The 70,332-nt window shown below is 48.6% G+C and overlaps 5 protein-coding genes and 1 long non-coding RNA gene across 6 annotated transcripts; 2 read left to right on the top strand and 4 right to left on the bottom strand.

The window, feature by feature from the left end:
• The first annotated feature begins 23,056 nt into the window (after positions 1–23,056).
• Positions 23,057–26,163, top strand: LOC133911565 (beta-amylase 2, chloroplastic). The gene is made up of 4 exons (XM_062353859.1): positions 23,057–23,815; positions 24,615–24,825; positions 24,923–25,033; positions 25,129–26,163. The coding sequence occupies exons 1-4, from the start codon at positions 23,241–23,243 to the stop codon at positions 25,921–25,923; spliced, it is 1,692 nt and encodes a 563-aa protein (XP_062209843.1). The 5' UTR covers positions 23,057–23,240; the 3' UTR covers positions 25,924–26,163.
• Positions 26,164–34,902: 8,739 nt separating this feature from the next.
• Positions 34,903–35,732, bottom strand: LOC133910878 (uncharacterized). The gene is made up of 2 exons (XM_062353116.1): positions 35,243–35,732; positions 34,903–35,135 (listed from the first exon to the last, which is right to left on the bottom strand). Exons 1-2 carry the CDS (start codon positions 35,640–35,642, stop codon positions 35,089–35,091), a joined length of 447 nt encoding a protein of 148 aa, XP_062209100.1. The 5' UTR covers positions 35,643–35,732; the 3' UTR covers positions 34,903–35,088.
• Positions 35,690–37,525, bottom strand: LOC133913638 (uncharacterized). The gene is made up of 3 exons (XM_062356843.1): positions 37,221–37,525; positions 35,743–36,106; positions 35,690–35,696 (listed from the first exon to the last, which is right to left on the bottom strand). The coding sequence occupies exons 1-3, from the start codon at positions 37,255–37,257 to the stop codon at positions 35,690–35,692; spliced, it is 408 nt and encodes a 135-aa protein (XP_062212827.1). The 5' UTR covers positions 37,258–37,525.
• A 3,752-nt stretch (positions 37,526–41,277) lies between these two features.
• LOC133911564 (E3 ubiquitin-protein ligase WAV3-like) lies at positions 41,278–45,219 on the top strand. The gene is made up of 2 exons (XM_062353858.1): positions 41,278–41,696; positions 43,039–45,219. Exons 1-2 carry the CDS (start codon positions 41,496–41,498, stop codon positions 44,974–44,976), a joined length of 2,139 nt encoding a protein of 712 aa, XP_062209842.1. The 5' UTR covers positions 41,278–41,495; the 3' UTR covers positions 44,977–45,219.
• A 2,146-nt stretch (positions 45,220–47,365) lies between these two features.
• On the bottom strand, positions 47,366–48,757 carry LOC133910877 (transcription factor WER-like). The gene is made up of 3 exons (XM_062353115.1): positions 48,523–48,757; positions 48,252–48,381; positions 47,366–48,028 (listed from the first exon to the last, which is right to left on the bottom strand). The coding sequence occupies exons 1-3, from the start codon at positions 48,656–48,658 to the stop codon at positions 47,596–47,598; spliced, it is 699 nt and encodes a 232-aa protein (XP_062209099.1). The 5' UTR covers positions 48,659–48,757; the 3' UTR covers positions 47,366–47,595.
• A 13,201-nt stretch (positions 48,758–61,958) lies between these two features.
• On the bottom strand, positions 61,959–62,806 carry LOC133910876 (uncharacterized). Its single transcript, XR_009908555.1, has 3 exons — positions 62,584–62,806; positions 62,276–62,486; positions 61,959–62,201 (listed from the first exon to the last, which is right to left on the bottom strand). It is a non-coding gene; the product is annotated as an uncharacterized LOC133910876 (long non-coding RNA).
• Positions 62,807–70,332: the final 7,526 nt, after the last annotated feature.

Raw genomic sequence — 70,332 nt, 5'->3', positions numbered from 1 at the left:
TTAGACAATAAAAGTAAAAGACGGGACAAACAGTCTAGCGTGAGCTTTATGGACTGTTTATACGTCCCGGGTCATCATAGGCCATACAGGCCTCAGACATGGCAGCCCATCATCATCGACCGTAGCCTCAGGAGCCAAAGGGAATAGAGGGAGTGAGAATTTAGATGACTAGCAGTTTACCAGCTACAACCTGAAGGGAGCCCGATGAACTGCGCAACATCTAAAGCCTTTAGCTACAACCTCTATCCCCACCACATCCATATCTTAGCCGCAACCCCACAAAGGCCTCGCAAAATCATCTTACAAACTCATTGGCCAAATCTCATGGCAACTTAGCCATGAAGGTGACTCCCACACAGGTAGGGCAATAACAGTGGTAAGAAAGCGACCACACTGCCGGGCCTCAATTCGCATCATCGGCCACGGGAACATAAGTGACATTAATTCATCATCATTAGCCAAGCCATTTTAGATACAGGTCATTCACATTAGACATAATGCATCTAATCTTTCATCATCGAGAGTGTCGGTGTATTTAGAACCAGGGGTCCCTAAGTCCCGAGGCCAGACCGGCCGTCCACCACATATCACCACCCTGCAAGATAGGTAGAAACACGAGTCCCCCGATGCCGCATTTAATAGGCGCGCGTGGCCTGACATTCTGACATCCTGACATTCTCGGCTGCCCACGCCCCAGTGTCAGACCCTGCCATGCAATGGCAGGGGGGCGTGGGTCCATTAAATGCACGGGTCCCGTCCCGTTTTCGCCTGCGCGCCTCGGGATAACGTCGCCAGAATCGAAGCGCTCGGCCTGCCACCCTGCCTTGGCAGGAGAACAAGACAGGGTGGGCGCACCGGGCACCTCTGAGGCTGTCCGGTGGGCCCTTTTCAGAGCACCCCGAAGCTTCCGCAGCGGCTGGTGGTCGAATGCACGCCGCCTTCCTCCACCGCCCCTGTCACTTCGCCAAAATGAAATGATTACGCCTTTCTCCGTGGCACCTGGGCATTCGCGTCCCCTCTTTCCCATTCAGGATATGTCGAGGTCGGCGCATCTATAAAAGGAAAGGATGGAGGACACCGAAGAAAAGAGAAAAAAAGGAGAAGAAGAGAGTCAGTCGAAGAACAAGAAAACAACAGCCCCCGATCGCAAGACGATCAAGAGACCAGCTAGCTAGAACATAAGAGCCTCCAGCTCTTTGTAAACAGCTCTCCTTGGAGAACCAGATATATCCTTGAAGGATCCCCTTCAAGGATAGATATAACACTCATACAGGAGTAGGGTGTTACGCCCCCGCGCGGCCCGAACCTGTTCAAAAACCCGGTGTACCCGCAAGCCAGCGCATTTACTTCCGTTCCCGCTTTTTTTCCCGTACAAGCTTTTCTAGGATCATCCCCCCGGCCGAATCTCTAAAGAGGGGTCTCTCGGGATCCCTGCGACAGGAGTTCACTCTCCGACAGCTGGCGCGCCAGGTAGGGGGGAATATCCCTAGATTGTTTGTTTCCCTTTTTTCTCCACAGGAAAAGATGGCCGGTGGGCACCGTCTCCAGCGTTCCGGCTCCACTTCCAGTAACGGAACGCCGCCCCACGACCAAGAGGTTTTTCCCGCCCAAGGGGATCAGGGCGCTGGGCCCATCAGCGCCGCCGCTGCCGGCGTGCTCTCCGACCCCCAGCAGATGGTCGGGGCCCCGGCCGCTAGGTCCGCCTCTGGATCCCGTCGAGCGCCGCCCCGGCGCAGGCTAGCTTTTAGTGAGGCCAGCCCAGGGAGCGCCTTGCTTGCAGCGCAAGCCCTCCTCAGGCACCCTCCCATTCGGGCCACGCCAAACACTCCGGAAGGCCGGTGGATGCAAGATATCGCCGCTTTGGTCGGCACCGCTCGTCGCCAGGTGCAGGTCGAGAGCCCTCGCGCCACTTTTCAGCGCGGTGCCGCCAGAGTCGGCTCCTCAGCGGGCAACACCCGCACGGGCCGAGGGGCCTCCAGGCGGAGCGCCATCCCCCAGGACGTATCCGAGGCCCGGGACCTCCGTTTGTGTCTCGACGAGCGAAGGGGCCACGAGGATGCCCGGGTCACTCTCGAGCGCCAGCGGGAGACACGGCAGGGGGTTGGGGCAGAGGACCAAGCTTCCTCTCTCCCGGTCCACGACCACCGGGGATCCCCGGCTCGCCGTTCCTCTCCACCAAGAACCCCCGCTCGTGCTGCGGGGTACGGCACCGGTTGCCGTGCCTTTACCACCGAGCTCCGTCGGGTGAGGTGGCCTTCCAAGTTCCGCCCCGAGCTGCCGGAGAAGTACGACGGGTCCATCGACCCCGTCGAGTTCCTCCAGATCTACACGACGGCCGTCCAAGCGGCCGGAGGCAGCGAAAAGGTGATGGTAAATTATTTTCATGTTGCCTTGAGGGGTTCCGCCCGCTCCTGGCTTATGAACTTACCCCCGGGATCTATCAGCTCCTGGGACGACTTGTGCCACCAATTTGTGGCCAACTTTCAGGGTACGTTCGCACGTCCCGGGCTGGAGTGCGACCTCCACGCCGTCCAACAGCAGGAAGGGGAGACGCTGCGTCGATTCATACAGCGTTTCAGCCAGGTTCGCAACACTATTCCGCGAGTGGCCCCCCATGCTGTTATTGTTGCTTTTCGGCAGGGCGTACGTGATGAGCGGATGCTCGAGAAGCTAGGTACGCACGAGATCGAGACCCCTGCGGAACTTTTCGCACTGGCCGATAAGTGCGCCAAAGCTGCGGAGGCCAGGGCATGGCATGCTCCTCGCCCCGCTTCCGATCGACCAAGTTCTTCCCGCTCTGATAAGCGGGAAAAGAAAAAGAGGAGGAAGCGCGAGGCTGCTCCCGTTGAGCTAGCCCAAATCCCCGCTCACGGGGAGCCACAAGAGCCCGATCGCCGGCAAGAGCGTCGGCCGGATGCCGATCGGCGCCCCGTCAGGGCCCCTGCTCGGGCTCCTTCTCGGGCCTCTGCGCCCGCGAGGGCCCCAGCGCCGGCTAGGGCGTCAGCTCCAGCAAGAGCCCCGGCCCCTGGCCGGGCTCCTATTCCAGCGAGGGTCCCCGCTCCCGCGGGGCCCGAGCCAGGTAAATGGTGTCCCATACACCTGACCAGATGGCACGACCTCACAGAGTGTCGTACGGTCAAGGGACTCGTGGAGCAGCGCCAGAGGGAGCGCGACGAGTCTCGCGGGGGAGGCAATACCGAGGTCATTCCCAACAATGCCGAGCTCGGCTTCCAGGAGCCCGAGCATGCGGTTGCCTTCATCGACGGAGGCGCCTACACACCCTGCTCGCGCCGTGGCATCAAGGTCATGCGGCGCGAAGTATGCTCGGCAACCCCAAGCGAGGAGGCCGCAAGACCCCTGAGGTGGTCGGATGCTCCGATCACGTTCAGCATGGCCGACCACCCCGTCAGTACTGCAGCTGTGGGGCGGCTACCTCTGGTCGTATCTCCCACTGTCTGCAATGTCAAAGTCGGCAGAGTGCTGATCGACGGTGGTGCCGGCCTCAACCTCCTTTCCAAAGAGGCTTTTGAGAAGCTGCAAGTACCCTCCCGACGCCTAAAGCCGTCGCTCCCCTTCTGTGGAGTAACGCCCGGACACTCCCTGCCCCTCGGGCAGGTTGAGTTGCCTGTCACGTTCGGGAGCCGGGACAACTTTCGTACGGAGTGCGTCCTTTTCGATGTCGCGGAGCTCCCTCTCCCCTACAACGCCATCCTCGAGCGTCCGGCGCTCGCCAAGTTCATGATGGCCGTGCATTATGCATACCTTACGGTTAAGATGCCCGGCCCCGCAGGCTCTATCTCCGTGATCGCTGACTCCGGTGGCGCTGTCTCCTGCGCCGAACAAACCTACATGGCCCTAGTCTCAGCGCAAGCCGAGGCTGATGGCTCTTCAGGGGGCCCGGGACCCTCTTCATCCAGACCCCGACTCGCTGCCGACACGACTGTTCCAACGAAGGAGGTCAAGGTGGGCGAAGACGCTACCCAGGTTGTCCGTATCGGCAGCGACCTGGGCAGCAAATAGGAAAGCGCGCTCGTCGCCTTCCTCCGGGCTAACGTAGACGTGTTTGCCTGGCAACCGTCTGATATGCCCGGGATCCCTAGGGAGGTGATCGAGCATCACTTGGCCGTGCGTCCGGACGCCCGCCCAGTGAAGCAGAAGGTCCGGCGGCAGGCGCCAGAACGCCAGGAGTTTATCCGCGAGCAAGTCCGCAAGCTCCTCGACGCCGGATTTATCCGAGAAGTTCTCCACCCCGACTGGCTAGCAAATCCAGTCATCGTCCCGAAGGCCAACGGCAAGCTTCGCATGTGCGTGGACTACACCGACCTTAACAAGGCTTGTCCTAAAGATCCTTTCCCCTTACCTCGCATCGATCAAATCATAGATTCAACTGCGGGATGTGATCTTTTATGCTTCCTAGATGCAAATTCTGGGTATCACCAGATTCGCATGGCCGTAGGGGACGAGGAAAAAACTGCTTTTACTACCCCGGTGGGGACTTATTGCTACATGTCAATGCCTTTCGGCCTGCGCAACGCTGGATCATCCTTCCAGCGCGCCATTCGTATCACACTTAACTCGCAGGTTGGCCGCAACGTCGAGGCTTACATCGACGATCTCGTGGTCAAAACCCGAGACCGCGCCACCCTGCTCGAGGACCTTGCCGAGACTTTCAACAGTCTCCGCTCTACCCGCCTCAAGCTCAACCCGGAGAAATGTGTCTTCGGGGTCCCGGCGGGCAAGCTCCTTGGTTTCTTGGTCTCTGGCCGAGGAATCGAGGTCAATCCGGAGAAGATCCGGGCCATCGAGCAAATGCGACCCCCGGTTCGACTCAAGGAGGTCCAGCGCCTCGCCGGCTGCATGGCCGCCCTCGGGCGCTTCATCTCTAAGCTCGGGGAGCGGGGGCTCCCCCTCTTCAAGCTTCTGAAGAAATCCGGTCGTTTCGACTGGACGCCGGAGGCCGAGCAGGCCTTCCGCGACTTAAAGAAATACCTTACCTCGCCACCCGTTTTGGTGGCTCCTTCTCAAGGTGAGCCCCTGCTGCTTTACGTTTCGGCCACTCCTCAGGTTGTGAGCGTAGTATTGGTGGTGGAGCGAGACGAGTGTTCAGGGCCGGGTGCTGGGTCCCAGCTCCCAGAGGCCCCCGATCACTCACCTGTCCTCGTGGCTCCCCCGGAGCGAGGGGTCGAGCCCGAGCACACTGCTCTTCCTAGCCAAGGAATCGAGCTCGAATGCCCGGCCAACCCCGACCATACCGCCGACCCTGGGAGCTGTAGCAGCCCCCCGGGTGGGGCCACCGTCCGGACCCGCCGGGCACAGCGACCGGTGTACTTCGTCAGCGAGGTCCTCCGGGAAGCTAAGACAAGGTATCCTCAGGCTCAGAAGCTGCTCTATGCCGTGCTCGTCGCCTCCCGGAAGCTGCGCCACTACTTCCAGGCGCACAAAATCTTAGTGGTTACCACTTATCCACTGGGACCCATTCTCCGGAACCGGGAGGGCACCGGGCGCGTTGTCAAATGGGCAGTAGAGCTGGCGGAGTTCGATCTACACTTCGTTAGTCGCCAGGCAATTAAAAGCCAGGCGCTCTCCGACTTCTTGGCAGAGTGGACGCCCGTCCCCTGCGTCGACCCAGAAGAGTTTTCTGCCTATCCCGGGCGCGACGCGCCCGGGTACTGGGTCATGCACTTCGACGGCTCCCTCTCGCTGAAAGGCGCAGGGGCCGGAGTGGTTCTCACCTCCCCAACGGGTGAAGAGCTCCGGTACGTCGTACAGTTGCATTTCCGCGCATCCAACAACATGGCGGAGTATGAAGGTCTCATCGCCGGCCTCCGGGCTGCGGTGGGGCTCGGGATTCGTCGCCTCCTGGTCAAGGGGGACTCCCAGCTGGTCGTCAACCAGGTCTCCAAGGAGTACCAGTGCACGGATCCTCAAATGGCGGCGTACGTGGCCGCAGTCAGGAAGCTCGAGAAACGCTTCGATGGCCTCGAATTACGGCATATCCCTCGCCGCGACAACGCTCCGGCCGACGAGCTCTCTCGCCTGGCCTCATCACGTGCGCACGTCCCTGCCGGAGTCTTTGAAGAAAGACTCGCACGGCCTTCCGTCCTGCCTGCCGAACAGGATGAAGGGGAAACCTCGAACTCAATTCAGGGGACCCCGGCGGTGCCCTCAGTGGGAAACCCCGTCAGGGCGCCGCCATCCGGCGAGTGCGCTGTGCTCACCGAATGTTCTCAAGATGCCTCGTGGATGTCTGACATCCGAGGGTACTTGAAAGAAAGGTTCCTACCCGAGGATGAGGCGACTGCCGAAAGGGTTGCTCGGCAGTCCAAACGCTATGCCATGGTAGACGGGGATCTCTACCGACGTAGCGCAGGAGGTGTCCTCCTAAAATGCATCTCTCGGGCAGAAGGCGGCGATCTTCTCGCTGAGATCCACGAGGGCGAGTGCGGTGGCCATTCATCGTTCCGCACGCTGGTCGGGAAAGCCTTCCGGCAAGGTTTCTACTGGCCCACAGCTCTCCAGGATGCTTCCGAGCTGGTTCGGCGCTGCAGGGCATGCCAGTTCCATGCAAAGCAGATTCACCAGCCAGCTCAGGCTCTCCATACCATTCCCCTGTCATGGCCTTTTGCGGTCTGGGGTTTGGACATTTTGGGTCCATTCCCCCGAGCGGTCGGGGGCTATGCATACCTATATGTCGCTATCGACAAATTCACCAAGTGGCCGGAGGCAGTCCCAGTCATCAAGATAACCAAAAGCACGGCGCTCCAGTTTGTCCGCGGTATCACTAGCCGTTTTGGTGTCCCCAATCGGATCATCACCGACAACGGCACCCAGTTCACTAGTGCCTTGTTCGGGGACTATTGCGAGGATCTTGGCATCAAACTTTGCTTCGCTTCCGTCGCTCATCCTCGGAGTAACGGGCAGGTCGAGCGTGCCAACGCAGAGATACTAAAGGGCCTCAAGACCCGGACCTATGACGTGCTCGCTAAGCACGGGAAGGGATGGGTGGATGAGCTACCAGCCGTGCTATGGGCCAACCGGACTACGCCAAGCCGCGCTACCGGGGAAACTCCTTTCTTCCTCGTCTACGGCGCCGAGGCGGTCCTCCCCTCCGAGCTTACTCTAGGCTCCCCTCGAGTGCACGCATACTCTGAGGGCGAGCAGGAGCATCAAAGGCGCGACGACGTAGACTACCTGGAAGAGCGCCGGCGGCGTTCTGCTGTCCGGGCGGCTCGGTACCAGCAGAGTCTGCGTCGTTATCATCTGCGTCACGTCCGGGCCCGGTCTCTCGAGGTGGGGGACCTAGTTCTCCGGCGCATCCAGTCGCGCGAAGGAATGAATAAGTTGTCCCCTGTGTGGGAAGGTCCTTTCACCGTAATTGCAGTCCCCCGGGCAGGTTCTTTCAGGTTGGCGACGGAGGAAGGGCAGCCACTCCCGAATCCGTGGAACATCGAGCATCTTCGACGCTTCTACCCGTAGACGGTCAAGCTCGCGGTTCAGGTTGATAAGGCCGGGGGCTTCTCCCCGCCCGAGCAGTCTGGAGGCTTCGCCCCGTGTGGTAAATTGCTGTCACGCAACCTTGTAAATATCGTACATTCAGTATTTTAATAAGCAATCACTATGTCAAATTATATCTCTGGATTCCCTATGTTTAATCTGTCTGGTGAGGTGCTCGGTTGTGCGAGAAAAAGTTCGCTCTCTCATTTTTTCCCGTTGACAAAAGAATCCCAATCGGTATACATGCGAGCAGTCGCCGCTGACTTACGTCCGGCATGGTAGGCTGTGGTGTTCGGTGTCGTGACGGGCTCCCGGGCACTAACCGAGTTTCGGGGCGCTCTGAGTAATCCCATCACTCGAGCTGCTCGAGTAGGCCGGAGCTCAGGCCCTCGGAGCGGGCTGTCGGTGCTCGGTCTGGCCTGTCATACCCGGGCGCCACCGAACCATAGGACCTCTAGGTTATGCCTCTGTCCGCCTTTGTCTGCCGGTTCGGGTATTCGAGAGGTCTCGGGTCGAAAAAACGAGAGCAGTCTATGGCAAGTACCGCACTAACAGAGCGCACCAGACAAAGAAATTCTATATTCTCTCTCTTAAGTCACAGGTCGGCAATCACAAGCAGTTCGGCCGCGAGGGCTTCAATGCCCCGGTCTCTGGTCGGCCCCAAGGGTCTTCGGGTGGTCCTACCGCCTAGGCTTGGGTGGTCGAGATCACCCGACCCTAGGAGCCTCGTATGACTCTGGGCGCTCGGGCGCTCCGTTGAAAGGATCAAGTCCCCGGGCCCCCGAGCTCGGAATCAACCCCTTCTGGGTCGGCTGGCCGGAAGGCCGACGGCTGTCCGGTGAGTGGTTATGTTCAGACAAGTCTGCTTTCAGTAAATTTATGTTCCCGAGTCATTCTCGGGGGCTCTTGCGCTTTAATCTGCTCGGTGAGGTGGTCTCTTGGCACGCAAAAACCCTGCCGCGTGTCGGCTTTTTTTCAGAACGACAGAGCGGCTCGTAGAAAGGAGTACCGTGCGTGCGGTAACGTCTGACCGAAGCCCTTCGTGGTGGTCGTGGTGTTCGGTCCGCTCTTAAGGACCCCGAGCACTACCGGGTCCTCAGGTGCCCTGGGTAATCCTATCACTCGAGCTGCTCGAGTAGTCCGGAGCTCAGGCCTTGGGGGCAGGCTGTCAGTGCTCGGTCCGGCCCTTTTTGAGCCCGGGCACCACCGGACCGCGAGGACTCTTGGTCACATTCTCGCTCACACGCGTCTCCCTTCTACCGGCTGAGTGGTCGCAAAGTGAAAAGGTGTCCGCTGGGCACGACGTGTTCCGGGCAGGGCCGTTCCATCTCCCGAGCAAGGGAGTCTGTGTCTTTGTTTCTTAAACTAGGCAGTACGGACTCGCGAGAGCTTGAAGGCTGGCTGCGCCAACGCCAGCAACCAGAACAACTTCATTTCTCGGGGATGGGAAGGTCGGGAGCGGCCCGACTGAGTACTCCTCGGGACTTCCAGGCGGAGCGCCAGAGGAAACATCAAGCATACAGAGAAATTGGAGTTGCGAGCCCAAGGAAAAGCTGCCATTATATTCACAAGACATAGACAAAGCATTTTTCTAAGGGTTCACTCCTAATATTCACTCCTGCATCTACAACAAAAGAAAAAAGGGCGCCGAAGGCCTAGTCAGCGGCAGAGGCGTCGGCTGAGTCCTCTGAGTCGTCCCCGGGGGCTGGCGGTGGCGGCACCTCTCGCCTGAAGCCGGCCGCCACCGCAGAGGCGGTACTCCTAACCGCTGCTCGGGCGACCTCCTCCTCAGCCTCGACCACTCCCTCCCGCGCCGGCTCCAATGGGAAGTCCGGGTCCCTGCTTCGGTAGCAGGCCAGGACATGCTCGGCCACGGCTTGGGCCAAGCCACGTCCCTCCCGGGCGGCAAGTTCCTGAACTGCCCAGGGCAGGGTCTCGAGGCGCTCGCAGACCTGCTGCAGCTCCAACACTTGTCGTGCGGGGCCGTCGCCCTTCGTGTCGCCGACAAGCCGCCCAAGACCACCTTTCTCCATGGCCCGTCGCATCCGCCGGAGTATATCCTCCAGCATCTGCACGAGGTTGACCCGCGAAACAAAGGCTGCCTCGAGCTTCTCCCTGGCGGCCCGCAGCTGTGCCTCGAGTCCCTGGTCCTCGGCCGGACCGGAAGAACCGCCAGCTGCGGCGGGGACGGCATCCAGCTTCGCCTTAGCCACCACCTCGGACAGGGCTTGTTCACGGGCGGTCAGTTCCGCCTCGTGTTTCGCATTTTCTTCCGCCCTGGTAGCCGCGGTGGCCGCCGCGGCAGCGGCTTCGCCTTCCCGGCGACTCAGTTCGCCCTCTCGGCGATTCAGTTCGCCTTCCCGGCGACTCAGCTCATTCTCCCGTCGGGCCAGCACCTCCTCCTGCTGGACCACCGAATCCTCCCGGGCTCCGAGATCAGACGCTAATAGCTCGTTATCCACTTCCCGGATGGAGACGTCCTCTTCCCAGCGCTTGACTTCTCCTCTGATCTTCTGGAGGTCGTCTTCCCAGCGCTGGAGGTCGGCGCGCGTCGTCTCGACCGCGCCCTCTCGGCGGGCCAGCTCGGCCTGCCGCTCCTCTGCAAGCCGTTCCCGGGCCGTGACTGCCGCCTCCCTCACCTGCGCCTGCCCCATCCTGGCAAGGGCCTCGGCAGCCTGCTGCCTCGACGCCTCAGCCAGGCGGGCGGCGTCTTCTCGTTCCCGCGCGGCCTCTGCCCGCGCGGTCCTCAGGCCTTCTCGTTCCCGCGCGGCTTCCGCACGGATGTCCTCCAGGAGCTTCTGCTCCCGCGCGGCTGCCGCACGGGCCTCCTCTCGGGCGCCCGCCAGCTGCGCCTTCTCCAGTACCAGGCGGGCGTGCTCGGCCTTGAGCTCCCCCTCCTTGGCCTCCACCGCCGCGCCCAACTGCCCGACTGCGGCTCGGACGCCTTCAATGGCGGCCAAGAGGGGATCGGCAGGCCGGCCAGGCACTGCGAGCGCCGGTGGGTCCCAGGCTTCTCCGCCGGATGCCTCCAGGGGGGCCGAGCTCTCCACAGGGCCCTGTGCCGCCATCCGCCCCGGGCTCTGCCTGCCCGGGGTAGGCTCCTCCGGAGCCAAGGCCTCGGGCGGCAGCTGCGTTCCCGCATCAGCCGCCTTGCCCACCGGCCCCGGCGAGGCATCCGCCTCCACCGTTCTCCGCCCCGGGCTCTCCGCACCCGGGGTAGGCTCCGCCGGCGCCCTTCCGGTAGTCGCCGCCACCGCCTCTCTCCCTATGGCCGCCACGTCGATTGGCGCCTCCACGTCGATTGGCGCCTCCGCCGTTCCTACACTGGCCTCCGCTGGCGCAGCGGGCAGGTTCGGCTCTGGCCTTGGCGCCTGCTCCCTCTCCGTCGCCGCAGCGCCTGCGGCCGGCCTACGGGAGACAAGTAAAAGTTGTCAAAACTTAGTTCGGGCCGAAAGGACCCATGGAAAAGCAAGAAAAATGACTCACCGATACCGCCATTTGGCCGCTGGGAGCCTAATGTCCGGGTCCGGTGCCGTCGGTCCGGACCCCTCCCGCCGCCTCTTCCGCTGAGGGCTCGGCTGGGCCACTGCGCGGGCCTCGGGTGCCGCCGCACGAGTCTCGGTCTCCGCCGCGCAGGTCGCAGGCGTCGGCACGGGCCCCATCCGCACCAGGCGCGGCTCCAGCACCGGAAATGCCGCCGCTGCCGTCGGCGACGGCGGAGACTCCGGCAGCAGGATCAAGGCCCGGGGTCGTTTTCCCCGGTCTCCCGGCGTCAACTCTTCAGCAGCTTCAGGGGCGCCCTCTTCTCTGGCGCGGCGGCTACTGCTTGTGGCGGCCCCGTCGCCAGCCTGCGCCGAGCTGCCAACAACCTCCTCACCCAGGAGTTCTTCCAGCCCGGGGAGCTCAGAGGCCTCGGGACTCCGGCTTCTTGGCCGGTCCACGGGCCCTTGGGCGTCAAACTCCGGCAGCCGCCTCATGATAGCCACCCGGTCGGGATGGGCGCAGAGCGCCATCTCCGGCCACGGGAGCTCCGCCCGGCTCATGTCCTCCGACCCGGTGATCACTCGGGTCATCCCTCGCAGCTCCGCCTGCCCCAGATCCCAACTCGCGCCGATCTGGGTCCTAGTGATGTCCTCCGGCCCGGTATAGAACCAGCTTGGTCGGGCCCGCTCCCGCAAGGGCGCCAGTCGTCGACGCAGGAAGTCCACGACCACCATAACAGAGGTCAGCCCGGACTCGCGCAGCTCCAAGATGCGCTCCAGCACCGGCTTTAGCCTCGCATCTTCTGGCGGCGGCGCCTCCCACGTCGATCGCCGAGGTTCCGCCGCCTTCTCTGGCAACTCGAGCCGCTCGTGGGGGTCGATGTCGATGAAGAACCAGTCCCGTCGCCATTCCTCCCACTTGCTGCGCACCACCTGGGGAATATAATGGTCCCCCAGGCCTTCCCGGAGCCGAAGGTTGCAGCACCCCGCGACGTCCGCCGTGGAGTGCCCCCTCTTCTTCCCCACCGGCCGAAGGACGAAGAAGTGGCGAAGCAGCGTCGCCGACGGCATCACCCCCACGAACATTTCGCAGAGATGTGCGAAGACCGCCAACGCCACGACGGAATTGGGGCTTAGGTGCGCCATTTGGATGCCGTACGTCTCCAGCACTTGCAGGAAGAAGGCGGAGAACGGCGGCACTAGCCCCGCCGCCACGAAGGAGGTGAAGAGGACGGTTCGTCCAGGAACGGTCGTCGTCGGCGTCAGAGTCGCCGGCCTCACCACCACAGCACCCTCCTGACCTTCCGGCACCAGCAGCTTCTTGATTTTATCCGCCGCCTCCTCATTCCTCAGGCGTGATTCCGGCAAGATGCTGTCCGGAGTCCTATCCCGGCGTCCTCCTCCAACCCTCGTCATCTCAGCGGAGTGGAAGGCGTTTTTTGGTGGTGAAGAGAGAGAGAAGGAAGAACGCTCCGGTCGCCTGGGAATTTCCTAGGGGCTTCGAAGCGCAAAGGAAGCAGGAGCACGGGTGCGAGAGAGCGTGAAAAAGGGGAACAGACCGATCCATTCCCCCTTTTATATCTCAAAATTCAAAAACTGCCGCCCCGGACGGTTCGCTCGGCGAAGCGTCGCCTCGGTCGACGCAACTGTCAGGCGAATCTCCCGCCGATCGCGCGATGTCAGCGGTTGCCAGGCGTATTTTCCTCGATCTGCGCGGCGACCGCGCGGGCCGCCCGTATGATTATCGTGCCCCTCGGAAGTTGTATGGACACGCGACCACTCATTTTCCCGTTGGGGCATACTTGAGGTCTAAAATCCGCAGGGGCCACCTCTCGAAAGCTTGCCACATGGCATCCGGCCAGCCTTGGCCTCGGTCGCGACGAAGGGCCCATTCGCAGTCTCCGTCCCATCGACTGCCAGCGGGCCCGGGGGCTACTGTCGGTGTATTTAGAACCAGGGGTCCCTAAGTCCCGAGGCCAGACCGGCCGTCCACCACATATCACCACCCTGCAAGATAGGTAGAAACAGAGTGCTCGGTTCAAAGACTCGAAGGGCCCCGTCGTCAGGGTGTCATCCAGTCAAGGGCCCGATGCCGCATTTAATAGGCGCGCGTGGCCTGACATTCTGACATCCTGACATTCTCGGCTGCCCACGCCCCAGTGTCAGACCCTGCCATGCAATGGCAGGGGGGCGTGGGTCCATTAAATGCACGGGTCCCGTCCCGTTTTCGCCTGCGCGCCTCGGGATAACGTCGCCAGAATCGAAGCGCTCGGCCTGCCACCCTGCCTTGGCAGGAGAACAAGACAGGGTGGGCGCACCGGGCACCTCTGAGGCTGTCCGGTGGGCCCTTTTCAGAGCACCCCGAAGCTTCCGCAGCGGCTGGTGGTCGAATGCACGCCGCCTTCCTCCACCGCCCCTGTCACTTCGCCAAAATGAAATGATTACGCCTTTCTCCGTGGCACCTGGGCATTCGCGTCCCCTCTTTCCCATTCAGGATATGTCGAGGTCGGCGCATCTATAAAAGGAAAGGATGGAGGACACCGAAGAAAAGAGAAAAAAAGGAGAAGAAGAGAGTCAGTCGAAGAACAAGAAAACAACAGCCCCCGATCGCAAGACGATCAAGAGACCAGCTAGCTAGAACATAAGAGCCTCCAGCTCTTTGTAAACAGCTCTCCTTGGAGAACCAGATATATCCTTGAAGGATCCCCTTCAAGGATAGATATAACACTCATACAGGAGTAGGGTGTTACGCCCCCGCGCGGCCCGAACCTGTTCAAAAACCCGGTGTACCCGCAAGCCAGCGCATTTACTTCCGTTCCCGCTTTTTTTCCCGTACAAGCTTTTCTAGGATCATCCCCCCGGCCGAATCTCTAAAGAGGGGTCTCTCGGGATCCCTGCGACAGGAGTTCACTCTCCGACAGAGAGCCAACAGGAAAAGCTCCCAACCTTATAGCACTAAAAGATGCCACCCACCTCGCAGGAACCATGAGTAACAAGAATAGAGGGCCACTACTATTAGAGAGACAGCAGCAGATAACTGACAAAGGAGCCATCCAGGCATCAAGTTCATCACAAAACAGCAGTAGGGTTCAATGTACCGGAAAGTAAAAGGGGGAAGCATTAGATTTCCCACGACCACTACTAAGCACATTAAACCAAGCTCACAGATCAACAAAGGCCAGCAGATCATAGCCTTCAAAGATCAACACAAATATACACCTGATCACATAAGAGGATGAGGGATGCTGAGGCATCTATAGCCAAGGCTACGGCGGCAGCAGGCACACGTGCGCACTGGAGGCTCTCAAACTCCTGGCCGGCAAACGGTAGCACTCCGACTCCCACCCAGCGCGCAATCAGCCTACTGCACATGTTCATGGTCACGGTGCGAAACCTACCTGACCCAACTACAAAGCAAGAGAAACCATCGGCCAAAACAACGCAGCATGCGTTGCATATCCGTGGACGCAGCAGCGAGGATCGGCTCAAAACACCTGCGAGCACGGACACGGGCATGAAGCCACGGCCGGCATCACTGAACCAAGAACAGCCGGCTACTGCCCTAAAAGCATCAATCAAACAACACCATGACCAGAACACAGCCAGCCTTCATCATTACCAAAACATCAACCGACCAGCCAAATCACTGAAACCACCGCCGGCCGTCAACAAACATAGCACGGCACTCGCACGGACGCGGCGACAATGCACCGGCCGGCCAAACCATACGGAATACCTGCTCGCACGGCGGCTCAAGTGCCAGCCGGCTTCACCTGCTAACTGCACGGACGCGGCGCGAAGGCCGGCCGGCCAACCTGTATGCGCACGGCATGGCCCGAGGGCACACTGGCGACCACCTGTATGCACGGCACAGCCCGAGGGCATGGCCGGCTAACACCTGTAGCACCCATGGAGGGGAGGGGGAGAAGAGTTCACTGCCAAGACCCACCAGCACAGGCGATGAGAGCCATGGCGCTCCGGCGAACAGGATGGCGATGGCAAAGCGATGGCTAGACGCGGTAATCTCTTTCTCTCTTCTCTCTATCTCTCTCTTCCTCACAGATCCGGCCCTCCCTTTCTTTTTTTCCTCCGTCGCGGGGCACCCCCTCCCAACCTTTATAGCGGCGGCCCGGGGTCTCCTACCGCGAAGAATCCGGATCGGGCAGTTGGGGGCAAGAGATAGGGTTGGGAGAGGATAAGCACGAAGAGGAACGGCTCAGGCGTGGCGGCGGCACGGCTTGGGAGCGCAGCTGAGGCGCGGCCTGCTCTGGTGCGAGGGCCCGAGGGTAGAGAGAGGAGAGGGGAGAGGAGAGAGTGGGGGAAGAGCGGGCCGGCTTGGCCAGGCGCGCGCAGAGGCGGCGGGGCGGCTTGGGAGCGCAGGCGAGCGAGGCAGCGCGAGGAGAGAGGCGGCGGGGAGAAGAAAGGGGTACAGGGTCCCCCCCGGCCCTTAGGGCAGCGGCGTGAGGAGGTAAGGCAGCCGGCTGGGCCGGGCTGCACGGGAAGGGAGGAAAAGGACTGGGCCGGCCCAAAGGCAAAAGGCCAGCCTGCCTTCCTCCTCTTTTTTTTTTTTTAATTTCTTCTTATTATTTTTATATATATATGTATACATGCACGTATGCGTATACGGGGGATTGCAATTATCCGTGGCAAAATACCACCGTACAAATAGTTCTTAACAAATCATATACCGCTGTCATTAGCCTTTATCATTTACCATCTCGCTCTAGATCTGTTAAATCTTGTAGTATGTGGTAAAGTTTATTTCTGCTGTGGAGTTCTATCTCCTGTTAATTTGTATAAGCCCACCTTGAAACTTGATCTCTTGTCCTAACATTGAAATCATTGTACCATCCTTGCATTGTTTGCCCTAGGCCGAGCGCATTCCCCTTCAGCCATGGGGTGGCGTGGTATTCCACGGGAGAGGTTTTTGTGGCACACGTTACACGTGTGATGGGCATACATCAAAGTTTGTCATTCTGGCTTCTCTCCTGTAATAGCAGGAGTTAGGGGAGCCTATTCGGTTGATACACACCTTAACTCTTGTTACCATTTTGCAGCTGTTTCTTTTACTTAGTACAAGTCAGTCTGGTTATTACATGTATCATATTTTGATGAATATGCCTGTAATTTGGATGGGTCCATTTAAAAGCTTTGTTTTTCGCCTAGTGTTAATTTATACAGACTGGCCATCACACACTTAAGTATAATACTCTGTAACTTGAAATCCCAGGTGTTGTTGGATATTTAGCTTTATTCTACTTAGGTGTGCAAATTAGTGAACCTAAGCGTATCTATCTATCATCTTTAGTTCAATCAATTACACTAGTTTTCTGAAAATTTGCTCAATTTGAGAAAAAGAAGTTTTATTGGTTGAACTAAAGAGGTTCAGTGGGCACCCTTTGGTTCACCAATTTGCACTCCTAATTCTAGTAGGATTGCTTGCTGTACTAAATCAGACTTAACATAGATAAATTGATATCTCAATTGTAACAACACCCCAAGCCGGTCATCTTTGAAATTTCTTTATTGTTCATTTATAAACATATATATGAGTGTTTCTTGTTCACATGTGTATGTAAAATGATATAATTCGTTGTTGAATATATAGGTATCGATATGTTTATGTACCATAGTATTTTTGCACTAGGCACCTTGGTGTTCATATTTATCGTGAGTTTGATGCATTCAATAGAAGTTAATTGGCACAATAATGTCTCATTTGACCATGTGTTTTGTTTGATCATTTAGGTTAATGGCCGCATCATCAGGAAGAGGATCCATGTCCGTGTGGAGCATGTGCAGCCATCTAGGTGCACTGAGGAGTTCCGCCTGCGGAAAGCCAAGAACGACCAGCTCAAGGCGGAAGCCAAGGCCCGTGGCGAGGTCATCAGCACCAAGAGGCAGCCAGAGGGACCAAAGCCTGGGTTCATGGTTGAGGGTGCTACACTTGAGACAGTCACTCCTATTCCTTATGATGTTGTCAATGATCTCAAGGGTGGTTACTAGAATGCTTGTTTCTTGAGGAGAGCTTAAGCCAAATAGCAACTATGCTTATCTGATTTTTTTTTACTGGTTAGTCTTTGCTGTCTGGACTCTTGCGTATGTGCCTATGTGGTTACTGGTTCACATTAAAGATTTGATATTGTTGATTTCATCCTGTTTCTCTCTGCGGCTGTCCTAATAGTCTCAAATGAATTGAACACGGTGCACAAGTGCATTCCCAAGCTTCAGCTTGGCCTGAGGCAGGGTGTTTGGTTGCTTGTATAAAGATATTGTATGAGAGAAAAATATAAACAAATGTTATCATGATATTTATCTTATCTCAGTCTAATCTTATAGACTTTAGTTTATCTTATTAAATATTAATATTCTTTGAAATACTCAAATTCTACCTATCCGCATAGCTAGATTGACTACATGCATTTGCATCCAACATGTAGACAATCAAACACCTGCCGACTGCATCCAGGCAGAAACTTCTGCTATAATGAGTTCTGTTGTATCTGGATGTGTTTGGTTTGGTTTTTGGTTTGAGGCTTTGAGCAATTGTTTGGCTCTTTCATTACATTAAATAATCCTATGTTGTTTTGAATCCCATCTTTGTTGCTCTCCAAGATGTGAATCGACTGCTCAAAGAAGAGGGCTGTTTCTACGGGTCTAAAGATGTCTAAATAGTTCGTGTCTATTAGGTCGTCTAAAGTACGATACTGTAGATACGGCTCACGGGCCGGCACGGCACTGGGTCTCGGGCTGTGCTTGAGCCGAGCGTGTAGCACGATGGGTTGGCACAGTTCGGTCCGTATTTTTTGACCGGCACGGGCACGGTCTAGCTCGGGCAGACACGAACATGGTTCGAATCGGTCCAGGCACGTGGCGGCTTAGGAGGCATGGCCGGTTCGTCGGGCACGTCTGGACCGGCTGTAGCTGTTGTGTGTAGGCTTGGCACGCGGAGGCATGCGGGGGCATACGGGTTAAACGGGCTTGTTTAATCGTTAACCTGGTATTTTTGAATTTATATTCGTTTTGTGACTGTTTGAGCTTCGAAAAATTAAAAAATTTATAAAAATCACTATTTTCACCTATAAATAGAGAACCACCCTGCCATTCCATTGCACACCAGTAACATCATTTGCTCTATTGTTTTCTTCTCTCATTCTTGTCTCAAAGTTCTTAAGAATTAGTGATAATTTGGTAAAATTAGTTTGAATTGTTGCTAAAAATTCGAGCAATTCTAAAACCGTCATCCTGCTGTCTTACCGTTGAAGAAATCTTGGTGATTTTTTTTTATCGTTGTTCATTCGTGTTTTATTATTAGTTTTATTAATTGATTATTTCTAACTTCGAATATTTACATTTTTTTAGTGTCATTCGACATTAATCAGGGATGTCGGTGATCATGATCATAATACATCCACAGATCATGATTTTTTCTGCAAGGACTCACAGGGAATTACGGCCCCTTTGATACCAGTACTGCAAGTGATGATGGACTCGACGGTGAACCTCCAATCGTTTCACATGCAGGTGATGCAACAGCACCTCCATCGTTAGGCTCTACAAGTGCACACATATTAGCAAGCACCGACTCTAAAAGATCAAGAGCCGGTACTTCCGAAGTTTAGCAAGACTTTGAAATGTTCTACAAAGAGGAAGATGGGGTAAGTGTCAGGTATGTTAGGTGTTATATTTGCAAACATGAATTATCTGCAAAGTGCTTAGGTGAAACAGGGTATTTGAAGAGGTACGCCACAACTTGCAAGTGAAAGAGTGGAGCAGCCATGAAGCAGACAGTGCTACAGTACAATCCCGACGGCTCTGTTCATCATTGGGAGTATGACTCTGCCAATGCTCGAAAAATGTTATGCCGCTTCATTGCAAGAGCGGATCTAACACTCAACATCGGTGAGTCTCTTGCTTTTGAAGATTACATTAAGCAAGCTCATAATTCTAGGTTCACACATGTTTCTAGACAGACAACTCGTAGAGATATGGTAAAATACTACAATGCATGTCGTAGCAAGCTTAAAGAAATATTGCAATGTACATTTTTAGTTACTTTGACCTCGGACATATGGGCAGGTAGAGCTAGAGAGGATTATCTTAGTGTTGTTGCTCATTTTGTTAATAATGATTGGGAATTAGAAAAGAGAATAATAGGTTTTAGATTGATTGACAACGTGCATACCCGTGAAAATATTGCTGAAAAAATATCTCAAGTAGTTAAAGACTTTGGTCTGATAAATAAAATATTTTCTATCACTTTAGATAATATCGGTGTAAATTCTAAATCCATGGATATTCTTACTTCGTTGTTTAGTACATATGCTGAACCTTTCTTGTTACATCAACAACGTGCTTGCCATATTATCAATCTTATAGTAAAATCCTATTTGAAGATGTTGTCGCAATACCTAGACGATTTTCGTACTGCAATATCTTTTATAAACTCCTCTAATCAATGAATTACAACATATAAGCAATATTGTGTTGCAATATGTGTATGTCTACATAAATTTGATGTGGACATATCGGTAAAATGGAACTTTACTTTTATGATTGTAAAAAATATTGTACCATATAAAAACACATTTTGTGTGTTTATTCATACATACTATCATCAGCATGGGGTCAAACTTTACTCACAGAAGCGCATTGGTATGTTGCCAAAATGATACTAGAGTTTCTTGATTTTTTTTTATGATTCAACTATAAGTTTATCAAGAGTTTGTTATCCAACATATTGTTTAGTAGTGCATAATATTATTAAAATTGCTACTCATTTAAACATGTATGAAAATGACAATCTTTAAAGAGATTGTGTAGTTCCTATGAAATCTAAATTTTTAAAATATTGGAAAGAAATTCCTTTATTGTATGCATTTGCTTTGATTTTAGATCCTAAGCTAAAATCACAAGCTTTTGTAAGGTTCTCACAATTCTAGGTGATACTCTTGGTCATGATTATTCTACTTTTTATACTAATGTTTATTCTAAGTTATTCGATGTTTATAGTAATATGAAACAAAGTATGCCTGAGTTCACTTGCAACAACCTCCACTAGCACCCATAACCAGTAAGAAGATGACAATGTGTAGAAAAATATTTGGTGGAGATTCTTCATCAAAAAGTTTAGAATCTTCATCACGATCGTCTACAACTACGAGTGCTAGAATTCCAACATCCGAAAAGGAGCTAACTACCTTCATTGACAATGACGTTATCAGCCACGAACAATAAAATTTCAACGTACTGCAATGGTGGTATGAGCACAAGACGAATTATCTAGTGCTTTCACTGTTAGCACGAGATTTATTAACGTTTACAATATCTATAGCTGTTCTGAGACTGCCTTCAGTCTTACTAGAAGGATAATCGAAGAGAGAAGAACAAATCTCACAAGTGAGATGGTAGAAATACTCACTATAGTAAAAAAACTAGGAGCAAACTGAAGCGTGAATACAACACACTGCAGAGAACACTGAGTTTAAAGCTTCATTCGAAATTTTGTATCTGGATGTTGTTGACACTTGAGAATGTATAATTTCCAATTTTTTGAGCTAGGTTGTATTCTTTTTTATTTGCTAGAAAGATTTTTAATGAGACAATCTATCAATAAAACTTATTTTTAGAATTAATTATATCTTCTATTATTTCTATTTTTTTGTGATTTTTATTTTTTTATTTTTTTTATTTTCGAAGTACTGCTGGGCTGATGTAGCCCAACCGTGCCTTCGTCAGGTCGCAATCCTGCCCGAACCGACTTGACACGGTACGGTGATCAATAAACTATACCGTGGATAAAAAAGAGACACACAGACCGATATGACACAGCCCTTTACAGTACGGGCTGTGCAGTAGCCGGACCTAAACGGTCCAATTGGCTATCTCTGAGAAACTGTTTGTTTTATTTAGGAATTCTAAAAAGCAGTTTTCTTCGGTTGCTTCCTCACTTTCGTTCGCCCTGTTTCGAACTGTTATGTGCCTGGAAAATGCGGTTCCCAGCTGGACATCGACAGGTGGTCTGCATTCCAGGTAGATCCTTCCAAAGTTCCCATGTACATTTCCCCGGTCTTGTGTGAAAATGACTAGGGGTTGGTGAGGATTTCAGTCATGCGGATTTCGTTCTGTGGTAATCTCACCTGTCGTGCTTTGCGCAGAATTTGATAATCGTCATGCCTTTCATCTTTTCGACGTTGTTGAATCTGTATATTACATCGAGTGCATGCCGATCGCATTGCATCGGTCGTAATGTAGCTACAACCTATATGAGTTATGACACCAGATTTCATTAGTGGAAATAAACCGCACCATGATTTGAGATGGAAACAACGAAAGAAAAGGTTAAGTAGACATAAATATGACTCTGAAAAACTTAAAATATTATAGAGATTACACAACAAAAACAAATATCTAACGCACTCTAAAATCCAAGTTGCCGAACAATCATCAATTTTTTAACCCTTAACTTGTTACAATCTATATTAAAATCTACAATCTACAAATTACATTTTAAAATCCTTAGCTAAAATAAACAAATCTATTGTAACCACTTCCCTCGTAGCTTCCAAAGGTGAAAGACGAGCCTTGCTTCCATTTCAAACGAAAGCAACAGCTACAAAAGTACGAAAACTTTCTAAGTATCGTGCATACACCTGGAAGGCTGGAACCAGTGTGTGTGTAAATAAGGTTCATGCATTTGGAACCAGTGATTGTTTTCGCTCGACGCAGTGAGCCTGAAACTCTCAGCCACAAATAGAAGTTGCAGCCTTATCCAGCTTGGGCTGGAGCAATCGAGGATGAGATGACACCAGGTGGATGGCAACGAGGCAACAGGGACGCGTGGATATTTTCCACCCAAATTGATCTCCCAGGCTCCCACGTTTCTAGCTGAGAGGCGAGCACCCAAATTTAGCCGTGCCGACCGCAAATTTAGCACTGCCTTTCTGTCCGTTTTCTGCGGTTTTTTGGCTCCATTTGGTCTCGTTTGCTATTTTCATCATGCGTTGTGGATAGATTCCAGAGAACATGGCGCGCATCTCGCACGAACCAGAAGAAACTGGAACATTTCTGGTTAATTTTAGCTGCCCAGGGAAACAAGTTTAACTTCCGCCACAACTCGAGCGTTATCCTCCTCCCGGGAGAGATAATGTGGGGAAAATAGTAACCGAAATTCGACTGAATCGTCTAGAACTGCCATTTGGCCTACTTGGACCATGGCTACTGGTTTGGAGAAGTAGAGGTCGACGGAACGAGCTTGTCCATCGTCATGTGATCTACCTTTTGCTGCATGGACAAATTGTCATTTGCTGAAATCAACTCTGAATTGAATCCACGAAAAGCTCCGTCGCAATCTCTTTTTTTTCACGAATCATGAACCGATGTTTTTTCTTCGAACCATCGAGCCGACGTAGCACGAAGTGAAATCAGGCGCAGCAACTGGCTCCAGTGAAATCAGAGCGATCGCCTCACGGGGTCATGTGTGCAAAGTTGCAGGCATGTGACATCCTGAGGTTTCAGAAAGCAATTGCCCAGCCGACCAGCCATGTCCATCGACCTGGTGAGCCCGTGAACGAGAAAAATCACCTTTTGCAAGTACTAATTTTTGCAGTGAATATGAAAAATACCATCACCTAAATTGAAAAATACTATCAATATCTCTATAACATAGGCTCTAGATCCGCATGTTCTCCTCTTTACGATATGCACCGAATTTTTCCAAGGCGGCACGTTTTCGACGTTACATAACTGTTATCGGTCCATGCCATTTCATGCGCACGGAAGATACTGCGCTGGGGACGTACCGCCAAAACCGTCCAGATACTGTCTCATGTCTTGTTTTGGGGGGCACGCGTCGCGCATCCAGCGGCCCTATCTCCACGCTAACAGCAACGTGGCCCGGCGCGGCAAAACACGTCGCCGTCCTCGACGACGCTTCGAGGCCGGTTCACGCGTCGCGGGAACCCCGCCGCCCATCGCCCCACCTCCCGTCACCGCCAGCCTCACGTTACCCTCACCGGCGCACCGCGCGCCACGTCGCCCGTGGCCACCACCCTTATTTAACCCCGCGCCCCGGCTCCCTCCCCTCCCCGTAATAATAATAATCCCCGCCCAGATCGTCGCAGCAGCGGAATCCAGGGTCCCGGACCGAATCCATTTCCAGGTAGAAAAACCAAGATCCATTTCGTTAAAGCTTTCTTGGTGATTTAGTCGCGCGTTGCGTTAATCTTAGAAGAGCTAGCTAGCTTGTCTCAATCAGTCTTCGCGATGGCGCTCAACCTTGCCCACCAGACCGGCGCGGCGGCGGCCGTGGCAGCCGCACCGACTGGGCCGCGCACAGCCGTGGTCGCGGCAGCAGCCACGGCCGCGCCGCCGGCCGCAGCTCCGGCCCCCGCGCCGGGCCTGCACCTGCAGAGTCTGACGGTGGACCATGCGCCGGCGCAGGCGCCGGACGCGCTGTCGGTGAAGCCGGACCTCGCCATGGCGTGCCAGGCGCTGGTGGAGAACCTGCCAGAGGCGGAGCACGCGGACGTAGCCGGCCAGCAGAAAAGCAAGGCTGGGGTGCCGGTGTTCGTGATGATGCCGCTGGACACGGTGCGCAAGGACGGCAACGGGCTGAACCGGAGGAAGGCGGTGGAGGCGAGCCTGGCGGCGCTGAAGAGCGCCGGGGTGGAGGGCATCATGGTGGACGTGTGGTGGGGCATCGCCGAGGCTGAAGGGCCCGGCTGCTACAACTTCAACGGCTACATGGAGCTCATGGAGATGGCCAAGAAGACCGGGCTCAAGGTCCAGGCCGTCATGTCCTTCCACCAGTGCGGCGGCAACGTCGGCGACTCAGTCACGTACGTCATCTATCTCCTGTTCCTCTCTTCGCCCACCTTCTGTTCCCTTCTGCTTTGCTAGCGTTCCTTGTTCTTCTCGTACGTTCTTGACTTCTTGGAGTAGTATTCATGCGCTATATCATAAACATTTCTAAAATTCATAAGAGCAAACGTAAATTTCTTGACATTTGTCAGCCATGATTGGGCTTAGCTGCTTGTAGATTTTAGGGTAAAAAAGCATCAGGATAGGTATTGATTCTGAAACTCTGCCGTTGGGTGTCTGATCTGATTTTCGCATTGCTTCACGGTTCTCCTGGCTGCCGTTCCTTGTTTTGACCGTGCATGAGCACGGGCTTCTCGTGATGTGCAAGTGTCGAAGTCACCGGCTCCTTCACGTCTCAAAAAAGTCTGCATTTTTCTACTGAACTTTTACACCGGGAGTCTGGGATATATCTAAATAAGATTGGAGACTAAACACAAGTTGACAACCTAAAAATACTACTTTTTCTCATTGGACTGTACGGTGGGGCTTCTCCTCTTCCTGCCGACTCTGCACGTGACATACCACGAGATCTATGAGCAGGAGTTCAGAGTTCCAGAGCCTCAAGCAATGGTTTTTTAATTTCCGGCCTTGTTGTAATGCGTGGGTCGTAATCAAACTTACTATGTATTCTGATTATTGATGCAATTTAAAGGAAGTTGGAGAAGCTTTGAACGAAATTTTAGTGACATGATAAGGTTGAAAGCTTGAAATGCCAAGGAATCTGTAGAATCATCTCAAGGTTTATGGTACTGACGAATTTGCCATTGGCTGTTGCAGCATACCAGTTCCGAAATGGGTATCGGAGGAGATGGACAAGGACCAGGACCTGGCCTACACCGACAGGTGCGGCCGCCGCAATTACGAGTACGTCTCGCTCGGCTGCGACACCCTGCCCGTGCTCAAGGGCCGCACGCCCATCCAGTGCTACGCCGACTTCATGCGCGCCTTCCGCGACCACCTCGCCACCTTCATGGGCAACACCATCGTCGTACGTCTCCCTCCCCCCCTTTCCGATTTACGCGTGCGCGAGCATGATGTCTCATGGCGCCTTTACTCACCTGCTCCACCTCGTTTTTGCCCTGCAGGAGATCCAAGTCGGCATGGGTCCGGCCGGCGAGCTGCGCTACCCGTCCTACCCCGAGAGCAACGGCACCTGGTCGTTCCCTGGCATCGGCGAGTTCCAGTGCTATGACAGGGTAAGCTCGTATTCTGCTCTTGCCTTCGAGGACATGTGTCGCGTACAGTTTCTTCAGTGTTCGTTGTTGACGTGTGCTGTCGTTTTGATGTGCAGTACATGCTGAGCAGCTTGAAGGCCGCAGCCGAGGCTGTGGGCAAGCCGGACTGGGGCAACGCCGGGCCTGGAGACTCCGGCGGTTATAACGATTGGCCGGAAGACACGCCCTTCTTCCGCCGCGAGGGAGGCTGGAACACGCCCTACGGCGAGTTCTTCATGAGCTGGTACTCGCAGATGCTCCTGGAGCACGGCGAACGCATCCTATCCGCGGCGTCAGCGGTCTTCACGGGCACGCCGGGCGTCAAGATCTCCGTGAAGGTGGCCGGGATCCACTGGCACTACGGCACCCGGTCCCACGCCGCGGAGCTGACGGCGGGGTACTACAACACGCGGCACAATGACGGGTACCTGCCGATCGCGCGCATGCTGAGCCGCCACGGGGCCGTGCTCAACTTCACGTGTGTGGAGATGCGTGACCACGAGCAGCCGCAGGACGCGCAGTGCCGGCCTGAGGCGCTGGTGCAGCAGGTGGCCGCCGCCGCGCGGGAGGGCGGCGTGGGCCTGGCGGGCGAGAACGCGCTGCCGAGGTACGACGATACGGCGCACGACCAGGTGGTGTCCACCGCTGCGGAGAAGGCCGAGGAGGAGCGCATGGTGGCGTTCACGTACCTCCGCATGGGCCCCGACCTGTTCCAGCCCGACAACTGGCGCCGCTTCGCCGCGTTCGTGAAGCGCATGTCGGAGTCCGGCGCGCGGGACCTGTGCCGGGAGCAAGTGGAGCGGGAGGCCGCGGGCGTCGCGCGCGCCACCGAGCCGCTGGTGCAGGAGGCCGCCGTCGCGCTCAGCAACTGAGGCGCGTGCATTCCCACTGCTTTACTAGACCGTGAGTGTTGCTGTACCTCATAATCTGTGAGATAGGGGTGGGTGACTGGGTAAGTAGTTGCCACGTTTCGAGCTTTGATGCCGGTTTTGGCGTCGCTCAAAGCTCGCAGAGGATGATTTGTTTGTGATGTACTGCTACTATCCTACAAAATGTATGAGAAACTCATGATTTGTAATGTTATTATCTAATGAAGAAACAAAATTTAGCAAGTGTCCTCAGATACTTGCGCGTTCGGGCCGTGTGGCCGATGGAAACGGCAGAGCATTGCAACTGATGTCTTTGCCGTCTTAGCTTTAGAGGATTACTGCAGGCAGCAGTTGACGCAACTGATGTCTTCATCTTTGAAGTGGCCCTCGTGGCACTGCTGATTACACTGTAATCCTTGCCGCGCTTCCGAGTTCCGATCACACCACCGAGGTGGACAAGAACAGAGTGGATGCAAAGTCCGGAGTATATATGATTTCAGATGCTTCCACCGGGAAGCAAACGAAACAGGCTGACGAGAACCGCTAACTGGAACCACTCACTCCGCGGCATTGCTTGCGCTGCCTGTTGCATCTTAACCGGTCTCATTGAGTCAGTAGCAAGAATCGCATGAATCAAATTAGTCTTAGACTATTCACAACCATTTTTTCTTTATTTGATTTCTTTCTTATTCCTTTTTTCATTCTTATTTCTTTATTTTCTCTCATCTCTAACCATCTCTTTTTAAAGAGATTTGTAAAAAAAAAGAGAGAGAATTCTGTCCTGCAGAAAATGATTTTGAAAATTCTTTTGTAAACGAAATCGTAAAAATAAACCGTTAGAGTGCTGAATAGAACAAAAATTCCTTCACGAAGAGAATCCGTTAGGCATAATTTTAGTAAGACCATCAGATAAAATGCGCATCAAACAAGCTTCACTAACAATTAAGTGGTTAAGTATAAGTGGTTGTACTCCTTATATAATAAGAATCAACCCTATAATTGTTTCTTATGTGTTTTATTAAATTAAAAAATTTAAATAACAAAACGTCTATAATAATTTTATCATTCTTCATTCTTAATATATTCATTTTTATATACGCCGTATGAGTGCGGACGCGTGTGGTGGTTTGTATGTTGTGCTGCGGTTTAATAAAAAAAAAAAGCTTCGTTTCTGGCTGCGCGAACGAGGCGAGCCGCAGGAACGGAGATGATGACGGCGCGGGCGCGTCGGCAGGATGCCGGCCCATTCGTTAGAGAAGCACGAGTGTCAGAATCGCCTGCTTTGGCCCATTTAGGCTTTGAGGCCCAATATTTGTTGAATATCCCGTCAGTCTGGGCCGCATGACGTGGATCGAGCTGCCCGCGTGGCGTGTCCCTTCCGCGACCAAACCCAAACGCCACGTGATGGATCCACGAGTTTTTTCATTTTTATATTTCGAAAATAAAAAATGCAAAACTGCACATCGGTTTGAAAAAATTACCCTAATAGACTACTGTCGTTAGTTAGTTTTCACTCTTACAATAAATGATAGGTTTTAAAAAATAAAGATATCATCTTTTTATTAAACGACAAGTTAAAAAAATATGTTTTATTACTTTCAAAATTCAAAACACTATCAAAATAGTTATAATTTTTTTAAAAAAAATTATATCGTAAAGAATGCTATAATATATCTAAAAAATCAACTCAAAAAATTAGTTTTACAACAAGAAAAAAGACTACAAACTATGTATACTAAAATTTATCTTTTTATTTCTTATTGTACAAATCATATTTTTTGTTTGTATTTGTTTTGAGAGTTTGATAGTTTGATTATAGCATCTTACAAAATATATTTTTTTTAAAAAAAATTCATTACTATTTCGTAGTGTTTTGAATTTTGAGAGCAATAGAACATAATATTTTTTATTTTTTAACATGTCGTCCGTTGGAAGGATGACATCTTTATTTTTTAAAATCTATCACTCGTTGAAAGGGTGATAACTTGCTGTCACTCTTCCAACATGTGACAATAACTTGCTTTTATAATTTTTTTCAAATGAATTCCTAGTTTTGCAATTTTTTAATTTTTGAAATCTAAAAATAAAACAAAAATCATGGATCGACTTAAGTAAATTCACCAAATGGACCATATAGTTTTGGGCTTGTAACAACTCAGTAAGCCTCTCCTTATGACTACTCCGTGCATGGACAACTGAAATTGAAATATAAAAGACTTTATAAAAAAATATATATAAACACTATTTCCTTTATTTTAGAATTCTCTTCTTCCTCTTTATGAGTCTCTTAAAAAACTATCAGAATTAAGAAAAATAAAAAACATGAAAATATATAAGGAAATCAGAAACCAAACGAAATGGAAACAACATGAGTTGGCTACGTGAACGACATAGATGTGACACGACTGTTTTCTGTTCATCAATGTCATACTAATAGCATCATGACGCATTCCACTGCCATCTGCTTACTTAGCCTGTAGTTGCTGAAGGGAGACAGGGGAAAATTACTCACTTCTTTTGCTGTCAAGATAATACCACCTCTGCTTATAAATAAGTGAAATAACTAACACTTTTAACTTTACTATTTAATGTTTGACTTTGACCGTTGTCTTTTCCCTGAATGTTTGTGCAAACAGCTAGAAATATAACACATATTTAAGGTACTTTTGATAACAAATCTAACTATACCTTTTTTACTTAACCTGATTAAATATTTGAATAAATATTGTTAGTCAAAGTTTAAATAATAAAATAAAAAATTATTATTATTTGTACGGATCTGTGGGTATGAATGATCCGAAGTTCTGAACTAGGGACAGACCAGTCCAAAAATCGAGCAAAACATACCGTGATTGAATCTTTATAACTTTAAAAAAGATTAAATTCACTAAAATTCACTGAAAAAATTGAGCGGACCTGCTCGCTGTATACTGGGCCCGTCCAGGTTCCAAACTAGGGATGAAAACGGTCGGGAAAACCCTCTAACCGTTTTCGCTTTCACATTTTCTCAGCCGGAGGAAACGAAAACGGGATAGACGAGAATGGAAACGGTCAGGACATAATCGAAGGGTTGAAAACGAACCAATCCAATAGGAAAAATACTGGAATCGGTCGGAATTCGAAAAACACAACGAAAACAAAAACCCACAAAACCATCAAGACATAACATATATAAGTTTAACATGACTACAATAAATACATCATCCATGCTTGGCGAGATAACATGTGATACAACATAACGACGACATGCATCGCGAGTTTCCCGGACAAGGGGGGTCGGGACTTCGGGAGGGAGTCGGCACTTCGGGCCTCTGCTGACTGCTGCCGGCTGCCGCTCACGGCTCACTTGCTTGCTTGCTGCCGCTTTGGAGGCTGGAGCAGCCAAGCAGGAGCACCGACCAGGCGACCCCGACAGGCCGACACTGAGCACACTGCACGAGCTTCTGGCGAAAATAGCTCCACCAGCGGAGCGCCTGGCGCCTGGCGGGGCGGCGACTGGCAGAGCGACTGGCGCCTGGCTGGCAGAGTGCGGCTATAGCCTACGGACCATCTAGCCTCTGGCGGAGTGGCGGTTGGTGGGCGACTGCGTGGAGGTGGAGCTCTGGCGGCTAGGCGAGGGCGACACGGAAAGGAATAGTCGAATAGGGGTTCAGCCGTTCAGGAAGCGGCGGCGGCAAGCTAGCAGACTGTCGGCAGATGAGCCTTAGTGGGCTAGGTTGATGTATTCGGGCTTTATTCCGCGAAGAAAAAACGGGCGAAAAACGGGAAGATCCCGCATAAAAACGGGAAAATAACAAAACGGACAAAAAATATCTCAAACCGTTTTTGGTACCGTTTTCGCCAGACCTATACCGTTTTCGTCCTATTTCCGAATAAGATCTAAAGATACGAAAACGATCAGAAAAAAACAGAATACAACACCGGAACAGAACATGATTTTCCCGTTCCATTTTCATCCCTATTCCGAACCAAAGTTCACTACAAAAGTTATACAGTACTGGTCAATGTGAAGATGCCAGCAGGATCGGCAAGCCGGTCGGCTTCACTGTACCGACGAATACGGACTTGAAGCGGCCGCAAAAAAGCTACTTTAAAATTTCGGCTTCTCTCGTACTCCATTTCACAGTAAAATAAAAAGTTATAATAGGTAAAAAAATATAATAGTTATTAAAGATAGAAAAGATATAAAGTACCGTAATATATTAGGAGTTATTATAATAGTATTATAGAGAACGAAATTTTAAAGTATTTAATAAAAATGGTTTAAGATATACCAATAACTCTTATGATCTTTGAGTAAAGTACCGACAAATATGGCAGATGATATAACATTGCAGACAACTTGCACTATTTTTGTGTTTCTTTTGGTATTGTTATACAGAGCATTTTGAAGTCGGACGGAGGGCGACGCGACGGGCGAGGTGATGCGGTTCTCGGCCTCGCGCGTGGCGCTGCGCGCGTTCGGATCTAGGATAGGCCACGAGATTCGCGGCGGTGGTAGGTTGGCCTCATGCCCGTCAGGTAGAGCTCGGAGGGGAGGCAGACGAGCCTCGTGCGCACCCCTATGAGAGAGAGGATGCTGATATGGAAGTGGAGAAAGAGAGGGAGCAATGCGGCACGCAAGGTTGTCGTCAGTGCTCAGCCTGAAGCCCTGCAGCGGCCTGCTTAATGAAGTGCGTTGAAAAGTGCGCCTCTCATAGGCGAATGCACGACTTGTACGTGATCACAGCGGTGGACTCCCACGACGACGTGGAAGTGTCGAACGGCCGAGCCCATACCGCTGAAGGTCAACTGGTTGGTAGCTGCCACTCGCAATCGCAATCGCAATCGAATTAAACGGAGTCAACCATCGTCTCGCTCGCCACCCAATTACGATCGAGAGCGAGTCTCCATCTGTCCGTGCACTTGCATCATTCTCACACTACTGGTTCATGCTGCACGCCGTCGACCGAGCTTGTGAGCAGAGATGGCGGACGAGTATGAACGCCACCTCCGTATCAATCCAAAGCACCAAACGCTAAGTCATCCAACTACCCCCGGCGCCGAAAAGCATGTGGCCGGGACTGATATGCTTTGATGCGGCTACGAATCGTCCTACTTTTCCACGCAGACAAATTCAGTAATGCACCGTCGTCGACATGGGCTTTGGAGATGGCTGCATTTTGTTCGATCTTTCTTCTGCTTCTAGAGCCGCCACGCTTGAACAGGGCCACAAATGTCGTTTTTGTAATTCGCGTGGTTCAGATCGTAACAGGAAATGGCCAACTGGCAGTTGCAGTCTTTGCATTCCATTTGTTGCTCCGGCGCCCATCTGTGAAGACCAATGCAAGGATGGGTATGTTGGAACTGAAGGATCTATCTAGGGTAGACCCGAGAGAGTTCTAGCTTATCAATTGAATCAAAGACCTACTGAGAGACAGAGAGACAGAGATGAGAGGTAGAGGGACGAACCTGACACCTCCGGAGTAGATGACCCAGATGTCTCCATCACGTTCGTTGATGGAGTCTGCGCACGGACAGCGACGGTCGGGGACGGTGTCGGTGTAGCCGTCGACGTGGTGGAGCAGGGCGGCGCGGCTGGTGGCTTCCCGTCACTGGCTGCGCCCCTCTTAGATCGGATTAGGGTTAGGGTTTCGGTGGGGTGTACGGCTCAGTCGAACCTCGTGAAAAGAGCCGCCGGCCCCCACCTCTTTATATAGCGCAGGGTGACAGGGGCCCTCCAGCCATAGTGGGCTGGGCGCCCCCGATCAGGGCGCTGATCAAGGGCCCAACTGGGCCGTTGGGTCCAGTTAGAGTTAGAGATCAATCTAACAATCTCCCCCTTGATCTCATTCCATCTTTCTTTTCATATCATTTACTTTTGTTCATTCCATTACAGATTAGCGCATAGAGCATGTCTCATCGTCACGGTCAATTGCCGATAGATTTAACAGCTACAACACACCACTCTGTTCTGAAATAGATACTTAACTTTTGGGCCTTATTTTGTCCAGGAATTATAGGCTTTCCCTTAAACCCATGCCGGCTACATGTTCTCTGAACACGTTGGGTGGTAAGCCTTTTGTAAGCGGATCCGCGAGCATTTTTTCGGTACTTATATGCTCAAGACTTATGACATGATCCCGGACTTTATCTTTCACAACATAATACTTTATGTCAATGTGTTTGGCAGCACCACTTGACTTATTGTTGTGAGCATACTGTACTGCTGGATTATTATCGCAGTATAACTTAAGTGGTCTATAGATGTCGTCAACCACCTTCAAACCGGGTATGAACTTCTTTAGCCAGTTCACCTGCCCTGTTGCCTCATAACACGCTACAAACTCGGCATACATTGTGGACGATGTAGTGACGGTTTGTTTTGAGCTTTTCCATGAAATAGCTCCCCCTGCGAGAGTGAATACATATCCAGACGTGGATTTTCTATCATCTCTCGCATAATTAGAATCAGAATATCCCACTATATGGAGTGAATCTGATCTTCTATACGTCATCATGAGGCCTTTCGTTCCTTGCAAATAACGCAAGACTTTCTTTACTAATTTCCAGTGTTCTGTTCCAGGATTGCTCTGGAATCTGCCAAGTAACCCGGTAACAAATGCCAAGTCAGGGCGTGTACATACTTGAGCATATTGTAAGCTTCCGACAGCTGAAGCATATGGAACCGTTTTCATTTGATCGATCTCATACTGGTTCCTGGGGCATTGAAAATCCCCATATCTGTCGCCCTTGACTATAGGAGCAGGTGAGGGACTACATTTGTGCATACTGAATTTCTTTAAGATCTTCTCTATGTATGCCTTTTGTGATAGTCCTAATACCCCTTTACTTCTATCTCGGTGAATCTCGATCCCTAGAACGAACGAAGCTTCACCAAGATCTTTCATATCAATTTTTGAGGACAAAAACTTCTTTGTCTCCAGTAGTAGACTGACATCATTACTAGTAAGTAAGATATCATCTACATACAGGACAAGGAAGATAAACTTCCCATTCTTGAACTTTGCATAGATACAATTGTCCTCTACATTCTCTTTAAACCCAAAATTCCTTATTGTCTGATCAAACTTCAAGTACCACTGTCTTGAAGCTTGTTTCAATCCATAAATGGATTTCTTTAGGCGGCATCCCATTCGTTCTTTTCCTTCCATGACAAATCCTTTCGGTTGTGCCATGTAAACATTTTCCTCCAAGTCCCCGTTGAGAAATGCCGTCTTTACATCCATCTGATGTAATTCTAAATCGTAATGTGCCACTAACGCCACTATGATTCTGAAGGAATCCTTACATGAGACTGGAGAAAAGGTCTCATTGTAATCAATCCCTTCTCTTTGCGTAAAGCCTTTTGCCACAAGTCGCGCTTTATATCTCTCTATATTCCCTTGGGAGTCAAGTTTGGTTTTGTAGACCCATTTACAGCCTACTGTTTTGGCTCCTTTAGGAATTATTTCCAAGTCCAAAACTTTATTGGCATTCATAGATTTCATTTCATCTTCCATGGCCTCAAGCTACTTTGATGAATGATCACTTCTCATGGCTTCTTCAAATGAGGTGGGATCATCCTCCATTTGAAATTCTCCAGTGTTGTACACTTCATAATCAGCAGGAATAGCTGATCTTCTAACTCTTTGAGACCTTCTAGGGGCCTCCACATTTGGCACATTTTCTGTTTGAGGCTGTTGTTGCTCCCCCTCATGTGTGGCAATACGTTCTACAGGATCCTGAAGAACAGGTTCCTCATCGTCATTCATTATTGCCACAGGTGGAATAACAACAGGTGCTGGCACCACAGTATCTTGCACTGTCGGTGCAGTGACAGCAGGTAGTGAGAAAAAAGGCTCATGAATCATCGGAGTGGGTGCATACACCCGCTTCTCTTCAAGGTCAATTTCTCGAGCTACCATGCTCCCCCTCATCATTTCATCCTCTAGGAAGACTGCGTGTCTCGTTTCTACAAACTTTGTATGTCTGTCTGGACAGTAGAAACGAAAACCTTTTGACTTTTCTAGGTAGCCAATGAAATGGCAGCTTACTGTTTTGGGATCTAGTTTCCCAATGTTTGGGTTAAATACTTTAGCCTCAGTAGGACTCCCCCACACACGTAAGTGGTTTAGTGAGGGTACTCTTCCTGTCCACAACTCATACGGTGTTTTGGGCACCGACTTACTTGGTACTCTATTGAGAATATGAATGGCGGTTTTTAACGCCTCCATCCACAGGCTCAACGGTAAGGTGGAGTAACTTATCATACTGCGCACCATATCCATCAGGGTAAGATTGCGCCTTTCAGCTACTCCATTCTGCTGAGGTTCGCCCGGTGTAGAATACCGGGCAACTATGCCATTCTCCTGTAAGAACCTTGCAAAAGGTCCAGGAACTTGGCCATATGGGGTATGCCGACCATAGTATTCCCCCCCACGGTCGGACCTGACTATCTTAATCTTTAAATCGTGTTGGTTTTCAACTTCTGCCTTAAATATCTTAAATTTATCCAATGCTTCTGTTCTTTCTTTGATTGGATAAATGTAGCCATAACGGGAGTAATCATCTGTGAATGTTATGAACGAATCATAACCATCCACACTCTTTACAGGAAACGGACCACAGATGTCTGTATGAACAATCTGTAGAATTCCTGTGCTTCGTTTGGCATCTTTCTTAATTTTCTTTATATATTTTCCTTTTATGCATTCTCTGCATTGTTCTAAATCTGAGAACTCTAATGAAGGAAGAATATCATTCTTAACTAGTCTTTCTATTCTCCCCCTCGAAATATGGCCTAAACGACAGTGCCATAATTTCGACGACGCATCGTGAGTTCTCTTTCGTTTTTTGTTCACATCCGCAGACGAGGATACATTCTCATTGTCGCACGCAACGTTCCCATCATCGCATACAACATTCACATTATCACGTAGTGGTAATAAATAAAGCTCATTTTGTAAGATAGCAAGACCAACATATGCATTATTAAATGTTATCTTACATTTGCCATTTCCAAAATGGCAATCATATCCATCATTGTCCAAGCATGAAACACTAATCAAGTTTCTCTGTAAAGAGGGAACATAAAGTACATCTCTAAGTAAAAGTGTGAAGCCATCAGCAAGCTCTAGAGAAAGATCGCCAACAGCTTCAACATTTGCTCGGACTCCATTTGCAACTTTAATGTGTCTTTCTCTTCTTTGTGTAGTCCTCGTCGAACGGAATCCCTGTAAAGAATTAGCAACATGAACAGTTGCACCTGAGTCAATCCACCAAGTAGATTTCGAATACTGTATATACAGGGATTCATTTATGAACGTAATAATGTTCTCACCTTTCTTTGCCATGATCATCTTTAAGAAATCGGGACAATCTTTCTTATAATGTCCCGTCTTCTTGCAATGGAGACACTGGTTTTTCTCCACTGTGAACTTATTCTGCTGAGGCTGATGTGGACATTTTCCCTTTGACTTTGAGGAGGAGTTAGCATTATAATTCTTTTTCTTGTTATCTTTTACATAATTGATAGTGCCACCATTGGCAGCTTTTATTCTCTCCTCCTCTTGCACACACATAGCCATGAGCCTCTCTAAGTCCCACTTCTCGGGCTGTATGTTGTAGTTGACAATAAAAGTGTCAAACTCTTTTGGCAAAGAAGCAAAAATCAGATGGATAAGGAACTCTTCCTTGAAAGTCAGATCCATTGGTTTCAGCTTGGATGCCAAATTGCTCATCCTTAGTATGTGCTCTCTTACGCCACCATTTCCAGAGTACCTCTCTGTCACCAGCTGCTTTATTAGCTGGGTAGCATATGTCTTTGAAGAGCCAGTGAACGGACTCTTTCTTCTATCGAGGTACTCGGTGACCGTGTGATACTCTGGGATTGAGCCCAAAATTGCAGGCTCAATCGTGTTCTTTATCACAGCCAAACATTTCTTGTTGGCAGTGAACCACTTCCTATGCTCAAGGTGATAGGACATCTTTTGGTATTCAAAATCCTTTTCTTTAGTTGCCCAAGCGGCATCAGCCTCGTTTGTCTCCCTCACCGGTGCCACAGGCTCAGTGGGACACGGTGAGGTGACTACCCAGTCCACCTCAGCCAAGATGAAGGCAAGGTCTATCTTTTTCTTCCACTCCGTGTAGTTGTCACCTTTGAGAGTGGGGATCTCTTTGATACAACTCATCAAATTGTATCCGCCTGAAAACACAATTCATATATAGTGAGAACATAAATAATAACAACAATTGCATGCCTTGATTCCAACGTTGGTCAAAATTAAAACATACAACTGTTTATACATTAAATCTACATCACCGTTGGGCAAAAATAGAATTAATACATGATTAATCTCATTATAATATTGCCATTAATCAACGTTGGTCAGAATAATAACAACATTATAATAAACATATCCATTTTTCAAAATTAAATTCTCCCGTTGGTTCGAATTTAATAATGAAAATAAAATCTTTAAATACGCAGCGGAAAAAAAAGAACTGTTTTCATGAATTTTACCCACAGGGAAAAATTATTATTATTATTATTATTATTATTATTATTATTATTATTATTATTATTTTATTTTCTTTTGAGCCAAATTGCATTTTCCAATTTTCCAGCTCTTCCCTTTTCGGCCCAACCGGCTCGGCCCATCTCGGCACCCAGCCCGGTCCCTCTCTGTCGCGCGTGCGCACTGCCTGCCCAGGCCGCAACGTGGGCCTGGGCCGGCAAAGTTCCGCAGCCGCGCGCCCCCGCCTGGGCCGCGAGGTGGCCCGTTCAATCTCGTCCGTCCGCACCGATCCGACGGTCGTCCGTCCGTATCGCGCGAACAAAACGGCGCTCGGCCGGCGACAGCCGAAACCCTAGCTCACTCGCCCCTCTCTCTTCTCTCTCTCTCAGCCGCAGCGGAGCACGAGCGAGCGAGCGAAGTCCGAGGACTCGGCGCCGTCGCCAGCCCTCGCTCGGCCTTCTTCTCCCCGCGCGCCAGCGAGCCGCGCTACGGCGGTGTCAGCAACGGTGAGGTAAGCCTCTGCGGCGCCCCTTTTGGCCAGAGCCCGGCGGGCAGCGCCCCGGCTCGGCCTTCTTCTCCCCGCGCGCCGGTGAACCACGCTACGGCGGTGTCAGCAACGGCGAGGTAAGCCTCCCTTCGATTCTAGCCCCTGTCATGATCTGACTAGCAACCGAGGCTCTGATACCATTGTTGGAACTGAAGGATCTATCTAGGGTAGACCCGAGAGAGTTCTAGCTTATCAATTGAATCAAAGACCTACTGAGAGACAGAGAGACAGAGAGGAGAGGTAGAGGGACGAACCTGACACCTCCGGAGTAGATGACCCAGATGCCTCCATCACGTTCGTTGATGGAGTCTGCGCACGGGCAGCGACGGTCGGGGACGGTGTCGGTGTAGCCGTCGACGTGGTGGAGCAGGGCGGCGCGGCTGGTGGCTTCCCGTCACTGGCTGCGCCCCTCTTAGATCGGATTAGGGTTAGGGTTTCGGTGGGGTGTACGGCTCAGTCGAACCTCGTGAAAAGAGCCGCCGGCCCCCACCTCTTTATATAGCGCAGGGTGACAGGGGCCCTCCAGCCATAGTGGGCTGGGCGCCCCCGATCAGGGCGCTAATCAATTGCCCAATTGGGCCGTTGGGTCCAGTTAGGGTTAGAGATCAATCTAACAGGGTACTCTGCTCTGAGTCCTCTCTTGCAAGTTTTAGAGGATAGTGCTGGAGTACTTGCTCAGCAAACTGAATTTTCAGTTTCGTCTCTTCCTATATGGGTGTCCTTGAGGCTTCAGTCACACGCAAGTGAATAACTTTCAGAGGGCATGTTAACCAGAAGGAGCATTTTGCACAACTGGGGAAAATATGTCGCTGACCAATAGGACTGAAATCAGTAGGAACGCTCATCCTGATGCTTCTAGTTCTGGAGAGATATTTCATGAAAATGGAATCATAAGTTTAGACATTACTTTCAGATCCATAAAATCAGGTAATCTCATCGCTCCCGATTAGAAAAATTCTTCACAATAGGAATGCGACAAAAAGAATAACAAAGTGGGCAGTAGAGCTCAGGGAGTTTGATCTTCAATTTGTCCCCTGAACAACTATCAAGTCACAGGCGTTGGGCGATTTTATGGTCCAGCAGTCATCCTTTGAGCTCGAGTAAGTACAACTACCAGAGGCGGACGAGCACTAGATCATGCACTTCGACGGATCATTTATGCTGAAGAGAGCAGGAGCTAGAGTGGTCCTGATCTCACCAAACAGAAACCTCCTCAGGTATATAGTTCAATTATATTTTTCAGCCACTAACAATATTGCAGAATACGAGGGCCTCTTGTCTGAAATACGAGCAGCCTCCGCACTTAGGATTAAATCACTGTTAGCGATAGGGGACTCACTATTAGTTGTTAATCAGATGCAAAAAGAGTTTTAATGCTTTGATCTGATAATGACAGAATACCTCGGGGAGATAGTGGTTACCACTACTTACTAATTCAGAGCTCAGCCATACACATACAATTATACAAACCTTTTTTATATGGTCATCAGCAGACGCACTGAAAATTGGACCGGAGAATTAACGACGGACTGAAGAACCAAAAATAGCATGTCGAATTCGTGAAGGGAAGGATAAGAATTCGACAACGGAAACGTTGTGTTCTTTTACATACAGGCACGAACTTCTTATCTGCGTCTTTTGACCAGTGCATGGTAGATCCGGCACATTTCTGATGCAGCTCGACTTTGTTGATTAAACTTTCCACCTCTGTGTAGTAGCTAAGCTTTCCAGTGGGTGGTGCCTTTTAGCGAGTCAAACTCTATGTGTTTCCCCCCTTCTTAGCACCCAAACCTTGACGAGAACACGACAGCATGCACCTTATCAACAAATATGGATCACGTTTCCCTCGGATAGGCACTGGGTTACCATCTGCTCGTACTTGAATTGAATTGCATCAGCATCAGTTGACTTGGTAAATTACTATTTGAACCACTAGTGAGCAATGAGATAGCTATACGCATGTACATGCCAATCCATGATTGCAACGGATTTCTGGACGCGCTACGTACCAATTCACTAGCTTCACCGTCGCGTGCACGCGTCTGCACAAGTAGATACATCCGCCTCACCCAACGTTCCGGTCAAATGGTTAGCAAGCGCATGTGCACGAACCGGCGTCGTTCGGACCGAAGCGCACAAGGTTCTGCAGGTCCGTGCCTGGCATGCCAAGTCGCCGGTACGGCGTACGTGGTGGAAGGGGGAAACCGAGCGGGCGCCGCTGCCGAGGCTGCCCGATCGAGTGCCGGGCTGGGGACGGCTTGCGCTGCGGTCCGCGGAGCAGAGGTGGAGCGGGAGCGGGAGCGCGCACGCGCGTTAGAGTGGAGGCGACGGCGCGCCCCGAGACCGCGCACCGGCGCGAGCGCGGGAGAGAAGGTGGTGAGCTGTTTGCGTCAGGATACTCGAGAACCAGCCGTGCGCCCGTGCCCGGGTCGTTTCTGGAAGCCCGCGCGCACGCGCAGGCGCGTTCTTGCGTGCACTGAACTGAAGAGTGATCACGCTAGCCACTGGGTTGCGCGGGGCATCGATAAAGAACTTTTTCCTTAGTACAAATCGATGCTATATTTATTTCTTTTTGAAACTTCTTAAGAAAAATCTTGAATTGGATCCAAATTTAACAGGTTAATATGAATTTATCCATACAGTTAAACACTCTTCAAATAGGAATCTATTTTATATCTGGTTTTCGCGGACGGCGTCTCGGGCCGGCCAGTCGGCCACGGGACACCGTGAGGCGAGGCGGAAGTACGGCGTTGCGGTAGGCGGGGGGGGGGGGGGGGGGCGTGACATGCATGGACCGTGAGTACGTCGTACATGACGATTGGTCGCTGGCCATGCTCGCGTGCGGCGGCGGTCGCCGAGCACGACATTCCGCCGGGCACGCGATCTGTGACCGAACGAGCACGTTGTTGCCATTTGAAATCCTGAGCCCTTTATCTCTACGTTCCGTTGAAGTTTCTTTCGAAAACGTGCACCGTCCGAAAGCAGAAAATCCATCCCGACTCTGATGCTAGGTCCACGGAATTTAATTGCTTCTACCGGTACGTTTCTTGGAGCGTGGTGCCACCACGGGCAACAGCCATTCCGAAGACGAAGGCACAGCTAATCTTTAATTATTCGGTCAAACATCATCCTCCCGAGCCGTTTAGTTGGCTTAAAAGTCTCCCTCACACTAACAAAACAAAAGCAGTTTGTCGCTCGCCAATATGCCTGTCTTACCCTCACAATGAAAAGAATCAATTTTGCTTCGTGATACACTCATACACCGCGTTTATGAATGACCATCAAGTTGACCAAACCGATTCATTCCAATTTCCAATTTCCCACTGCAAAACGCAATGACAGATCGAGAAAAAATCAAACAAGACCATTCCTCGCCTAAATAGAAGACAAATACTACATTCATTCTCTTTAACTTATCGTTTAGCATATCAACATGATTTCAAATAAACATATTTAACCATTATTTTTGATAACTATCTATTAGTAAAAATTAGATGATGTCAAAATATTTTATATGATAAATATGATAAATTCACTACTATCATTTAAATGTGTCAAATTCTAATAGTTTTGTGCATATTAGTGATCAAAGTTTTTAAAATTTGACTGTACGTATTCTAGAATAATATCTATTTGAAAACATAGGTAGTATTGACGAACACAAATCAGTCTAGAATTTTGTGAATGGGCAAATTGAATATTTGCCACTATTTCAACCCTCCACTGCAGATTTGCCATTATAAAAACGTGAACTACAATTTTGCAATTGAACTGTCTTAAATGTTGATTCCTCGACACAGAGGGAGATGAGTGCGTCAACAACACACTGTAGTGACAAGGTCATGGTCATAGCCATGGGTGTGCTCATAGGGAGGAGGGAGAAAGAAGGGGGGCATTTGTGTCGGTTGAATAGGGTTAGTCTATACTTCTATATAATTTATTAATTATGATCTTTACTATTTATCTGAGTTGATTAAATGAATTTTTAATTATTTATTTTTCATACTTAGATATTTAATATTTATCTTTCATATTTTTTAAAAATATTACTAAATTAATTCTTCTTATGTGGTACATGTACGATTACAATTACTAGTCCGGGTAGTACAATGACAGGATGGATGATTGACCATCACTTCTATGACAATTATACAATAAGATCTTTTTTAATGGCAAATATGCAAATTAGGAACTGAGTGATGGAAAATTACCAAAGGGCCCTTAGAGAATCTATCAACTTTTCAGTACTTCTCTCAGGGGCAAAATGGGAAGTCAAACGCACAAGATTTCCCCTTCTTATTCCCTCTTCCGTCCTCCCTATCGTCCTCCCTCTTTAATTTCCTCGCCCCGCAACGAACAAAACCCCCAAAGCCGAACCACGCCCGAGGCCACCGCAAACTCTGCTCCCATCGCGATGAGGAGACCCATTTGACCCCGAACGAGCAGCTTCTGATCTCGAAACTCAGTTTCCTCGGCCGAGCATCTCCAACATTTCGTGCTAAAGGAGCCGCCTTTGAGGATCGAGAGCAATGGCGGCGGCGTGGGGTCGCGCCAAGCGCGCGCTCGCCACCAGGCTCTGCATCGGCGTGCCCGCGCGCCAGAGGGCCATCGAAGACGCGCCGCCGGAGAAGGGAACGGTCGAGGCGTCGTCTTCTTTGACGGAGGAGTGGGCGGGGTCGGCGTCCGTGTCTATGCGCCGGCTGACAAGTTCTGGAAGCCTTAGCTCGCAGGTAAATGGTCGTTTATTTTTTCTCTGTTCTTGTTTGATTGATGTGGTGTACCGATTTTTTTTTGGTGTAGATAAGGGAGAAATAGCTGCTTTGACGTTGGATTATGTGCGAATTTTGGGAAAATTCTTTGATGGCTCTTTTGGTTTGATGCTGGACAAAGATTCCCGTAGGAGTCCAACAAAGTTCGCTTTTTTACTAGTAACTTTGGGCCATATGCTCCCGTTTTCTGCTGGATTCGTTAATTCTGGGCGTTTGCACCGTTTTCTTGAAGAATTGTTAGGGCGGAAAAGAAAGAAAAAAAATCAAACTCGCATTGCCAATTAATGTCAGGACGCAACAAGAGAATTCTTGGATGGGTTACTGGGCTGAACTTGGAGATTAGACATCCAGTATATTATATTGCATGGTGGTCTGTTTTACCATGTTACATTTTTTTTCTGCAAGCCCGTTAGGACTCTGAAGAACATTGCATACTGAAGTCTTGTGGTACAATCTTAACTAAATCATGAGCTAACGTGTTCGTATTCATGTGCCGTAAGGGTCTCCCCTAATATCCCCCCCCCCCCCCCCCCCAAAAAAAAGGGTTTTCCTACCATACTTTTACTGAAAGGGAAAGAGTTGAATACTGGGCAGCTGTCCGCTCCTTTGTCTTTCCATGTGTTCTGCTTGGTTGGTAGGTGCATCTAAGAACTCCCAGCTGATAGGAAAAGTGAAACTAAGAACCAAGATATTCTGATTTGTAGTCACTGTTACAGATTTATATTGTAAAGACTAGTTGCTTTCTGATCATGATATTTTTGAATCGGGGAAATGAATTTTCATATTGTTTAGTCATTCTGGTTTCTTGTTTTGTAATGATGATAACTAATCATCCGTCATTTTATGCTTTTAAGTAGGATGCCTGCATTAGACACTTCTACCTGTGTTTATACTCAAATTCTCCCATGAAAACTTATTCGTCAACCATGATAGATGATAGCCAGCTGAGCATTCTACACTTGTAGAGCAAGTTTTACTAGCGGACATTCCTGTGATAGCTTCAGGATTTGCAAGTTGTGGTTTCTCAAACTTGTGAGTCAGAACCTTTTTAGTTTCTTTTTTTAAAAAAAATCTCCCTTTGAAATGCGTAACCCATTTTCAGATCGTTTGCTGTTCCGCCTCCTGAGGTGCTTAGCATCTTGTAAATTCCTGAAACCACACGACCTTTTAGGTTTTAGTGTTCTGATGTGGTTAGATATATGCAGGGAACATTTTACAGCTGGTCAGGGCAGAATATATGCTTTTGTTCAGTTGCAAGTTATGATGCTAGACAGCTGATCTTTTTTAACTTTCTTGATTTCAGAAGCTATGTGCTATTTGCCTTGGTGGCATGAGGTCAGGGCACGGTCAAGCCTTGTTCACTGCTGAATGCTCCCACAAATTTCATTTTCATTGTATCTCTTCAAATGTCAAGCATGGCAACCTCATCTGCCCAATATGCCGTGCTGAGTGGAAAGAACTCCCAGGCGCTCAACCTGCAGGTGCCAATTATGGAAGAGCTAGAGTAAGCCCACTAAATTGGCCCCAGGATGAACGGCACATGGCTGTTGTCCGCAGGCTTTCCCATACATACAGTGGAAACCTGCAGGACCACCTTCCTGTCTTTCGTACTCCAGATGCAGGCGCTTTCAATGATGATGAGCATATAGATGTTAGATCTGATACAGTGGATGAACATAATCCAGTGACTGGTTCAGTTGAAATCAAGACATATTCAGAATTTCCAGCTATACAACAATCAGTGACTGGTTCAGTTCAAATCAAGACATATTCAGAATTTCCAGCTATACAACAATCAGTGACCCAGGAGGTCTTTGCTATCTTGATCCATCTCAAGGCTCCAAAATCCTCGCACTCATCGAGCTCCCGTGCACCTCTTGACCTTGTGACTGTGCTTGATGTCAGTGGTAGCATGGCAGGGACCAAAATTGCACTTCTGAAGCAGGCTATGAGCTTTGTCATCCAAACCCTTGGACCCAATGACCGCCTGTCTGTCGTTGCCTTCTCATCTACAGCACAGAGGCTCTTTCCTCTTCGCCGAATGACATTAACCGGTCGGCAGCAAGCCTTGCAAGCTGTCAGTTCCCTTGTTGCAAGTGGTGGCACAAACATTGCTGACGGGCTAAAGAAAGGTGCTAAAGTGATTGCGGACCGTCGGTTGAAGAATCCTGTTTGCAGCATCATTCTTCTCTCTGACGGTCAAGACACCTATACGCTCACTTCTTCTGACAGGGCTCAAATAAGTTACAGTGCACTTGTCCCCCTTTCAATCCTTCCTGGAACAGCTCAGCATGTCCAGATCCACACCTTTGGTTTCGGCTCAGATCATGATTCTGCCGCCATGCATGCTATTGCTGAGATCTCTAGTGGCACATTTTCATTTATTGATGCCGAAGGCTCAATCCAAGATGGATTTGCTCAGTGTATTGGTGGCCTCCTAAGTGTTGTGGTTAAGGAGATGCATTTGTGCATTGAGTGTGTAGATGATGGTGTGCTACTGACTTCCATCAAGTCAGGTGGCTATACAAGTCAGGTTGTTGAAAATGGACGTAGTGGTTCTGTTGATATTGGTGACCTCTATGCAGATGAAGAGAGGGGATTTCTGGTCACTCTACATGTCCCTGCTGCACTCGGGCAAACTGTTCTGATCATACCTACCTGCACATACCAAGACTCGATCACTATGGAGAACATCCAACTACAGGGTGAAGAAGTGAGTATTCAGCGCCCTGCACATTTTGTGGACTGCAAAATGTCTCCTGAGGTTGAGCGTGAGTGGCACCGTGTTCAAGCCACAGAGGACATGTCTGCTGCACGGGCTGCAGCTGAGGGAGGCGCTTTTTCTCAGGCTGTGTCGATCCTCGAAGGCCGTAGGAGGATACTGGAGTCTCAGGCAGCACAGTCTTCAGACACTCAGTTCTTGGCATTGATAACAGAGCTGAGAGAGATGCAGGAGAGGGTGGAGAGCCGCCAGAGGTACGAGGAATCAGGCAGAGCGTTCATGCTGGCCGGCCTGAGCTCACACTCATGGCAGAGAGCAACGGCACGTGGTGACTCGACAGAGCTCACTACTCAGATTCATACCTACCAGACACCATCCATGGTTGACATGCTGCAGCGCTCTCAGATTCTTGTGCCCCCCATGGCTGAAATGCTGAACGGCTCCCCAACTGTGGCTCCTACACATAGGTCGAGCCGGCCAGTCAGGCCAACGAAATCCTTCTCCGGGTGGCACCCGTGATGCTGCTTGATCACAATGCAGTTCTAGCAGTAACTGTTGAAGTGTTAGGTGAAAGTAAACTATCCATTTTTTAGTTTGTTCTCACATCTCTTACTTCCATTTCCAAAATTCTCTAGCAGGCATGGGATTAGAAGTCTTGGGATATATTGTAGTTTGGTGTACATGGTTAAAATTTGGAATGAGTGATAAATGGCATACCGATAGAGGTGAAATGGATTTAGGTATTATTCCTTGGTATTTTCACTGTCGCTTGTTTGTGCTGTACATAAATTTCTCCCTTTAATTGATGTGAATGAGCATAAGCTTTTAGCTCCTGGGGAAGTTCTTTGGGAGTATTCTTTTGGGTCACCTGAAAACGGTCTCAATCTGATAGACTCTTTTTTTTTCCTTGAACACGTATCATTACATTAAGAATAAAAAATGATCTAGTTTATAAGGGAAACCGAGCCTAAAAATCATAACAAACGAAGCAGTACAATCCACGGAGTCCAGTTTCCACGCAACACAAGAAAAAGAAAAGAAAAGAACCCCAGCCCCTTAAACAATCAGATGACAAGGCACGGCTAAGCAGATACAACTCGGTGAATGCAACAACAACATACACTTGGCACCTGAACCACCAAGCGTCATTCTCACCAAACGACGTTGCCCTGCCAACGCTGCGCCCAGCTAGCACCTCAACCAGAACAACCTGACAACTCCACAGGTGTAGCCTTGCTCCCACGCTTGAAAGCAACTCGGTCGACAACCCCCGTGCCGAACCACAAGCACAAAGATGGGGTCCTAGGATATCGGAGCACCGCCACTATCATGAAGTGCCGAAAGGTGAAGGAAGCCCCGTCAAACAGTAGAACGAAGGGGACAACAATGGAGAATGGTGTGTCCTGCAAGGACTGTTGCTGGTTATAACAAAGAACATAGGGATTCTCTGAGACAACGCCTTCAAGAAGGAAGCGGCAGAGGAACTGCCATCACTCGTCCGATAAGCTGGACAGGATTTTCACTCGGAGAGATCCCGTGGGGACGCAACGTTGCAACGCCTCCAGTGAGGTTATGACGCACACGAGCGCCACCGTTATCGACAATGGCAAGACGCCTGCCAGGGCTTTTGCCTAAAATTCCTCAACCACGGAACAACCCGAAGAACACATAAGCTCGACAGGTCAACCAGACACCTGCAAGAGAGCAACTAGTAGCACGAACACAAGCACAACACATCGACCAGAAAGGGACGACCGGGGGTGGAGCCCCGACTAGCAGCAACACAACCCACGACCGTCGAGTAGTACCAAAACATCAACAACAACGACAGCTACCATGGTCGCCAGGGAAGAGACAACATGCAGGCAACCAAGAGAACCACGGCCGGCTATGCCCCAGAGGCAACCAGCTAGCCAACCCAACCAGAGGCGGAGCCACATCGATCACCGAGCCCGCCAGCCCCCATCGAGAAGGGCAGCAGAGGACTGACGGTCAGCAAGGAGATAGATGCCGAACTCCACATAGCAGCCGATGGCCAGACAACGACTGACCCAGGCGATGAGCATGCCGCATCCAGAAGCAAGCCCCCCGCCGCGAGCAACACCTAACGGAAAGCACGCACGACCCCGCCGGAGCCAAATGAGCGAATCCGTCACCGTTAGTAATAGATCCGGTCTTAAAGCACCCGGATCCGGCCGGCTGGGAATGAGAATGCTCGGGAAAGCCGCCGAAGAAGAACAACTTGGGGTGAGGGAGGAGAGAAAAGGAGAGAACAAGGGGGAGGAGAGGAACCACGACTTCCTGACTTCGGGTCGTCGCCGGCGTCCGCTCGCCGGATCTAGCTTGCAGAGGGAGGTTTTAGTCGGAGGATGGGGTTGCCCCCGAGTCGCCAGAGCAGGCGACGCGGGGGTTCATATGAACTGTATTTGATAGACTCTTTTGATTCGCCTGTCTTATGGCTGATTCACTTGTCGAAAGGACAACTACAAATCAAGCTCTCCAGTATATGCAGATTCCAAAATAATAAACCATACTAACCAAATTCTGGAGGGCACTCTTCATGGCAACCTGCTACAGAAGATGTAGAACAGAATCTGAACTTGCAACTCAGATCATGCCTTCTGTTATATCCTGAACTCCTGATGTTGCTGCAGATGCTGTTAAGCCGTTAGTAGGCACTAGTCACACTGTCCTTAAAGTTAAGTATACTCAGTAAGAATTTTTTTCCCTATAATTTTTTTTTCAAGTAGGGCCCAGCCGCTTGGCACTTGGTATTTTTTCTTCCCTTGAAATGGTATGAACTGAATAAACTCGTGTAGATAAAATCCACTTTAAATATGACTTCGAAAACCAGAATTACATGTTACTATTGCAACCTTGCGACAGGATAAGCTAAACAGAGGGTTCGTTCATATAATGCCACTTGCTCATGGCTCATACATAAGACATAAAACATGAGTACATGACGAACTATTCGCATTTGAAAATTAGGCTAGCCATGCATGATATTATCACAACTACAACCAGTAGAATCCTTGCAGCAGCCGTGAATACCTGCAGTACCTCCTGTTCCACTCTCTTAATTTACATTGGCAAACTACACGTCTACACTCATGCACGTGCCACGCCGCAGCCTAGCTAGTACTCGCCTCCACCGGAGCCGTCGCCGCAGCCGTCCCCGTCGACCAGCATCCACAGGCTGTCCCACAGCGCGTCGTCATCGGCAGCTGGGAGCACGCATTGTTCGGACATCGGCACCGGATCGCGGTAGCACTCCGTGTTCTGCAGGACGTTGCTCATCATCGCCATCACGGCCTGGTGATCAGGCTCCGGAGGGCTCTGCTGTTCCTGCTGTTGGTTCGTCATCAGCTGCTGGTTCTGCAGCTGCTGCTGTTGCAGCAGCTGCTGGCTCTGGAGATACTGGCGCTGCTGCTGCTGCTGGAGCTGGTACTGGTGGAGCAGCTGCGCCCGGGCGCGCCGCGACGGCCCGGCCTTCTTGAAGTGCGTCCGCCAGTAGTTCTTGATCTCGTTGTCCGTCCTCCCCGGCAGGCACCGCGCGATCGCCGACCACCTGCACGCGTCGCGTCATGGTTCCGAGCACGGTTAGGCTCCGCGCACCAACACAAAGCAAATATCTCGATCTGTACGGGAATCTACTACAGTATAGTCCGCACTCTAGACTCTAGCTAGTTGCATCTTGCATGTATATGCATCTGATCATTGGTTGATGCAGATTCAGTGCGCCGTATGCGTGCGTGTACGTGCATTTGTGGCTTGTACGTAGATGATTGTACCTGTTGCCGAGCATGGCGTGCAGCTGGAGGATGACGGTCTCCTCGTCGGGGGTGATCTTGCCCCGCTTGAGGTCCGGCCGGAGGTAGTTCACCCAGCGCAGTCGGCAGCTCTTCCCGCAACGCCGGAGCCCTGTCGTCATCGTCAACAATTCCGGTGAATCTCTCAACATGCCGAGTCCACAGAATCACAGCACAAATTGATCAACCCGAACACACACTCGCCATGCATCAAAACTACGTACGTGAAGGCAAGGCAGCAACGTATACGTACCGGTGAGCTTTGCGACAGAGTTCCAGCTGCCCTCGCCGTGCTGCTTCACGTATTCGGCGAGCAGCTTGTCCTCTAGGGCGGTCCATGAGCCCTTCCTCCAGCCTCCCTGCAGCATCAGGCTGCTGATCGCGTCCATGTAAATACGCTTGTGCCTACTAATTTAACTACTTAATCTTTGGATAATTAACTACAGAACTGACGACTCTGGCTGCTGGGTAGCTAATTTAGCTCTGTGCTCTATGCAGTTTTGGGATTTGCTCCCGGCTTGTATGACAGCTAGAATCTGCAGCCATGATCGCCATTTATACGAGCTCGCATGTTGCGAACTGAGGTGATTTACGTCACGTCATTTTCGCGAGTAGTCAGTAACAATTCCACTCCCGCTTCGCTAAGATTCCTGGAAATATTATATTGCTACTAGAATGTTGTATGCTGATGCAATGCAATGCAACAAGCTGCTAGTCTTGCAAAGCATCTTTGCTGCCTCCTTAGTCTATACTATTCTAAATTCCGAATCAATCGATCATGCATTGACAACAGTATCAATATCCTTTCCTCGTGTACATGCATGGAAGTATAAACGAAGCGTCGACCGTATTTTAGAAATGGCGTTGCCGGTGGTCTAAAGTAGTAATTAAGTGGCGCTTGTAAAAGTAGTAGTAATATATGTTCTGCGTACAGGTCGCTGGACAGTGGGCCCATTAAGGAATAGCTTTTATCTGTCAAGAGAGCATAGTTTAATGGTGGTGATATTGCCGCCTGTCTCTGTTCCTGAATCGCTTACTAGGTGACTACTACGGATAGTGAACTATCAGTGTGGAGCTTCATGCTTGAAACACATGTGAGGACTGAACTACTGAAACTGAAAAGTAAAGGCAAAAGGAAGCGGATTGGATTTAGCAATAATAAACTACATAGACATGTATGAAGCGCGTCAAGCGTCTTGCGCGCGACCTTGGGAGCTGGCTAGCCGTCCACCCCACCCCCTCGCTGCCGCCAGCCCCTCCTCCCCGCCCAACCCTCTATGCCTCCCTTGCCCCTGCTTCGAGCAACCTTCCCTCTCGCCATCCACCCTGCTCCTGTTCACCGGTTGGCCTCAGGCCACGACGACGAACGCCCCCCTCCCCACCACCGTCAACCCTGCCACCCCTCCTCCTCCTTCCACCACTCATGTCGGATCCTAACCGTCCCAACGTAGAGCTTCTCCACCTCCACCCGTCTCCCCCATCGTCGCTTCTGATCGTGCTACCTCTCCCAGCTTTCCCAGCACGCCTCGCCGCCCACAACTCCGTGGAATCTAGCCTGGACTTCTCTTCCCGTCCGCCATTCTCCACGACTTCCACTCCCCGGTCTTCTCCTCCACATCCCCCCGGCTTCCCCGACTCTTGTATGGATTGCCCATGGTCCATCGTCGGACGCGATCAACTTTTGCTTCGTCCAAAACACGTTGTCGTTTTGGTTCTGCCTCCGGATGACCATGGCGAGGTGGTGTGCATTGAGTCCGATCTGTTCAGAGCCTCGGTGGCCAACCAAAATGTCGCTTCCATCCTCGCCATGCGCGGTGCCTTCGCCGCCCGAGCAACCCTCTTCTTCATCTTCCTCGATGGTGAGCCTGCGCGTGCTAAGGAACAATCGGTGAGCGTCGTTGCTTTCAATAGGGCCCATAGCTCGCGAGCCCCCCACCTGGCACGCTTTTGACCAGCCAGGCACCGCCCCTGCCCATCCCGTCAACCTAGTCGGCTCCTCCTGTGGGCCCTCCTGCCACAGGTCCTCGTGGTGGCGCCCAGCGGCAGCGAGGATGCTTGCTATCACCCGACGTGGGCACGCGTCCGAGCCAAGCCTCCTCCACCGCTATTGCTCCCTTCTCGCCTGGCCGCGATGTCCCATGGACCATGCCCTCTCTCTCCTCACCCCCTTGGCCTCCCTATTCGTACGCTGCAGCAGCCTCCTCCCCGGCTGCCCCTCCCTCTCCATCCCCTTTAAATCTCCCAAATGTCATCCCTTTACCTTCCTCCTCCTCTCCGGTGAAGCGTTGCTTTCATTGCCTCGGGCTCGACCACCTTGTCGAGGACTACAGGGACCCCGTTCACTGTCAGTTGTGTGGCTCCTCCGGTCACCGAGGACCACGCTGCCGGCTAGCCGCCACTATGCCGAGCGTCTCGATGGATGCCCCTCCCTCCCCGCTCTACTCACCCTCCCCCCCATTCCCCCTCTCACCCACCACCATCGCCTCCCCTGCTCCCATCCTCACCACTGTCACCCACACTGTCTCACTTCTAGTCGTCCTCGACCGTTGCTCGGCTCATCCCCGACATTCCTCCTCCACCTTCACTCCTGATTAACCACGTCCCTGTTGTCTCCGGGCTCTCGACTCCATCCTCCCCAGTTTCTCCAGGTGCTCCTGCCTCGGGTGAAGGGAGCCCAGACCAATCATTTGACGTGTCGCCTCCGACGGACTTCGACGATGAATGCGTCCGGCCCGACCACAAGGAGGTCTTCATGCCGCCCGTGCGCATGACAGACTTTAACCAGTTCGCCTTTTCCTATATCGAGCCGGCATCCACCTCGAGGGCCGTCGTCGTCTGTCAAGCCCTCTCCCTAGGCGACATCAACCATGGTCAGCGTCACTTTGTTCTCTCATCCGGCAAGGGCGCTGTCGTGGTGTTCTTCAACTCTTTTGCGGACAGGGAGTTCCTGTGTGATGTGGACCCCGTGCGCCTCATGGAGCACACCATCTCCTTCGAGCACCATGAGGTGGTCGACAACCGATTTCAATTCCAGCATGTCGGCTTCATCGACCTCGCCCTCAAGGACTTCCCTATCAATCACTGGAGCTGGAACCACGTGCATGTGGCTCTCGACGTGATGGGGAACCCACTGCACGTGTCTCATATGTCACTGACCGGGGCAGACTACATCGTCGTCCTCGTTGCAGTGCGCTTCGAGTGCTACATGGACATCCCGAGGGAGCTGCATATCAGGAACTCGGACGACATCGGCTCCACCGCCCTTGTTCGGCGCATCCGCATGTGGGGAGAGGGCGGCAACACCCCTTCCAACCCGTCGCCTCCGCATAACCATCCAGGCCAAGGGGGTCCGGGGGTTGGTGCCCTCAACTTCGACGACGACGTTGAACCGTTTCATGGTGGACTCGAGGGTGGAGCGCATGGCCCTGCAGCGCCTCCAGCCGACCAGGCTCTGCCGCCATTCACTCCTGGAGCCATGTCGGCGGTAGGCAGGACCGGTGACGCTGTTGCTGGACTTCAAGTGCCGGTAGACCACTCAGGTGGTGTGGACCTCTCCGTGCTCATCCGGCCACTGCACTCCTGAACTAGACAACTCCGATTGTGCTTCGGCCTTGGTCGTGATCTCGCAACGCCCATTTCCTTGCCCGATTAGCAGGAAACGTCCACATCCTCCTCCTCATCCTGAACGGCGAGGCAGCCTTCTTCCATGTGCCACGGCTGGCTTAAGGTCCAACCGCGACTGAGCCACGCGATCTTCCCATGGTGAACCTGCTCTCTGGCTTAGTCGAGACCATTCTGAATGTCACCTTGGCTCCAGGCCACCCTCGGGAGATCTCCTCCGTGATCCTCGCCAAGCCTGAGATGCGTGCTCCCGACATCGTCTTCAGCGCGGCGGCCTCGAGCGTCCTAAGCCTCCTTGCACCAGAGCGCGCGCTAGGTGCTAGCATGCAGGCTGACACCGAGGGGCTCGCGCACTGCACCAGCCATGGCAATGCTGCTGCCAGGCCAATGGTGGGTCTATCAGTAGCGGCACCCCTGGCGGCTCCACCAGGCCCTCCCTCGCGTCGCAAGCGTCGTGCCTTCCCTCCCGCTTGTCGCGCGAGTAAGAGGCTTGAACAGATGGTCGACCAAGAGTTCAAATCGATGGTCGCCAAAGCCTCGGACCTCAAAGCAAAGAAGCTCGGGGACGCTCCAGCCTCTCCGCCACCTCAGTTCACTGCTTAGCAGCTGCAGACCACGGGGAACGGCTGCAAGCTGGACAAGAAGAGGCTTCTTCGGCTGGCTGCTGCCTCCACCTCGGTGCTCCACATGCACCATGAGGCTGGCTACTCATCCCTCCCACATCGCGGGCAGAAGCTCTCGGTGTTTTCTTATATGTGGTGTTGTTCTGCTCTAGGACACTACATCGCCTGCTTTTGGCTGTGCTTCTGTAAATGCTCTAGATGCTTGCACCGTTCCCTGCTTCACCACCAATGCTTGCCCGCCATCCTCTGCCTTAGCTGCTGCACGCTTTAGCTTTGATCCTTATGGTGCATGTGACCTGTACAATGGAACCTCCTAGCTTCAAAAAAATAAATATATGTAGCTGGAATGTTAGAGGGCTAGGTGATGTTGACAAGTGCCGAGATGTGAAAGCCAACCTCGTGGATCATCGTTACCTCTACCTCATCTGTCTCCAGAAAACCAAACTCGCGGACATTCCCACCCAGAAGGGCGCCACTTTCCTCCCTCATTGATTCTCCTTTAGATATAAATGTTCGGTTGGTGTTGCCGGGGGTTTACTCATCACTTGGCCGTAGCACACTATCCGCGACATCTCGCACCTTGATCTCGACTACACCTTGTCCTCGTCCTTCGAATCGGTTGTGGATGACCTTCACTTCACTGTCACCAATGTTTTATGGCCCGTGCCATGATGCCCATCAAGACTGCTTCCTCTCTGAGCTATGGCATCTGAGCTCTCTCATCAATGGCTCATGGATGGTTTTTGGGGATTTCAACATCACTAGGTTCCTTAAAGACAGAAACAATGACAACTTCTCTGCTACCACTGCTGACTCTTCAATACCGTTGTTGATGAGCTTCTCCTTCATGAACTACCTCTACTTGATCGAAGGTTTACTTGGTCCAACAAACGGGCGAATCCAACTTTTGTTCGCCTGGATCGAGCTTTCATCAACACCATTTGGGGCCAGCTACTATTCAACTCTACCTTGAGCTCTATGGTTCAGACCACCTCCGACCATGTCCCACTGTTGGTGACGGCCACCTCCACTACCCCTGTCTCTCAATTCTTCAGGTATGAACGTATCTGGTCTGTGAATGAAAATTGTACATAATTGGTGCACCAAGTGTAGGGGGCGGAGGTAAACCAAATTGCAGGTGCCCCCCAACGCCTATCTAAGGAACTCAAATGGGTTCGAGCTGGATCCAAAAAGTGGGCTAGACATCGCAAATGCCCTGGTGACATCGTTTGCACTTGCAAACAAGTAATCACCCTTATGGACGTGGTGGAAGAATTACGGCCCCTCAGGCAGGCCGAATCGCTTCTCAGGGATATGGTCAAGGAACAATTGTCAACTCAGAACAAGACTCTCTCCATCTATTGGTGTCAATGCTATCACTTCAAGCCTTGTAAATTCCTAGATGACAATACATGCTTTTTTTCACACCAGTGCCTTGGCCCGACTGCGGAAGAACTAGATCAGGGTCATCCATGACCACGATGTTCTGGTATACAATCATTATGGGAAGGAAAAGATCCTAGGAGACTTTTACTCCACGCTTCTGAGGGCCTCTTCCCAAACCCACTGGGACTTCGCCCTCTCCAAGTTTTACCCAGATATGAGCTCCCTCGACCATCTCCGTGCCCCTTTCTCAGACGAAGAAATCTCCCAGGCCTTGTGGCACATGCAGGTGGACAGCAGCCCCGGTCCAGATGGCTTCAGCCCGGTTTCTTCAAATCCTTCTAGGCACTGGTTAAGGATGACATCAGGCACCTGTTTGCTGAATTCCATGCAGGGTCTGCCAACCTGGAAAGCGTCAATCAGTCCTACATGGTTCTCCTTTCAAAGAAATATGACGTGACCACTGCCGATGGTTTCCGTCCTATGTAGCTGCAGAACTTTGCCCCAAAGCTTCTGAGTAAGGCTCTCACGTCTCGCCTGCAATCAGCGATCATGTCCCTCCTACCAGACTTCTAGACCGGATTTATCAAGGAACACAATATCACAGAGAGCTTCCTCCTCGCTGCGGAGCTTGTCCAACGTTGTCAAAAGTGAAAGGTGCCCATTGTTGCCCTCAAACTAGACTTCAAAAAGGCCTTCGACTCCGTCGAATGGTCCACGCTTGAACTGATCCTAAAATCTCGTGGCTTCAGCGAACATTGGTGCTAGTGGGTCCGTCACCTGTTGGAATCAGGTCGAACTGCCATCCTCTTGAATGGTGTTCCTGGGAGGTGGCTTCAATGCAAACAGGGTATACGTCAGGGCGACTCCCTCTCTCCATACCTCTTCCTCATTGTCGCTGATGTGCTGCAGCGACTGATCACAATGGATGGCTCCATTCAGCACCCTCTCATGCCCGACCAACCTAGCCCCATCATCCAATATGCGGATGACACTCTAGTCCTGCTGCCAGCTGACCTTGTGCAAATGCAAATCCCAAGGACAATTCTGAACCGCTGCAGTGCAGCCACTGGACTTCAAATAAACTACCAAAAGAGTACCTTTGTTCTGATTCACGTCCCAGATGATGAGTGTGCGGGACTTGCGGCTATCCTTGATTGCACTGTATCAAGCTTCCCGCAAACCTACCTGAGATTGCCTCTCTCTGAGAAGAAACTTCCTACTACTGCCCTTGACTACTTGGTTGTCAAGGTTCAACATCAGATCCCCGCATGGCGAACACAGTTCCTAACGTCTGGGGGGCGGCTGACCTTGACGGACGCTGTCCTCTCAACCCTTCCTACTTATGCTATAGTTGTCTTCGAGCTCGCTAAATAAACCTTGGCAAAGATCGACAAACCACGTCGGGCTATGTTCTGGAAGGGAGCAAGTGCTTACAACGGTGGCGATTGCCAGGTGGCTTAGGCCTCAGCTTGCTGCCCAAAAGAAGATGGTGGCTTGGGCCTCAAGGATCTGCACTCTTAGAACCTTAGTTTGCTGCTCAAGTTCCTACATAAGCTCTACTCTAGGGAGGACACGCCCTGGTCTCAGTGGGTCTTCCAGCATTACAACCCTTTCCAGACCGGGTTTCGCATGTCGCCGACATACACTCCTTACTGGAACACTCTTGCGCACCTCATGCCTCTCTACATGGCAATCACATCTGTTGAGGTAGGGGACGGAAAAACCACCTTTTTCTGGTACGATGATTAGACATCCCTGGGACCCCTTCACCGGGCCTTTCCCGCTGCCTTCTCACACTGCACTGCTAAAAACATCCTAGTAGCTGAGGCACTGGAGGGCGGCACTCTCAACCTAGAACTCCAACCTCGCCTCATGGTCTCTGCCAGGGCAACAACCCTAACGTTAGAGGGATGAGGGGTGCAGGAGCGCCGGGTTTCAAGACAACCCTGGCCTACAGGATGATCTGCCCCCTAGGACAAGACACGCGCCTCCAAGAGTATAATTGGGACAACTTCACCCCCAAGAAAGTCCAAATCTTCGTTTGGATTCTCCGACATGGTAACACTCGAACCAGGGCTTTCCTTCACTCGGTTGGCGCCTTCCTGAGTCCTTTTTGCCCCTACTGCCCCTCTACCCCAAAAACTATTAACCACCTCTTCGTTGCCTATCCTAGGATTAGCGAACTGTGGGCCCACGTGATGCCTGGTGATGGGCCTGTAAGCTCTCTGGACGCCCTCTGCCCCCCTGATGTACTCCACCTTTACTCAATGCCCCGTGACTCTTCACATGATCTTCGATGGGATTCACATGAACCTCGTGAACACTTTGCAGCTACTTCGCGACCACTTCCGCCTTTGGGTCGTTCGGGCCCCCTCTTCAATCCACACAGATGACGCGTTGGATTGGTGTGATACCCTGATAGATGTAATCACCTAAGGAAGCAACCCAAACCTCCCTCCCCCCCCCCCCCCCCACTCTCTTTGTACGCCCCCTTATTGTATCTTCACCTACCTTGTAGTGGTACCTCTGTACTTTATATTTTGCAATAAAAAAAAATTCAGATGGATAACCCTACCGTTGTTACCTTAAAAAAAGGCAAAAGGAAGCTAAGCATCATATTGCAAGTGGAGTGGACAAGTTTCTTTTCCACCAACGTAGGAATTGAAGCCGTTAAAGTCATGCATGATCGAATGCCAATGTTAATTCATTAAAAAAATGACAATGTTAACTACAAGTAGTAAATAACCATTTACAGACTAGAGCCAATGGGTAATTACGAGTAGCCGAGAGTGGGCCTAACCGCGTAGTTAGACTTCAGAGCAGAGCTGTTGAAGTCAGCGACTGACACTCAACGCGTAGTTAGACTTCAGAGCAGAGCTGTTGAAGTCAGCGACTGACACTGTCTACAGAGGTCGATTAATTGAAAACGACATCATTTATTTGGCAGGGCTTGAGCCTCATCTTAAACCACATCATTTCTTTATACAAAAGGATTTAGTTTTAATTTTAACAAGAAGCTGAATCCTCAACCTTCTGTAATAATCGCAAAAAAGGGAGACGCTTCTCTGATAATTAAGAGGATCTCCCATACAGCACTGAAATAATTAATACCGATTATTAACATGCTATCCACTTTGATTTCTTATGGAAACAATTCAAAGGTTGATAGCATATCTGTTGCTCTCATGCATCCAGTTCAAGTGCCACGCAGCGCAGGATACAGCTAGGTTCTCCAGAACACCATGTGCAGAAGATATCAGCACATCGACCAATCCTCTCGATCAGGATCAAATCTATCGTACATGATGCACGCATCTGCACACTGGTGCTGCTGCATGCGCGCGCGAGATCGCCACAACTGCATCAAGATATTCAGATAAAAGCACACCAGACAGGAGAATATGGCCTCGAAAAAGACTCGATTAAACAAACGGTTCTCCCCGGAGGCTTTAGCCTGACGAAGTGGTCGTAACTCGATTGTTAGGCGCTGGTGTCCAGCAAAACACGGCATTGGCTCGCTTTAGCTGATAAAATGCCATGCTCGTACAGATGCAAGCAGATGTGCATGTCCACATCCACCGAAAGCATGCAAACGAAGAGAGGAGCGAGAGCGGAACCTGGACTGTTGTTAATTTGACCAGACACCTGGCCGCGGCGGAGTGGCCGGAGCCATGCCTAACTCAAGATCGATCAATCAGATGATCTATCTAGCTCTTTTGTTTGTGCTCGAGTCAGCCGGACTCCATCGGCGTCAGCCCTAGCTATAATTTTATCTGGTAATTCGATATATCGGATAAATCATATTTACCTATGACCTCTGATAAATTTTATTTACAAGTAAAAAACCCTAGGTCTATCGTCCTCTAACCTTCACCATGGCTCTAGTGATGCCACCACCGCCTCGCCACCCCACCACCCCTGTGGCTCCCTCTAAGCCCGCCCCTCACCTGAGTCCCCAAACCCCCAGCCCAAAGACCTAATCTTGTTATCCAGTGTTGAATCCTCAGTCAGACTAAATCATAAGCTCTTCATCGTATGTATATATCTGGTATGGTGTACTTGTTCATGTCTAGAAGAAGCCAAGTCTCATAAGCTCTCCATGCATCTCCCAATGAAGGAAGCAAAATGAACCAAGTGTTATCCCTCAATTGTTCTTTTACTCATTGTTTTAGACATTGAAATAGTCTCCAACACTAAGTACATATTTTCATGACAAATCTACTAGCATCATTTTTTTGGCGAACCTTAATACATATGGGGCAAATGTTTTTTACAGTTTGGCTACATGCACTGACGACATCTTTGAGAATAAAGGGAGTGAAAAGAAATATAAATATGGCGTGGAGATTATTTTTCCTAACAATGGCAGGTGTGACTGATTATAGCCATTTGTTTTTTTTTTTTTTTTTTGCGTGTTTACTTGGAACTAGGGCCTACTGCGGGTCTGCGGCTGGATATATCTTGACTCAAGTGCACACAAATTAAGTGGGACATTCATGAACACAATGCGCAACTGAAACCCAATTACCACATCGACTCGTCCAAACGAAATAATCGACATCTCCATGCCACGCTATTTTCATGACATTAGGGATGCAAAGAGGGTGAACCTAAGGGTACCTTGATCCTTTTTATTTTATTTGTTGTATAAACAATTATCATCTTGATAAGAAAAGTGAGGTTTTAGTGCATTTCTCCTCAACTAGAGAGGGTGTCGACCCCTCTGCACCCCCACATGACATGTCTTGATCTCGAGCATAAGTAAATTGATTTTGAGATTTCCTTCCCCGTTCGAGGAGATCTATCTGCTGTAAAGTGTATCTTTTGATGCTCCCCTTTATTCCTAAAGAGGAAGAGATAGAGAGCAAGAACACAAGCATAAAAACAAACTAGAGATCGTTCTGATAAAATCTGACTGTCAAAAAAAATCTCAAGATGATCAGCTCGAGAGGACACCGTTTCATCACCAGACTCCAGATGTCGCTTGGCTGAGGCGATTCAGGAGTTAAATATGTAGCTGGAGCAGCACAAGGAGATATTTGTCCAGGTTGATTGCGTAGTCTTGCTTAGTGGTGGCTTGACGAGTCACATGGCCTATGGTTTCTCACCACATACAAACTGGATTTGTCCTTGTCTGTGTTTGGCTCTCGATTAGTTTAAACCCCTGTGCTGATGCCATTGTTAACTAATTGTATTGGTGCTTGGTTTTCTTAATCATAGGCATCAAAAATATCTAGTGTCTGCTGGGAATATTCCATGCACATCATATGCAGAAAGCTGTTCTTCGCACACGTATGCAATCCTAGTATTCTCGCGAAATGGAAGGCAACGTCGACAAGTGGCAAGCAGCTAGCCAGCCAAAGCATCTATCAGATGTGGCACTACATTAAAAATAAATGAATATATTGGTAGTATACTGTGTTATTTTGTTAGCAATAAGTTCAAAAAAATTATAAATGTAAGACCGAGGAACGCATGCATAGTTGAACATTTTTTCCTTCTGAGTTATAATTTTCTTTGTGTTACTCGAACTAATAATTATCATAGAATAAAGAACCAAACATAAGAGATGCTACCTGAACTCTGTAAAAAGAAACATGAAGCTAGTAGAAGTTACTGAAGTAAAATGTACGCATGTATATTTCTCCTGCACACTTGAATACTAGATGGCTTTTTTTTCTTCTTATTTCGTCCTTTTGAATATATGATAGTAAAGGTCATCTAAGGCCTTCACATATATATACGAAACAAATTGTTGGCATTTTCCAAAGTTATCGGTACCTAATATATTAGAGTTTGAGATCTAACTATTAAAGTGAATAGACTAATATATCATGTATGCAATAATCAAGAACCTCGCCCTAGAACCCATCATTTTGCACATAAAGTTATATAATTATATATATTCTCTAAAATTCTTATTTGCACATGGATTTTTAAGACACATGATTGCATCAGCTTTAGTCATTGACATATACGTAGCTGATTTCCATTTGGAAACTTTAAATTTTGGTACCTTTCTTATTTAAAGTCGTGGATATTCAACGCCTACTTATAGAAAGGTTCTTTATCTTTATAGTTTTATGCTTCAGCTGGTAGGCATGCATTTTCCTGTGTTTATGCCACAGAAAATAAAATCACGTAAAACATTTTCATGACACATAAAGAGCAGCTTTCCTCCTAACAAAACTATGGTGATAGAAATGGCAGGTAGGCAGAACCTGTGGTGTGGCATTACCAGCCCATCCTTATTCTCCGTTTCTATTCACTACCATAAAAGTCATAAGAGTGCCGACTAAAAAATAATTTCAGTATCGATTTTTCAATAGTCACTCTTTACTTGACACTAAAAGTTCTTTTCAGTGTGTGTTGGTATTTTCTAAAGTTATCGGTACCTAATAATTTAGAGTTTGAGATCTAACTACTAAACTGAATAGACTAATATATCATGTAAACAATATCAAGAACCTCGCCCGAGAACCCATCATTTTGTACATAAAGTTATATAATTATATATATTCTCTAAAATATTATTTGCACATGGATTTGTAAGACACATGATTGCATCAGCTTTAGCCATTGACATATACGTAGCTGATTTCCATTTGGAAAATTTAAATTTTGCTACCTTTCTTATTTACACTACTAGAGTTTTAATGTTCTACTATGATAAAAAAAAATCATCATGAAAGAATTAATATTCGTCATGGATTACCATTTATGACGAATTTTCAGTGTCACCATGGTCGTCATAGTATGTGCGTCATAGAATGTACACCATGACGAAATATGCAAATTTGTCATAAATTTTATATCTTTATGTGACGAAAGAAAACTCGTCATTATATGGATAGGTTTAATGACATTTTTTTGTCGTGGACCATACAAATTATCGTCATAAATTGCTCGTTTTTCATAAAAAAAAATAGTTGCCTGGCTGGGCAGTACCTAGACAGGATGATACTATGATGAAAAATTATCGTCATGAATTGAAATATTGTATGACAAAAAAATTGTCACTGTCCGATACTCTACTTTGTCAACATTAAATTCAATATCAGCACAAACACATAAATCTATGACAAAATAGATGTCATAAAATTTACTTAACAGGACGTCACAAATTATATGGGCACTTCTCAAAATTACAGAAGCCATAATGCATTCAGTTTGAAGTGCAGTCCGACAAATGTACATAACCACCTTTACAACTCCACTTGCAACACAAATACCATCCAAGTAACTGATGAAGTCATAAAACTATACTATTGTACTAGCAGAGCACATCACTCACACAAGCAAAAAGACATGTGTTCCAACACTTCATCCTGAAACATCAGACCTGCAAAAGAGTATACCCATCTCCCAAACTATCAAGTCAGCGAAATATCCACAGCTTTGATTTCAATATACTTAACTTCCAAACCAAGACTTCATTAAATTTGTGACTGTCTCAAGAAGCATTGAACAAGGGCTTCGGTTTCAGCTTGCCTTCTATTCAGAAGATCCATCTCTTCTGCTTGTTTCTTCCTTGATTCATCCCCTTCTTCCACTTGCTTCTTCAGTACATCTAACTCATGCTGTTGAGCCTCAATTTTTTCTTGCAGCCTAGCTGCACCCTCCTTCTCCAATCTGAGTTCTTCTTCAAGCTCTTTTATGCGCCCAGCAGTTGTACCTTGTGCGGTTTTCTTATGGCCTGACTGAATCCCCACGTTCTCCAAAAACTTACTTGTTTCACTGAACTGAGAGAGGACTTCAGAAATAATGTTTGTTGCAGAATTTGGTTCTTCACCTTCGGCAACAGGTTGATCCCATATAGCTTTCATAGTAGCCTAGAAATGCAATGGATAAACATGAATACTATATAACAAGATTATAGGAATGCTAGTTGAACACAAACTTTTATATTTCTGTAGTTCATGTAAATCATCATGCTTGTTAGCTTGGCATTTGACAAGTAACAAAGTTCTAAATTTATGACACACCCATAGACCAATGATATTCGGGGTTTTGAACTTACAATTTCCTGCTTTATTGGTTCACTAAAACCTTTTTTCTTAGTGCAATGGCATTCCTTGAAAAGGTCAATAGCATTGGGTTCACCATCTTTGTATTTTTCTCCTCTCTGAAATGCAGTTGAACAAATAAGCATATTATTATCCAACCAACTGAAAAAAAGCATAGTTGAACAGGTGGAATGACTACTTACTATAGCATAGCAATGAGCAATATAACTCTGTGATCTTGTGGTTGGTGAAACCTTACTTTCCCTCGATTCACTTTGTTTTTTTGTAGAAGTTACCTAGGGTAAAAAGCGAAGTGCATTAGCATAGAATTAGGCGTACAATATCAATAATATTTTGTGTTTCTTCATACCTTGTGTTTTGGGTCAGACCACTTCTGCACAAGATTAGCCCAGTCTTCTGGTTTTACATGAGGTGGACATTTTGTCAATACTTCATTTGTTGGAACACCATCAAACTAACGTTTTTTTGAGCCTATAGCGCATCTGTCGCACCCCATTCTTGAGCATATCAGTATAAGCATCTTTTATTCCCTTATCTTCAACATCCATGTCAAACCTTACCTAATAAAGTGAGGGTCACATTCAGACACATTATTTAGCTAACAATGAAAAGTGCAATAACATGGATATCAAATACCTGGAAAATCGTTGGACTTACAGCCACTTTATCCATATAGTTTGTAACAACTTCTTTATTTTCCTCTTTCTTGTACTCCTTCCAGTGTGGGAATATAGGCACATAATTTCTTACTGTAATTCCACACTCTGAAGCTAACTTTGCTGCTTGCAACGGTTGCTCAGGACGTTTCTTCCCTTTGACAACACTAATGGTCATTTTAGCTCGTGACGCTCTAGTCCAATTGTCAAGCCCTTTCCCAATAGTTGGTTTGTGGCCATCACATTTCTTGGGATTTGGTGGTGTACTAAATAGTATATAGAACATGAATGCAGTATGTGAAGAAACATGTTCTAGCTGTAAAATAAATAATTTTATAGGTTACCTATACTATCTAAGTTATTGGGCTCCCCAAACTGGCTAGCATTATCACTAGCATGATCAACAAGCATGGTAGATATGCCCTCATTGGCACCACTTCTTGGTAGAGAAATATGCACTGGAGTTGATGAGTTGCTTGCAGGAATTAGTGCACCCACATGTCCATTGGCCCATGCTGTAGATTTTGATCTTGTGGCTCTAGTACCTTCATCTGGTTCTGATGAGCTTCTCACTGTCTTCTTTGGTTTTGTTCCTGGAGGCATGCTGGAAGCCTTCAAGGAAAAAAAAACATGTGTCAAAATAATACATCATTCCATATCAACAAAAACATAAATCAATTTAAGGAAGAGTAACATTGAATGCCATGATATATAGATGACACCCAGCACCACCGATTGTAACCAAAAGAAGAGTCAGCACCTTAACTTTGGTCCTAGATGATATGCGTCCATCCTCCTTCAGCACCTCTACCAAGACATGATCACCTTCATCTACTTCATCGCCCTCATCCTCATGAGGATCATACTCAGATCCAGATTCTTCTCTATTATTACTCTTGTTCTTTGCTATGGTGCTCTGGCCACTATGACGTTCTTTGTGGAGTTCATTAAGAATTGATGCTACTCTACTCAAGCCAAGTGATTGCATTCTTGCATTGTTCTTCATAATATTCTCAAGCCTCTGCTTCTCATATTGGTGATGTGGCATTTCTATCAAAGATCAATCAGAACTGTTAGTTAAAATAGATTTGATGACTGAATTTTTGGTTGTAATGCAGACAAGAACAGAGACGTTCAAGTAGTAAAGCATGAGAGTAACAAATAAAAAATATTGTATGCAATCCGAGATTCCCTCCCAAACACCGAACCAAACTATGTAGAAAATGAAACGCATGGTACTGCTAATAGCCGGAAAAGCTAATTAAGCTGATTAAGCATGGTACGACAAGCTGCATCCTCATGAGGATCGTACTCAGATCCAGATTATTCTCCATTATTACTCTTTTTCTTTCTATGGTGTGGTGGCCACTACGACGTTATTTGTGGAGTTAATTAAGAATTGATGCTACTCTACTCAAGCCAAGTGATTGCGTTCTTGCATTGTTCTTCATAATATTCTCAAGCCTCTCCTTCTCATATTGGTGATGTGGCATTTCTCTCAAAGATCAATCAAAACTATTAGTTAAAATAGATTTGATGGCTGAATTTTTGGTTCTAATGCAGACAAGAACAGAGACGTTCAAGTGGTAAAGCATGAGAGTAACCAATCAAAAATATTGTATGCAATCCGAGATTTCCTCCCAAACACCGAATCAAACTATGACAAAAATTAAACGCATGTTACTGCTAATAGCCAGAAAAGCTAATTAAGCTGATTAAGCATGGTATGACAAGCTGCATGGTCTCCAATCTGCTCCCAGTGCATCTCTTCAACCTCCCCAACGTTGTGCTTGCACATCTTGGGAACCCCTGCTCCTTGGTTGTGTGCAGGAATCACCTGACGCCATCTCCCCTTTCTACCCTGCTCAGCGCGAGTTTAATTTGGGCAGCAGCGAGATAGAGTTGGGCGGCGCATGCATTCAATTTGCCATAGTGAGCTCAATTTGGGCGGCGAGGACATGTATTTGGGGGACAATGTGCTCGATTTGGCTGTGTTTGGGTTCAGTTTGGTCCCCAAGGTGCTTAATTTTCTGCCATATGCATTCCCTGGTGCTCGATTGGGAAGAGGGGTCTGGATGAGATGAGACAGAGAGAGAAGAAGAAGAGGTAACTAGGGAAAGTTTTTTTTTCCTCATTACATGGGGAAAGTTAAAAAGTTTTGTGATGAAGGTATTTTTGTCATTGACTTTTCATGGTACGCCCTTCATGATGAAACTAATATCGTCATAAGAGAAAAAACAAAGCATGACAAAAATATTATCATAAAAAAATATGCAATTCATCATAGATTATTATTCGATGGCACCCAGGTTTCAAGCTGGACAATTTATGACAATTACGATGAAATTTTGTGATGAAAATATTTTGATCATCACAGTAAGTGAATTCTGGGACCTAGGACGATCTATGACAATAACCTTTTTTTGTTATAAAAGGATAATAATTCATGACGAAATTGATGATTGCCGTAACGATATCGTCATAGAACATCACGTTGTACTGTTAAAGTCGTGGATATTCAACGCCTACTTATAGAAAGGTTCTTTATCTTTCTAGTTTTATGTTTCAGCTTGTAGGCATACTTTCCTCCTAACAAAACCGTAGTGACAGAAATGGCAGAAGAGCAGAACCTGTGGTGTGCATTACCAGCCCATCCTTATTCTCCGTTTCTATTGCTACCATCCAAATTAGCTTTTTGAACTCCACAAAGCAGTTCCAAAAGAGTTCCGTCTCTTTCACTTTGCACAATGGTAGCTCGATCACTCATGAATCACTGGCTAGCTCGATCGCTCCATCCCTATCTGCAGCAATATAATCAGAGAGAGGCCTGACCCCACCACAATGCTCATATATGCATATACAATTCCTGCCCTGCATCGTTAGACAGTTGCAGAACCAGAACTTTCCCGATCGATCAATCCCGGCCGCGCAGCAAAAAAATCTTGATCCACCATTGTTTAAAGAGGCCGAATGCTAATTGTGGTAACGGTGATCTTGCTTGGGTTAGTACGATCTATTGCCTGAATAAATAAGTTGTAGGAACCGTAATTGTGGTAATGGAGAAGGAGAGGCACGACCTAGGCGGCACGGCCCAACACGGCTCGCGACGGCCTGGCCCAGGTGGCACGGCCCGCTAGCCCAGCGGGCACGCCTAAGCCGTTGTAGCTGTTGTGCGTGGGCCCAACACACCTAGATTAAATGGGTCTTGAACGGCCCGTTTAACCCGTTAACCTGATATTTTTAAATTTATAGCCATTTGTGACCGTTTGAGCTCAAAAAATTCAAAACAGTACAAAAATCACTATTTTTCACCTATAAATAGAGAATCACCCTGTCCTTATATTGCACACTAGCAACACCATTTGCTCTCTTGTTTCCCCTCTTATTTTTTCTCAAAGTTCTTGAGAATTAGCGATAATTTGACAAAATTAGTTTGAATTGTTGCCAAAAATCCGAGCAATTCTTAAACCGTCATCCTGCTGTCTTGATGTTGAAGAAATCTTGGTAATTTTTTTGCATCGTTGTTCATTATTTATTAGTTTAATTAATTAATTATTTCTAACTCTAAATATTTACATTTTTTAGTACCATTCGACATTGATCATGTATACCAATGATCATGATCATAATACATCTATCGATCATGATTTTTTTTCTCCAAGGACTCACAAGGAATTACAGCCCCTTTGATACAAGTGTTGCAGGTGATGATGGACCCGACGGTGAACCTCCGGTTGGTTCACATGCATGTGATACAGCAGCACCTCCACCGTCAGGCTCTATAAGTGCACACGTATCAGCAAACACCGACTCTAAAAGATCAAGAGCTGGTACTTCTGAAGTTTGGCAAGACTTTGAAAGGTTCTACAAAGAGGAAGATGGGGTAAGTGTTAGGTATGCTAGATGTTATATTTGCAAATATGAATTATCTGCAAAGCCCTTAGGTAAAACGGGATATTTGAAGAGGCACACCACAACTTGCAAGCGAAAAAGTGGAGTAGCCATGAAGCAGACGGTGTTGTAGTACAACTTCGACAGCTCTGTTCGTCACTGGGAGTAATCGTCACTGGGAGTATGACTCTGCCAATGCTCGAAAAGAGTTATGCTGCTTCATTGCAAGAGCAGATCTACCACACAACATCGGTGAGTCTCCTGTATTTAAAGATTACAGTAATCAAGCTCATAATCCTAGGTTTACGCATATTTCTAGACAGACAACTAGTACGGATATGGTAATATACTGCAATACGTGTCGTAGCAAGCTTAAAGAAATATTGCAAATATGTATATTTTCAGTTGCTTTGACCTCAAACATATGGGCAGTGGGGCTAGAGAGGATTATCTTAGTGTTGCTGCTCATTTTGTTAATAATGATTGGGAATTAGAAAAGAAAACAATAGTTTTCGGGTTGATTGATAACGTGCATACCGGTAAAAATATTGCTAGAAAAATATCTAAAGTAGTTGAAGAGTTTGATCTCACAAATAAAATATTTTCTATCGCTTTAGATAATGCCGGTGCAAACTCTAAGACATGGATATTCTTACTCCATTGTTTAGTATACATACTGGATCTTTCTTGTTACATCAACGATGTGCTTGTCATATTATCAATCTTATAGTAGAACCCGGTTTGAAGAGGTTATCGCAATACCTAGACAATTTCCATACTAAGACCACGGAACTTGAGGAGAGACGGGGAGACCCAACTGCTGCCGTCTCAGAGAGAGAGGTCGTCCCTCCCAATCAAAAGGTATCTTTTGTAAACTCCTATAACCAATGAATTGTAGCATATGAGTAATATTGTGATGCAATAAGTATGCGTCTACGTAAGTTTATTGTGGACATACCGGTAAGATGGAACTCTATTTTCATGATGCCCAAAAATATTGTACCATCTAAGAACACATTTGGTGTGTTTATTCATACACATTATCATCAGCATGGGTCAAACTTTACTCACAGAAGCGCATTGGTATGTTGCCGAAAGGATACTAGAGTTTCTTGAATTTTTTTTATGATTCAACTGTAAGTTTATCAGGAGTTTATTATCCAACATCTTGTTTAGTAGTGTATAATATTGTTGAAATTGCTACTCATTTAAACATGTATGAAAATGACAATCTTTTAAGAGATTATGTAGTTCCTATGAAATCTAAATTTTTAAAATATTGGAAAGAAATTCCTTTATTATATACATTTACCTTTATTTTAGATCCTAGAGCTTAAATCTGGTTTTTTTTTAAGAGTTCTCATAATTCTAGCTGATGCTCTTATTATTATTCTACTTATTATACTAATATTTGTTCTAAGTTATTCGATATTTATAGTAAATATAAAACAAAGTATATCGGAGCTCGCTTGCAACGACCTCCACTAGCACCCACAACTAGTAAAAAGATGATAATATGGGAAAAAAATATTTAGTGGAGGTTTTTCATCAAGAAGTTCATAATCTTCATCACGATCATCTACGACTACGAGTGTTGGAATTCCAACATCCAGATGGGAGCTAACTAACTTCATCGACAGCGACGTTATCAGCCATGAATAAGAAAATTTCAACATACTGCAATAGTGGCATGAGCACGAGACGAATTATCCGGTGCTTTCACTGTTAGTACGAGATTTGTTAACGGTCCAGTATCTATAGTTTCTTCTGAGACTGCTTTCAGTCTTACTGAAAGGGATAATCGAAGAGAGAAGAACAAATCTTACCAGTGAGATGGTGAAAATACTCATCATAGTAAAGAACTGCGAACAAACTGAAGCACGAATGCAACACACTACAAAGAACACTAGCTTGAAGCTTCATTAAAAAATTTGTATCTATATATTGTTGATACTTAAGAATATTTAATTTTCAATTTTTTGAGCTAGGTTGTACTCTTCTTTCTTTTTCTAGAAAAGTTTTTATTGAGGCAACCTATTAATAAATATCTTTTTTAAATTAATTATGCCTCCCTATTATTTGTAAAAATTTTATGATTTTTTTTATTTTTTCGAAAGCGATTGGGACCCGCCACCCACCTCTCATCTTGACCTATAAATAGCCACTATCCGTCTATACCAAACTCCCACTGATCCAAACTCCAAAGCCACTTGCCCAATTCAACAAATCAATTCTATTATTTCGATATTTCCAATTTTCCATTCATGGATCAATAAATGTGGTAATCTTTTTTCCTTCTATTAGAAAGGTTTTTAACGAGCCAAACAATCAATAAAACATATTTTATTTATTTTCTATTTTTATTTTTTAGAATTTTGTAACTATTATTTATTTTTTTCTATTTTCGAAGTGTTGTCGGGCCGGCGGGCCCAACCGTGCCATTCGGGCCGCCGGGCCGCAATCGTGCCCGTGCCGCCCGGCACGGCATGGTGGATGAAGGGCCGTGCCGTAGGCCGAGGAGGCAGCACGCGGGCCAGCACAACACGGCTTGTAACAGTACCTGTGCCGCTCGGGCCAGATCGGGTCGGGCCAGCCCGACCGGTCCATTTGGCATCTCTATGTCTTAGCACTCGAAAGATCATAACTTGCAAATAAACAAGAAAAGATAAACACCGAACAACAAAATTCTCCATGTTGATTGTCTAGAGACAATAAAATTCAAGACCCCATCACACAAGCATGTGTATGTGAATTTTCTGTAACAAGAAGAATGACTTCACAAGATGCTGAAATTTCAGCCAAAATACGAAACAAAAATCAAAACCGAAAACCAAAAATTTGCAAACTTGCAAGAAAACCAATAGAGTGAAACTAAAAGGAGGAGAATTCAAGCATATACGAAAATATAAACTTCATTACTCAAAGATATCAATCCTATTTTAGACAGATTACAAAGATTTATCTCTCAAAACGCTCACCTATTACATAACTAAGTACTCATACTTCTCTACTCTAAAAATCATAGCTCTAAGCTTTTAAATGAGTGGCACAAGAGGGCTTAAGTGGCTTTTTCAAACTCTCTTATGGCCCTACCCCTCTATTTATAGCTATAGAAAATTTGACCCTTAAGTTTCGTAACTTTTTCCCAAAATATCCTTTCTTGTAATACACTCCTACCTACCACCAATTGTATTTTAGTCCATTTTCTATTCCATTCATCGGACGAACACAGCATCTTCACAACTTAGCTTCGCCTCAACCGCTAAATCGCTTGCACGCTTCTCAAAGCATGACTCGTCGTCTTGCTTACACCTTAAGCAAGCGCTTCGATATCGACGCGTATACTCTGTTATGCGATTCTGACCGCCGGCAAGTCTCTCCCGCTCCCGATCCCTCTAGCCGTCTTGTCACTGCACCGGCATCCTCTTCGCTTGACTTTGCCAACACGCCGTCTCCATCCGTCTTTCATGCTCTACTTAACCTTCACGTGTTCAGCTAGAGTCATCATTAACTCCGTCCGGCGTCAACCGCCAAGTTTCATCCATCACCTGCACACCATGAGATAAGAAATACATATCTCCAACTTCAATTCCAGTTAATACATAATCAATATGCTCAAATGAAATTCCAAATCAATTTAAATCACATCAACGCTCATGCAAAACTGAAAATCATCAAATTAAATAAATACTAATATCAATCATTTATCATAAATAAACTAAAATATATTTTAACTTGATTTTTCACAAGTAAAGATAGGCTGATGAAAGATGCAAGTATCTGAGCACAGAGCTAGGACGATGCTCTGAAAGCCTGAACAATTAATGCAGCATTCATGTGAGGAAGGATCGGAGCGTCT

This window comes from Phragmites australis, chromosome 3, assembly GCF_958298935.1.
Source record: "Phragmites australis chromosome 3, lpPhrAust1.1, whole genome shotgun sequence".
In the NCBI taxonomy this organism is placed as follows: Eukaryota; Viridiplantae; Streptophyta; class Magnoliopsida; order Poales; family Poaceae; genus Phragmites; species Phragmites australis.
Note: the sequence above shows the minus strand (reverse complement) of the source record. Positions and strands in the feature narration are given on the sequence as shown.

Excerpts from the sequence above, each read along its gene's own strand:
- LOC133911565 (XM_062353859.1), top strand. The coding sequence starts at position 23,241 with ATGGCGCTCAACCTTGCCCACCAGACCGGCGCGGCGGCGGCCGTGGCA. Across the intron at positions 23,816-24,614 it reads AACGTCGGCGACTCAGTCAC|CATACCAGTTCCGAAATGGG; the intron begins GTACGTCATCTA and ends TGGCTGTTGCAG. Across the intron at positions 24,826-24,922 it reads TCATGGGCAACACCATCGTC|GAGATCCAAGTCGGCATGGG; the intron begins GTACGTCTCCCT and ends TTTGCCCTGCAG.
- LOC133910878 (XM_062353116.1), bottom strand. The coding sequence starts at position 35,642 with ATGAGCAATTTGGCATCCAAGCTGAAACCAATGGATCTGACTTTCAAG. Across the intron at positions 35,136-35,242 it reads GATGATCATGGCAAAGAAAG|GGATTCCGTTCGACGAGGAC; the intron begins GTGAGAACATTA and ends AATTCTTTACAG.
- LOC133913638 (XM_062356843.1), bottom strand. The coding sequence starts at position 37,257 with ATGGAGGCATCTGGGTCATCTACTCCGGAGGTGTCAG. Across the intron at positions 36,107-37,220 it reads ATCTACTCCGGAGGTGTCAG|GCGGATACAATTTGATGAGT; the intron begins GTTCGTCCCTCT and ends TTGTGTTTTCAG.
- LOC133911564 (XM_062353858.1), top strand. The coding sequence starts at position 41,496 with ATGGCGGCGGCGTGGGGTCGCGCCAAGCGCGCGCTCGCCACCAGGCTC. Across the intron at positions 41,697-43,038 it reads CTGGAAGCCTTAGCTCGCAG|AAGCTATGTGCTATTTGCCT; the intron begins GTAAATGGTCGT and ends TCTTGATTTCAG.
- LOC133910877 (XM_062353115.1), bottom strand. The coding sequence starts at position 48,658 with ATGGACGCGATCAGCAGCCTGATGCTGCAGGGAGGCTGGAGGAAGGGC. Across the intron at positions 48,382-48,522 it reads CTCTGTCGCAAAGCTCACCG|GGCTCCGGCGTTGCGGGAAG; the intron begins GTACGTATACGT and ends CGATGACGACAG. Across the intron at positions 48,029-48,251 it reads CACGCCATGCTCGGCAACAG|GTGGTCGGCGATCGCGCGGT; the intron begins GTACAATCATCT and ends CGACGCGTGCAG.